The sequence below is a fragment of the Lepisosteus oculatus genome, unplaced genomic scaffold (genome assembly GCF_040954835.1).
Source record: "Lepisosteus oculatus isolate fLepOcu1 unplaced genomic scaffold, fLepOcu1.hap2 HAP2_SCAFFOLD_45, whole genome shotgun sequence".
NCBI lineage: Eukaryota > Metazoa > Chordata > Actinopteri > Semionotiformes > Lepisosteidae > Lepisosteus > Lepisosteus oculatus.
In genome coordinates this window covers 7,794-76,776 of record NW_027167988.1, presented here as the reverse complement: position 1 = coordinate 76,776, position 68,983 = coordinate 7,794, and the positions used below count along the sequence as shown (strand labels likewise).

Genomic DNA, 68,983 nt, shown 5'->3' with positions numbered 1-68,983 from the left:
GCTGCAAGAGAAGAGAATTAATTTACAGGTGCCATTCCCCGGCATTGTGGCCATTGTCGGTGCTCACACGCGATAAGATAAGGCGGAGGAGAGTGGGGCATGCCCAGCGGCAGACATTCAAGGAGGGGGCAGTGCGAGGTGAGGTGAGGTGAGGTGAGGTGCGACACCCCGGAGCCCCGACGCAGCTAATGCGGAGCACTTGTTGGACTGGCATCGAAAGGACGTGTGCGCACGGACGTGGTGATTCCACACATCCTGAATAAATCATGATATTGTTAGTTGCTGTAGCTAGACGTTCAAATGAGTTTCATGGCCAGATGGACTGTTTCCTCCAGCGGTATAGTATTGCAGTGAGACAGCACGATGCCTGCAAGACTGTCACGCTAAACGCCACAGATTGTGTTTGTGTTGGACAGTTGGACCCTACAGTTGGACCCTCGTCGACAACCTGAATAGCTTATTCAGAAGCAGTGCTGGACCGGGAACGAACCAGCTTCTTCCCAGGCACAAGAGTGACTTGTGAGGACTCGCGGTCACACTCTGTGCATAGAGACTTTCTACCAGCCAGCCGGACTGCTGGTAGATCCCCTCGGAGCAACGACTGCCCTGCGCGCCGCAGTCAGATTCCTCCGCCCGTCCTACTCCGAGCTGCACCTTGACTGGTTGGCCGGTAGCCAGAGGACGCCGGGACAACGCCCATTGGACAACCGCTGGAACAGAGGCTGCAACAGAGCCTGTCAGCTGGTTTGGTGTTCGTGCCGGGAAATTCCAAATCCATACACAGTGGATAAGTAAACCCCATGTTCTACATTGCGTCTCGAGAATTTAATTGTACCTCAACACAAGTTGTTATCAATTTAATTCATGAGTAATGTATTTACTTCCGAGTTTGGAGTAACAGTGGGTAATAACACTGATTAGCGATTTGGTAACCGAACGATATATATTGACATATATTCTCTGTTGTGTATCTCTTTGTGTTTGCATCTCTTCGGGATTATATACCTTGTATATTGATAACCCTCACAGTAAGGTCTGCCACTCGTATCCAGGCAGACTAGTATATGTTTGGTGCACAATTTATATTAATAAATGTATCTAGTGTATTGAACCCCTGTGTGTGCGTTGTTAGTTGTTCTGACGATTGATTTTCTAAAAGCCCCAACGAACAACCTTGTGATTACTGCTACAATTAATAATTGTCTCAGTAAACCCATCAAACCATTACATTTAATGGCGTCCCTGGGTGGGTGAGTTTAGAATGAAATGAGAATCAGTCGCACAGAATAACTGAAGTTCAGCACAGCACCGCGGCTTCTATACGCGAATACCGGGTGTGCTGATAACTGCGTAAAGAAATCCCCCTGTTTTCTAGCGTTTAGTGTAACGTGTGCTGATTGGAAATCCATCTGCTCGGGTGTCTAGATTCCATACTGTATTTTGGAAAAAGAAAAAAAAAAGTAATACTCTTAAAGTTTTTCTGACGTAATGACAATGGCTGCTAAAATGTCTGAAGTGGAGTCGCTTATAAGTACTATTTCTAGCGACGACAATCCTGGTTACTGGAGTGGTATCGAAAAGTTGAACTTTGATGATATTGAGAAGCTGCAAGTAGATTTAGTAGCTAAGGTAGCGAACCAGCTTAACACAGGAGTGTCTGTGAACGCAGTTCTGGTCCTATCGAGTTTCACCTTAAATCTAGCTAAACAGCTGGAACTGTCTTTGTCCGAGCTGACAAAGTTTCAAAAGCTTCAGGGAACGCTAGAAAGATATAAGGTGGAGCGAGTCGAGTTGTTGGATATAATCAGAGAAAAGAGAGTGAAAAATGAGGAAAGTGAAGACTGACTCAGGGAAGTTTTAGGTAAATTAGATGACTTGTCTGCTAGAGAAACTGCGGCTGAGGTAGCTAGGAGAGACCTGGAAGGGAGCTCGAAAGAAAAAGAAAAAGAAATTGAGAGTTTAAATGAGCTCAGCCAGGAAAGGCAAAAGGAGTCAGATGCTGCCGTACTGGAAGCAAAATAGACTAGATCCCACTTGCATGCCAGCCCACCTAGCAGCCCGGAGCGCTCACCCAGCGCGCCGGGAGGAGGTTTCTCCCGGCCAGGGTCTGTGGTCGGATCGGCATGGGGGAGATCGCCGAGTCCTGCGCGAAACGCAAGGGCGAGTCAGTTCAGGCATAGACCCCCTGCTCCTGATCACGGCCGTCTCCCTGCCCGCGGAGAAACCGTAAAAATTAACCTCCACTCCCTGAGGCAGTTAGCCAAAGATGTAGAAAGGTTTGACCCGTCAGTGTCAGGGAATAATGTGGAGACCTACATCGATGAGCTGAGATATACTTTGCAGTTTATGCCCGAAGCGTCCGAACAGGAAAAGGCTATGTAAGTAAGGAAAACTACCAGCCGAGCGATCCACGAGTGGATGTCTAGACAAGGACCGGAAGTCTGTAATAGCTTTGAGGAGCTGTGTCAGGCAATGATCGGAGAATTTTCGGCTTTTATCGATCCCATAGCTGCCGTGGCTGCTGTGCACCATATTAAGCACGAAAAAGCTGAAGCCCCTCGCGACTATTATCAGAGGCTTAGGCGCACTTATTTTGCAGGGCGGAATGAAGAGGGTTGCGAAGAGAACGTGAATTTCAAAGGTTTATTCATTGCTAATCTGCATCCCTCAGTCAGGAAAATGATTGTGATGCACACACAGCGATGAAAATGGCTGACATTAGAAGGTTGGCTCAAAAAGCCTGGGGAGCTGAAGTCTCTGCTTCCTCAGAGCGAAAACCTGCTAAAACGGCCGTGTTCGCCACTAAAGCCAGCAGGGTTGACGACTCGCCTCAGCTCGAGGCAGCTGAGGTTCCTGAGCTCGCTAAGCCCCGGCACAAAATAGGCAGGCAGGACCGCACTAAGCGTCAGAGCCGCCGTGAGCGCTACGGGGAAGGCAAGGGCTCAGGCAGAGTCTATCATAAGACTGGACGAAGGGAGTCGACTGCAGCCCGCCTGGCCAGGCTTGAACAAGCCCTGCCTGAGAGATCAGGACAGGGTAAACCTTCCGCACCGAATGCTAGAAGTGTGAATGAGCTTAGGGGGACCACGCCCCTTCTCACTGGAGGAGGCGGGGATCCGTCCCAAGCCCCTCCCTCAGTCTATCTGATTGGGTGGGAGGGTTCCTGCCTGGAAGAAGGCTGTGACTCTGAGTTGGGCGCTGACCCCGCCCCTGAAGTCAAAGAAAAGGCAGGCTTCCAACAATTCTTAGGGAATCTCAGCCAGAAAGGCAAAGCAAGGCGTATTTATATCAAGGTTTTTCTTGAAAACGTCTTAGATAGAGAAGCACTGATTGACACTGGGGCTGAAATTAGTTTGATGTCAGCCGATCTACTCAGCGAGCTCAAACGAGTAGCGAAAGGAAAAGGCATCAGACTTAAGGTAGAACCGTGTAAGATAGATATTTCCAGCTATACCCAGGATCATGCCAGGATCACACACCGAGTGTGGGTGGCACTTAGGTTCGGGCCAATGAACATGGTGCATCCTGTTTACATCTCTAGGTTAAAAAGAGAGCCACTACTCATTGGCCAAGACCTGCTTGACAGGCTGGAGCCTCTGGTGGACTGCCAGCGTGGAAAATTGTGGGCTCAGGTCAAAAACCCTAAGCCTGTTGCACAGCAAAAAGGGGGATTCAGTGGTTATGCTGTGATCACACAGTGCCCACTGAACACTATAGCTGAGTTGGAGGTTCCTCCTGGTTCCTCTGGACGAGAATAAATGTCTCTTCTTGCTTTCCAAAACTACAGGGAAGTCCTGCCCAGGCCAGCACTCCCACGGTCTCCCAACTACAGGAGCAGTGCTCCGAGCAGCTGCTTGACCCGCCAGGTAAAGCACACCCCCTTTTCATCCCTGAAGAAGAGTGGATCTCCCTGTCCGGTAATGAATAGGAGTCCTTTCTGTGCACCCTGGTACCTCAGGGGGTCCAGGACTACCACCCCATGGTGGTGGGAGGGGGTCCAGGTGGCAGAAGTGCAGGTTGATGATGTAATTCTTAGCCTCAGCTCTGAGAAGTCCATAATCAGTGAAGGTCTGTTCGAGGACCTGTCGCGAAGCTGTCAGGTGACCCTGGTGACGCAGTCACAGGTTCTGTGGTGGGCACCCCCACCTCATAGGTCCATTTGGAGCAAAGGAAGCTGTGTAGCTTCCATCTCCATCGGAAAAAGGAAGTTTGCTCACTACTTCCAGGTAGCACCTCAGCTGACCCATTCGGTCTGCATTGGTGCAGACCTATTGGTTCGACTGGGCGCCCAGCTGGACACAGTAAACAGTGTGCTGTGGAAACGGGTGGACCCAGATGCCCACTCTCTAAGCGGTGACCCCGAGAACATTCGGTCAGGTCAGACGATTCCTCAGGCCTGCCAGGTAGTAAACGAATCGGACCTGATCGTTCCTGCGTCAACAGCAGGGTTTCCGGTACGCCTTGTCCTAAAGAAGGGACAGAGAATGGACGCTGAGATGGTTTTCTTCCAACCATCAGCTCAGTTTATCAGACTGAACCTAGCAGTCTGTTGTACCCCCACACTGGAACGGAATGGCCGAGCCACCTGCCTGTTGGTGCAGAACATAGCAAAACAAGATGTCAAAATCCCTGCTCGCACTGACATGGGACTGGAATTGACAATAGTTTCTATGATTTCGAACTGGCCATCCCAGTACTGGGGCAGCTCCCTGGTCCCTTGGCTTCATAAAAGCGCCACTGTAATAAAGAAATTAAATCCAAAATCAAGAGGGCAGTTGCCTACTGAAATACAAGAAGTCATCAATTTTAACCTAGCAACACATTAAAGGCTGCATCTATACAAGTACGATTCTAGAAATGCTCACCAGATTACGTTTTAAGAAGGAACTGCGCCTCAGGTTCTGCCGAGATCTTAACTCGGATGGCAGGTTTCAGAGTCCGGAGTGCGGACTGATTGCGCACGGAGGGTCCATATACTGTGGATCCCTCAGTGATCTTCCGCGTATTCAAACCGCCAGCGTGTGACTCCCCTGTCCCCGTGACCTCATTGCTCTGCTCTCTCCTCTGTGCAGCCGAGCCCGATTCACGGTAAAGTGAAAAAAAATATGCCCTCAACGTGAGATTTACTCTGGAGCGAGGATAGATGTTACCTTTTTATCATTGAACAGGATGTATGTGATGTGGCGACTAGGTTCAATTTTGTATCCTCTTTAAAAGATTAAGGACTGGGGTGAGCGTGATTTACCACCCTTTCAGCTAAGAACCCGACGTGCGCACCGTTTAAGCTGCATAGACTCGGTCGTTTAACTCTTCTCCATTAGCAGGGTTAAGGTTAAAGAAAAAAAACATTGCTGACTTCTTTTTTTTTGCCAGCTGCTAGCGCTGATTAGCAAGGTTTGTATTTCATGTTTTGCAAGTTGCATCCATTTTAAGAAAAACAAGTCGTGTTAAAGACAGGAAATGAATACTTGCATTTAATTAAGTCTAGCCGTAGGCGGTTATCCACTGGGATTCAGACCCAGGGCCTCCTGTTTACTAGACAGGCGCTTTAACCAACTAAGCCACAGCGCCCCGGGAGTGCTGTCCTTTTGCAGCCACTTGGACACACCACTCAGACACATCTGCATTCGGTGTGTGCTCCGCCTGCTCGCTGAGCAAGTTGCCACCTTTACATACAATAGCAACATCGACACCAAGAGAAAGGATGACAAATGGCTTTTATCTGGAACTTTTCATGTCCAAGGAGCTCAATGTGCTTTCTGTGTACAACAGGGCCACTGAACTCCACGCTGGCCACTGAACCACAGCAGTGGCTTGCTGGCTTGACATCTCCCAAGGAAAATGTTGAAATCGCATGTGGAACAGGAAAATGACCCTCGAGTACGAGGGAAAAAAAAGAAAAAGATCATCTGGAGCGCGCCAACCCAGTTGGGACAGCCCAGTTTTGTTAACGAGGTGGCCGAGTGGTTAAGGCGATGGATTGCTAATCCATTGTGCTTTGCACGCATGGGTTCAAATCCCATCCTCGTTGGTTTCCATGTCTGTTTCCATTCTGTTTTTGATCCCTATTGCTCAATGCACAGTGAAAGCATTGCATACATGTGTCTGACAATGAGAAATGGGCCCCTGAGACAGTCATTTGCCTGTTTCACAAATGATCGTATTTTACTAGAGATTCTGTTTGGGATTCAGATGTGCATTCGGACAGCAATCCCTTTCAAGAAATGATACGTTCTGGATGAGGTCAAAGGTGCTGGAACACTGTATTTAGGATGTGTTTGCAGTTATTCTGTGTTTCTAGCTTCAACCCAGTGATATATATATATATATGCTCACTGCTTTTTTGGTACATGCCCAGGGCAATAATCATTATGAGGATTTATTTCCATATGTGCTAGAGGTAGTGTTGTGAAATTCTTCAACACACTGGATCGCAGGTTTAAACCTGCACTCTTACTCCTTAAATACCAACAAATGCAGATATGTAGCAATCATATTGTAGCTGACACTCATTTGCCTGTTTCACAAATGATCATATTTTACTAGAGATTCTGTTTGGGATACGGATGTGCATTCTGACAACAATCTCTTTCAAAAAATGATTTTACCTTATCGCAGCTTTGCCCCTCTTGCCTCTTTGGAAAATATCTCCATCTTGTGGTCGTTGTTGGTAATGTCTAGACAATATCTCCATCTTGTGGTCGTTGTTGGTAATGTCTAGACAATATCTCCATCATGTGGTCGTTGTTGGTAATGTCTTCTTATGCCCTTTTTTTATTTCAATTCTTTATTAGTTGATTCTAGAATCTCTACAATAGAGCTGAAAATATCAGTTTTGTAGCAGACAATATGACATTAGTTATAGTCCAATTAAGACTTTATTACCCTGTTTGTAACATAACAAATTAAAATTGATTAAAACTAAGTTTGGAACACCAGGGAACATAAAAAATGATTTTTAGGAAAACCATGAGGTTCTCTGTGTCCGATGCCTGCAAGGGGAGAAAGCTAGAATCCTTTGCTTTTTCAAAATTTGAAAATAAACATCATATAACAACAGCTTTCATTCCTAGGAGTGAAAAATAACCATTTTTGAAGACATATTAGTTTCTAAAACACTACAATAAAGTTAAAAACATCCGTTTTATATTACTTTTAGTATTTTTAGTGAAATTAGTCATTTATTGCACTATTTTTAATATAATCTCTAATTAAAAGTGAATAGAATTAAGTTTGGAGCAACAAGGAACACAAAAAAAAAGATTTTAAGGAAAAAAATGATGTCTTCTGTGCCAGGTGCCTGCAAGGGGAGAAAGCTAGAATCCTACCCAGGCTCCTGGAGCTCTGTCCTGGCTAAAGGAGGGTGAATCCATCCCCTTCAAAGCTCCATGAAAAAATGATCATTTAAAATTTGAAAAAAAAAACATCATATAACAACAGTTTTCATTCATAGGAGTGAAAAACAACCATTTTTGAAGACATATTAGTTTCTAAAACACTACAATAAAGTTGAAAACATCCGTTTTATATTACATTAATTTTTGTGAAATTAGTCATTTATTGCACTATTTTTAATAAAATCTCTAATTAAAAGTGATTAAAATTAAGTTTGGAACAACAAGGAACACAAAAAAAAAGATTTTAAGGAAAAAAATATTGTCTTCTGTGCCAGGTGCCTGCAAGGGGAGAAAGCTAGAATCCTACGCAGGCTCCTGGAGCTCTGTCCTGGCTAAAGGAGGGAGAATCCATCCCCTTCAAAGCTCCATGAAAAAATGATATTTTTAAATTTGAAAAAAAAACATTATAGAACAACATCTCTTGGTCAACAGAGTGCAAAAATCCAACTTTGAAGAAAATCCATTGACTGATCCCCGAATCCTGAAGTTTCTTTGCATGATATCGGGCTTGCAACCACTTTCTAGAAAATTATGAAAAATGCCAAAAATGAAAAAAAAGTTATCAATTCTAGAGCCTAAGAGGAAAACAAGACAAATGTATATCTCCAAATAATTTTATGTGCTTCAGAAGAGCCCAGGAAAGTTTTTTGCATACATGAAACCACGCCCGTTTGCACGTAAGCAGACATGGTTGCACACACGCGTGCATGCGAAGTCATCCTGTTGAGCATTTGAAAAGCCGCACCACGCCGCACTTGAAATAGCTCTTACCTTAGTGGTAGACGCAGGAATCGCCTTTTTATTTACGCTCTTACCAACGCGATGGAAAGCAAAACAAAGCAAAGCAGAGCAAAACAAAACGAACAAATGAAAACCCTCACGTCCGCACTTGCATATAACGCCGTTACGTGCCCAAGCGGTATTGTACGTCATCCTAGCACTGCACCCCGGGGCGTACGGTATATGGGAACGAGCACACGCCATGAATCGTCTCGAATCAGTCTCTACAGCTGTAAGGTGCCTTGAAGCGTGCACCCCCAACATTCTTCTTTGCGCATCTGTGAAAGGTAAACTCTTGAGCAAACTCTGAACCAGCTCTAAGGAAACTAATCCGATTAGACGTTACTTTGACTCATCTTTTTACTCTCAGTGCTGGTTTGCTCAAACTCCAGCTAGGGTTAGTGTTAGCATTCCCACCCTACTTAGACACTTTGTTTACGCTCAGTGCTGGATTTTGGGAACTTCAGGACGAGTGGGAATTTTCTCCTATCTGTCAATTCTGTTTTGTTTTGGAAACTCTTGGCTGCCTATATTGTACAGTGCAGCGTGAAGGAAACATTTTCCAAAACTGTGTCAGCTCAAAAGTTGTAAGAAAACCTCTCCAGCTGCTTTAACTCTCTTCATTTTTGTCATTTAATGTGACACTCGATGTATAACTGGAGCCTCACATATGCAAATGGTGAGGCTCCAGTTCGACACCACTTTACAGTATATGACAAAAGCATGGCAGACTGTGCCGGACCGGCAGATAACTTCCGCTTATTTTTACCATATTAAACATTGGAAATCCAACCACTTTCATTTGTGACACTTGATTTTGGCTCCACCTAAGACACTCTTAAATCTTCAAACACTTTTCTCTTCTCCCGCAACACTCTTGTCTGTCGGCACTATGTGGCAGTGTTGCATGACAACCCATCTCACCACGGAAAGGAACCTAACAGCTTTGGTAAGAAAGGAGAAAAGGACCTGGCCCGTACGATTAGGCGTTATTAGCACCACGCTCTAACCAACTGAGCTAACCGGCCTCACGACAGTGCTCCTCTCTGTGCTGCAAAAAATCAAACTCAGGGAATTTCTTTTGCCCTCCTTTGAATAGAAAGCCGTGTAATTCAGTGTACGGGCTTTCTCGTGCAGTTTCATGGTTCTTGTAACCCAAATCCTACACTGGCCTGAAGTGCCCCCCCATTTCACAGCATTTTTCAGCTGATTTAAAATGTACCTAAAGGAGAAGCATTATTGAAGACCATCAATTACCAAGAGCTTTTGTCAAAGGTTTTGGTGGTCATTTTTAATGACCACAGAGCGCTGTGACCTCGGTTTTACATCTCATCCAAAAGACAGCGCCCTTTTACAACACAGCATATCCGTCACTATACTGGGGCATTAGGACCCGCACAGACCTCAGGGTGAGCGCCCCCCCGCCGGCACCATTAACACCGCTTCCAGCTGGAAGTTTTGTTTTTCCCTGTAGCTCACCCTCATCCGGGTACTGACCTGGCTCACACCTGCTTAGCTTCAGTGGGTTTTCAGTTGCGAGTTGCAAGGGGATGCAAGTGATGGAGCCGCTCGCTGCAAAAGCCACTGCATTGGCTGGGAATCGAACCCGAGCCTCCAGCGGGGCAGGCAAGAATTCGACCACTGAACCACCAATGCTCAGTGCCTGGGCCTTCAAAAAAGACGCTTTTTTGGTGCTCTGTGCAAAAAGCGTCGACATCTGCTTCCAGCTGCAAAATGCCATTCGCAGACGCTGAAGAATTTATTTCCAAGGCAGCGGGTACAAGCGATTTGGCGTTTTAAAACCACCAGGAACAGCAAAGAGGCACGTTTCTTTGCTTGCGCCGGAACACAACGACAGGAGGTGGACAACGTAGTCGGCAGGATTCAAACCTGCGCGGGGAGACCCCAATTGATTTCTAGTCCATCGCCTTAACCACTCGGCCACGACTACAGCAAGCCCCGCCGCGGCTGCGTTTTTGATACAATCTTACCTGGATCGCGAGGCGCCGGCGGAAGCCTATTTCAAAGTCGTTCTCCGTTTCAGAAAAACATTTCCAAAATACAAGCCTTGCAGACAGACACGCCTCAGAGGACTTAAGGGTGGCTTCATGTCGGAATGATAAAGTCTCCCCGTCCGGACATGAAAATGCCACTTTGTTACACACAAAAAAAGAATCAACAACAGAGAAATGCCCACAAGCATTTGAAAAGCCGCACCACGTCGCACTTGAAATAGCTCTTACATTAGTGGTAGACGCAGGAATCGCCTTTTTATTTACGCTCTTACCAACGCGATGGAAAGCAAAACAAAGCAAAGCAGAGCAAAACAAAACGAACAAACGAAAACCTTGCGTATAACGCCGTTACGTGCCCAAGCGGTATTGTACATCATCCTAGCACTGCACCCCGGGGCGTACGGTATATGGGAACGAGCACACGCCACGAATCGTCTCGAATCACTCCCTACAGCTGTAAGGCGCCTTGAAGCGTGCACCCCCAACATTCTTCTTTGCGCATGTGTGAAAGGTAAACTCTTGAGCAGACTCTGAACCAGCTCTAAGGAAACTAATCCGATTAGACGTTACTTTGACTCATCTTTTTACGCTCAGTGCTGGATTGCTCAAACTCCAGCTAGGGTTAGGGTTAGCATTCCCACGCTACTTAGGCACTTTGTTTACGCTCAGTGCTGGATTTTGGGAACTTCAGGATGAGTGGGAATTTTCTCCTATCTGTCAATTCTGTTTTGTTTTGGAGACTCTTGGCTGCCTATGTTGTACAGTGCAGCGTGAAGGAAACATTTTCCAAAACTGTGTCAGCTCAAAAGTTGTAAGAAAACCTCTCCAGCTGCTTTAACTCTCTTCATTTTTGTCATTTAATGTGACACTCGATGTATAACTGGAGCCTCACATATGCAAATGGTGAGGCTCCAGTTCGACACCACTTTACAGTATATGACAAAAGCATGGCAGACTGTGCCGGACCGGCAGATAACTTCCGCTTATTTTTACCATATTAAACATTGGAAATCCTCCCACTTGTATTTGTGACACTTGATTTTGGCTCCACCTAAGACACTCTTAAATCTTCAAACACTTTTCTCTTCTCCCGCAACACTCTTGTCTGTCGGCACTATGTGGCAGCGTTGCATGACAACCCCTCTCACCACGGAAAGGAACCTAACAGCTTTGGTAAGAGAGGAGAAAAGGACCTGGCCAGTATGGGGCTCGAACCCGGGACCTTGGCATTATTAGCACCACGCTCGAACCAACTGAGCTAACCGGCCTCACAACAGTGCTCCTCTCTGTGCTGCAAAAAATCGAACTCAGGGAATTTCTTTTGTACTCCTTTGAATAGAAAGCCGTGTAATTCAGTGTACGGGCTTTCTCGTGCAGTTTTTATGGTTCTTGTAACCCAAATCCTACACTGGCCTGAAGTGCCCCCCCATTTCACAGCATTTTTCAGCTGATTTAAAATGTACCTAAAGGAGAAGCATTATTGAAGACCATCAATTACCAAGAGCTTTAGTCAAAGGTTTTGGTGGTCATTTTGAATGACCACAGAGCGCTGTGACCTCGGTTTTACATCTCATCCAAAAGACAGCGCCCTTTTACAACACAGCATCTCCGTCACTATACTGGGGCATTGGGACCCGCACAGACCTCAGGGTGAGCGCCCCACCGCCGGCACCATTAACATCGCTTCCAGCTGGAAGCTTTGTTTTCCCCTGTAGCTCACCCTCATCCGGGTACTGACCTGGCTCACACCTGCTTAGCTTCAGTGGGTTTTTTGAGTTGCGAGTTGCAAGGGGATGCAAGTGATGGAGCCGCTCGCAGCAAAAGCCACTGCATTGGCCGGGAATCGAACCCAAACTTCCCGCGTGGCAGGCGAGAATTCTACCACTGAACCACCAATGCTCAGTGCCTGGGCCTTCAAAAAAGACGCTTTTTGGGTGGTCTGTGCAAAACGCGTCGACATATGCTTCCAGCTGCAAAATGCCATTCGCGGACGCTAAAGAACTTATTTCCAAGGCAGCGGGTACAAGCGATTGGGCGTTTTAAAACCACCAGGAACAGCAAAGAGGCACGCTTCTTTGCTTGCGCCGAAACACACCGACTGGAGGCGGATAACGTAGTCGGCAGGATTCGAACCTGCGCGGGGAGACCCCAATTGATTTCTAGTCCATCGCCTTAACCACTCGGCCACGACTACAGCAAGCCCCACTGCCGCTGCATTCTTGCTACAATCTTACCTGGATCGCGAGGTGCCGGCGGAAGCCTATTTCAAAGTCGTTCTCCGTTTCATAAAAACATTTCCAAAATACAAGCCTTGCAGACAGACACGCCTCAGAGGACTTAAGGGTGGCTTCATGTCGGAATGATAAAGTCTCCCCGTCCGGACATGAAAATGCCACTTTGTTACACACAAAAAAAGAATCAACAACAGAGAAATGCCCACAAGCATTTGAAAAGCCGCACCACGTCGCACTTGAAATAGCTCTTACATTAGTGGTAGACGCAGGAATCGCCTTTTTATTTACGCTCTTACCAACGCGATGGAAAGCAAAACAAAGCAAAGCAGAGCAAAACAAAACGAACAAACGAAAACCTTGCGTATAACGCCGTTACGTGCCCAAGCGGTATTGTACATCATCCTAGCACTGCACCCCGGGGCGTACGGTATATGGGAACGAGCACACGCCACGAATCGTCTCGAATCACTCCCTACAGCTGTAAGGCGCCTTGAAGCGTGCACCCCCAACATTCTTCTTTGCGCATGTGTGAAAGGTAAACTCTTGAGCAGACTCTGAACCAGCTCTAAGGAAACTAATCCGATTAGACGTTACTTTGACTCATCTTTTTACGCTCAGTGCTGGATTACTCAAACTCCAGCTAGGGTTAGGGTTAGCATTCCCACGCTACTTAGGCACTTTGTTTACGCTCAGTGCTGGATTTTGGGAACTTCAGGATGAGTGGGAATTTTCTCCTATCTGTCAATTCTGTTTTGTTTTGGAGACTCTTGGCTGCCTATGTTGTACAGTGCAGCGTGAAGGAAACATTTTCCAAAACTGTGTCACCTCAAAAGTTGTAAGAAAACCTCTCCAGCTGCTTTAACTCTCTTCATTTTTGTCATTTAATGTGACACTCGATGTATAACTGGAGCCTCACATATGCAAATGGTGAGGCTCCAGTTCGACACCCAGTTCGACACCACTTTACAGTATATGACAAAAGCATGGCAGACTGTGCTGGACCGGCAGATAACTTCCGCTTATTTTTACCATATTAAACATTGGAAATCCTCCCACTTGTATTTGTGACACTTGATTTTGGCTCCACCTAAGACACTCTTAAATCTTCAAACACTTTTCTCTTCTCCTGCAACACTCTTGTCTGTCGGCACTATGTGGCAGCGTTGCATGACAACCCCTCTCACCACGGAAAGGAACCTAACAGCTTTGGTAAGAGAGGAGAAAAGGACCTGGCCAGTACGGGGCTCGAGCCTGTGACCTTGGCGTTATTAGCACCACGCTCGAACCAACTGAGCTAACCGGCCTCACAACAGTGCTCCTCTCTGTGCTGCAAAAAATCGAACTCAGGGAATTTCTTTTGTCCTCCTTTGAATAGAAAGCCGTGTAATTCAGTGTACGGGCTTTCTCGTGCAGTTTCATGGTTCTTGTAACCCAAATCCTACACTGGCCTGAAGTGCCCCCCCATTTCACAGCATTTTTCAGCTGATTTAAAATGTACCTAAAGGAGAAGCATTATTGAAGACCATCAATTACCAAGAGCTTTTGTCAAAGGTTTTGGTGGTCATTTTGAATGACCACAGAGCGCTGTGACCTCGGTTTTACATCTCATCCAAAAGACAGCGCCCTTTTACAACACAGCATATCCGTCACTATACTGGGGCATTGGGACCCGCACAGACCTCAGGGTGAGCGCCCCCCCGCCGGCACCATTAACACCGGTTCCAGCTGGAAGCTTTGTTTTTCCCTGTAGCTCACCCTCATCCGGGTACTGACCTGGCTCACACCTGCTTAGCTTCAGTGGGTTTTCAGTTGCGAGTTGCAAGGGGATGCAAGTGATGGAGCCGCTCGCTGCAAAAGCCACTGCATTGGCCGGGAATCGAACCCGAGCCTCCAGCGGGGCAGGCAAGAATTCGACCACTGAACCACCAATGCTCAGTGCCTGGGCCTTCAAAAAAGACGCTTTTTTGGTGCTCTGTGCAAAAAGCGTCGACATCTGCTTCCAGCTGCAAAATGCCATTCGCAGACGCTGAAGAATTTATTTCCAAGGCAGCGGGTACAAGCGATTTGGCGTTTTAAAACTACCAGGAACAGCAAAGAGGCACGTTTCTTTGCTTGCGCCGGAACACAACGACAGGAGGTGGACAACGTAGTCGGCAGGATTCGAACCTGCGCGGGGAGACCCCAATTGATTTCTAGTCCATCGCCTTAACCACTCGGCCACGACTACAGCAAGCCCCGCCGCGGCTGCGTTTTTGATACAATCTTACCTGGATCGCGAGGCGCCGGCGGAAGCCTATTTCAAAGTCGTTCTCCGTTTCAAAAAAACATTTCCAAAATACAAGCCTTGCAGACAGACACGCCTCAGAGGACTTAAGGGTGGCTTCATGTCGGAATGATAAAGTCTCCCCGTCCGGACATGAAAATGCCACTTTGTTACACACAAAAAAAGAATCAACAACAGAGAAATGCCCACAAGCATTTGAAAAGCCGCACCACGTCGCACTTGAAATAGCTCTTACATTAGTGGTAGACGCAGGAATCGCCTTTTTATTTACGCTCTTACCAACGCGATGGAAAGCAAAACAAAGCAAAGCAGAGCAAAACAAAACGAACAAACGAAAACCCTCACGTCCCGCACTTGCATATAACGCCGTTACGTGCCCAAGCGGTATTGTACGTCATCTTAGCACTGCACCCCGGGGCGTACGGTATATGGGAACGAGCACACGCCACGAATCATCTCGAATCGCTCCCTATAGCTGTAAGGCGCCTTGAAGCGTGCACCCCCAACATTCTTCTTTGCGCATCTGTGAAAGGTACACTCTTGAGCAAACTCTGAACCAGCTCTAAGGAAACTAATCCGATTAAACGTTACTTTGACTCATCCTTTAAGGGACCCTTGTTAATTGGAGAAATCAATGATTTCTAATGAATTCTGTATGCGTTAAAAGTCAGCTATACACAGTATAGCTGCTCATGATGTTTCCCGAGCCGAAACACAGTGCGTTTTTCCAAGCCATCTGACAAAGCCCGCCCACTGAAAACTGCAGCAGATCGTGTAAAGACGTTCAACTTTGTAACTACTGCACGCACAGGAAGCAGAATAAATTCCTCTTTTCAAACTGTCAAAGGTTTGCTTTGCGAACCCTGCAGGACATCGCACAATCTCTTTTGAACGGGGACAAACGATTTCTTATGGGGCGCAGTAAGTACAGACGTTTAAAAAGCTCCACTCATGCCGACGATGCAGCATGAAGGAGCGCAACCTAACGTTTGACAGACAAAAGCCGGGCGCCGCTACGAGCAATATGAAATCAAACTGACAGCACAGGGCGTTTCCCGCTGACTCAAAAGTGATCTCGACAGACGCTGTTCTCTGCATAAAGCCGAAAGAGCTAAAGAGCGTTTCTGTTGAGACGTAACAAGTTCGTTTCTTTCTACCATGATGTCACCACGACAAAATCTGTCTTTAAACACCTTGCTCTCGCTTTCGCTTTCGCCGATTGTATTGCAAGCCCGCGGAAGCTGGTGTAGTGTGCTCTCACGAGGCACCAGTTCTGTAGAGTTTGGGCATTTACGGGGACAATTATTAATTGTAGCCAAAAATTATTTTTGTGTAAGTCACAAAAATAATTATTTTAATGGCTTTAGAATCCAACTATGCGATATAACTCAAACAACGCACACACACAGGTACTAATACACGAGGATACATTTATTAATACATAGAATATGCATGTAAACCTAACAGATCTTATCGAGAGGGTTATCAGAATACAAAAGGTATATATTCATTCAGTTACAAAGAGTTACATATATCAAGAGGACATACGTTCAGTATATCATTCATCTAGACCGTTTCATAATTGAACTTGATTACAACTTCTACATTAGATACTCAAAACAAGTACATAACTCTTAGGAATTAAACTGATATCAACTGGTTGGGATAACAATGGAATTCTCGAGCTGTAATGCAGTGAAGTTGAATACTCATCCAATCTCTCGGGATTCAGATCTCCTGTGGGCACAAAGGAACAGTTGCAGGCTGTTGCTATCCAATCCGCACTCTCTGGCTAGGTGCCAGGCTGTGCTGTGCTGCTTGCGACGGTGCGCTGCTGATGCTCACTGACCGGCTAGTTAGTGTTGGCTTTAACTAGCAAAGTTTGTGCACAGGAGAAAAGATGACTGTGGGTCCCAGCAGGTCAGGAAGAGGACCGATTCGTTCCTGATGAAGCGCTTGTTCTGAATAGTGATTCAGCTGTCCACAGTTCTGACCTGTTCATGAGGTTTGCTGCTGATGCTAACCTCGGGTGGATCCTCTGGTTACTCGTGGCAACCTCCGCTCTCGACTTTTAGAACAGAGGAAAGTACTGGCACTCAGACGCACTGGCCGTTCCGTGGTTGTCCGGGCTGAGTCTCAGGATGGTCAAGAGGCGCGCTGTGAGAATGTCCTGCCCTTGGGAGCCTTCTGCTCCTGGGCCGTCCTGCCATGGATTTGTCTTGCACCCCTGGAATTCTCCTTAGAATTCTCCTACTGGAATAGTCCTACTAGTTCTCCTTCTCCAGGCTCTCTGTTGCCTGTTTTTACCTGGAGGAACTTCAGCTTGTCATTGGCTGAAAGTTTAATGGGCATCAGAGTCCCACATGGGTTACATGGCCCTACCAATCCCTGACTGGTTGATCAAGGTGAGATATGAGTCACTTACTCCTGACACCTAGGAATGCAATCCAGATGTCCATCTGGCACTCCCTAGACAGATAGGCGCCAATGGATGACCATTGATCATGATAGCCAGGCTCAGCTAAGTGCATCCCCATTTGGGAGCTGTCCCTTATCAAAAGAAAACATCTTTAAATCAGCCTGCATGAATAGTTTCTCTGTGGTGCAGCCACAGAGATGAAGAGAGAGATGGGGCCTCATTTGGGAAAGCACAGCAACACTTAATTCTGTCTTATTAACAAGCATTGCCTCTACATATCCCCCCTTTTTGAAGGTCACGAGGTCCTGAGGCGTTGTTGCCTTCAAAACAAAACAGAGTTAAGTGATGTCCCTTGTCATTAGAACATTAACCTTAAATGTCCACATTACTCCTCGAGAATTCATACCGGAACCAGCATTGGGAACAAACAGGATGAATAACATCTGGAGTATGTATAAACAAGGTAGGAGACATCATCTCAGTCTAGGCATTACAAATCAGGAAGTTCACTGTCAGTATCTGATACCTCTGTAGGCAGATATTTGGGGAAGAGGTAACTTCCTTTCTTTTGAAATGCTACCTTTGACTCATTCGTGCTACCCGGAGTACATCTTGATGTAAGAGTACAGCATTCAGAGTACATTGTCAGTCATGATCCAGCTTCCCAGCACCAGTGTTACAATAACACCGGTTCCTGTTCCCAGCCCCCCTGATGAACCATGACACCTGTGTTGGGCACCTGCCAGGGTGGTTTGGAGGTTTGTTCCATTAAAGCAAACTAACTACCTGTACATCTTCAGGGCTTACTGTTTCTTGGATTTCTATCCAATTCAATAGTGTGGCACCTGAAGGCATCCACGACCTCAAGTTTGGTCTTATGTTGTCTGGTTGCAGACCGTACAGTGTTAAGTTACCATGCTGTACTATGGCCTCCTTGGGAACTTGCAGGAAACTGTTGGTTAGGTAGCTGCATTGTGGTAGCTGTATCATGCCTGTCACAAGTTATAGTGACAGTTAAATGTGGTGTGCTGACCAGCCATTTACTTCCCATCTGCTCTTCATGGGGTTCATTAACCTCCCTCTGCTCGTTAGTAGCTTTACACCCTTCATTGGTGGATCAGTTAGACACAGCCAATGGATAGCTTTGGTAGCCATACCCATCTCAAGATTTGGAACCGAATTCAATCTTGGATTGCCTTCTGGGTGAGCTATGAGCAATGGGTTTAATGTCACATACTCCTCTACTGAGAAGAGTGAAATCAAGTGGGTTAGGATTTGTGCTATGGCTAGACTGGCTACAGTGGCACTAAGCTCCCTTAACAGGTCTTGTGTCAACATTCTGGCCTGTTGCACACAAGCATAAACCCACTGTATAACACCAACAATCATGTCCACTAGGTGGGGGATAAGATTCAACCCTGTTGCATAGGAAGTTGCCTGTAGGGTTTTCCCTAAGCTTTCCAACTTTTGCTGCTGTTGATACAGTCTGTCACTACCCTCTGGCACCTCTGACACCTGCCTTCTTGGGGCAGTCAGGGTGAGAGTGCCAGTAGCACACAAACCTACCAGAAATAGCAAACACACAACAGTGGCGGCAGCAATCAGTCCTCCCAAAAGTCTTTTCGGGTGGCTGATCCCAGTCATCTCCTTCTGAGTGACTGTCCCCTTTCTAAGCTGGCGCAGCATGTACATGGTCTCTTTCTCAGTATGCCATGTGGCATCTTGGGCACCAACATCCTGGAAATCTGAGGAGATCTGACGCAGCTGCTGATGCTGCTCCTCCATTTCCAGGACATCTGCTTTTTCGATTTGTTCATGCCTGTGCTCTAGGAACCCTGCAGGGGGTGGTGCAGCGGTGGAGCATGCCTGACCCTTGGCTTAGTGGTTATCTGGAGCACCTGAGGGATCTGGGATTGTTACTCCATTCTCACTGTTCAGGTCCACCCTGCACACTTCCTGATTGAGGAATCCCTCTATCGGCATGTTTACAATCGTTCGCTGGACGTGGGTGTAGGACACCTGCTCGCTCCCCCCTTCCCTCTCTAGGGGTTCAGGGAGCTGCCCCAGCACTGGGATAGCTAGTTCACTGTCTTCGAACTCACCATCACCCACCAGGCCCATGTCAGTGCAGGCGGGGATTCTGACACCCCCCTTTTCCATGTTCTGCACTAACAGTCGGGTGGCTTGCCCATCCAGCTCCAGTCTGGCTGAACCACTGTTGGTCAGACTCAGACTGACAAACTGAGCTGGTGGCTGTAAGAAAACCGGCTTGGCTTTCATTCCCTGTCCCTTCTGGGGGACTGGGTGTATTGGCAACCCTGCCGTTGAGGCAGGAACAATCAGGTCAATCTCACTCAATACCTGGTAGTTGTGAGAAATAATGTTACCTGACTGCAGGTTCCCTGGGTCACAGCAGAGGGAATCTCTGTGAATCTCTCTCAAATTCCTCAAATTATCATATTCCCGCCCCTTATGCAAAACCAAATCCTCCTCCCATCCCAGTTTATCCTCGTTATTATAAACAAAATCCACCTAAATTTTCAACATAAAGCATTACACAAAATCAATACCTCAACACGCCATACTCAACAACGATAATTCACCAACAGCCAGAACATGTAACTCCACATTCTCAAATAGACCTCATTTCTATAGCCCCACCCCTTATGCAAAACCAACATCCCTCCCCTGTTCTCTCTATCCGCTGGCGTTTGTAATCGTTTTTATTTTCAAATAAATTTTAGCAAAGTCATGTATTTTAAAAATATTAAGATTTCTATATTTATGTCTTTATTTTGTGGTTTCATTAGTAACAAAGGCTAAACTTTCTTGGAAAAATGTATTTTATGTAAACCATGTTTGCTATTAATTCATTTATGGCTAGAATATGTTCATAGTCTTCCAATGAAAGGAGGGTTCCTTTCGCCATAGTCAGGTTGACATTAGAAGCTGGCCACGCCCGGACTGTTACACCAAAGCATTAGCATGTTAAAGCGATTTCATTGAGGAGTCTAGCTTTCTTAACTAGTAAGTACTGTACTTCCTTGGTTTTTGAGGGGGGGAGGTGTCTTTTGCTGGAAATCTCGCCCCCTTCTACTTTGAAAATACTTGTGAAACCGGTTTAATTCGCCACAGCCAGAACTCCCGCAGAGAGGGGGGTTGTATGCAGCGTATCGGTATACAGTAGATGGGAAAGCCAGAGCCGACCGCTACGCCGCCCACGTGTTATGCTCTTCGTTTATGTCTAAACCGGAACACATCATTATATCTCATTTTGTAGTTCTTAAAAAAAAATCGTTTGCCCAGTCAAACAGTATTGTTGTTATTGTTTTTAACCTGTAAAGTGCTTTGAGGAGCCACCTTTAAAGGCGCCATATACAATAAAGTTCATTATTATTACTATTGTTAATTTGCTGGACAGAGAGGTGAACATTATTACACAGAAGACAAAGATAGCGATTTACGTTGCATTGTGCATTGTGCTGCTGTAATACAGTTTTAAATAATTAAAAGTCTAAACAGTATCAGCTTTATTTATGGGTTTTAAATAACGGCGATTTAAACGCGATTTAAATCAATATAAATGTTTATATTGTAACGCATAGGTGACTATTCATTGTTATTAAAATGACTTAAATTCGATCATGTTGTGATTAGAAATATACATTTGTTTGGTGCGAGTGAAGTTTTATTTAATCTCTGAGCCATATTGATTCTTATGGAAGCCAATTTCCGCCAGGGAGTAAAAAAAAAAAACACACTATGGTATTCTCTCCGATGCAGTGCAGTTAAAAACATATCTCTGATGCTGTTCCTAAATGAATATCGTTTATGACCATCAGACGCTTTATGCTCCTTTTCTTTTTAACAGTAGATTGAACAGGGAGAGGCATTTCATGATGTACTTTTAACTGATGAAACAACAGTGTCTCTGGAACAGTTTTCAACCACGTTGTTTTATAAAAAGGGGAGATATGTGAACAAGCAAAACCCAAAACAAACATGTACACCATACGTACGCGTTACTGAAGCTAAAAGCTTAGCCTTTTCACTAATGTAACCACTAAATAAAGACATATAGAAATCCCTACATTACAGACTGTATATGGCTAGTATTGGTAGTTTAAAGAAAAAATACAGACCAGTATTCCACTTTCTCCCTAAACATTCTGACCATGTTACTCTTTACTGTTACTGACCATATTAAGTTTAAGTGCCTGTGGGCACTTTTCCTGTCCGTGGGAGGTGGACCGTCTTTCATTAGAAGGTTAGTCTGTTCTACTCTGAGAATGTAGCGGGGGTGGAAAGTGCCCGCGGTCATTTAATTAGTATTAAAATTCGCACTGATTCCCTTGCGAAGATACGGACATAGGAATATTTGTGTGTGGTCAAAAAAATGGCATAAAAACAACAAAGTGAAGGCTGTGAAAACATTCACAATGTACTTTATACACAAAGCAAGTGTTCTCATAACTTTAGGAGGTTTCGTGAAAATGCTACAGGCGTGCCAAAATCGTTTTTTTTAAATTCAAGGTGACTTTACCGCTGTTTTCATTTTCAGATTGTGAATCAAAAAAGGCATTTAATTAAACGCACGATTGCGATTTTAATCAATTACTGTATTGATTGAAAGATACATTCTGTACAGATACAGTACAGTCACATTCTCCTGTCGTCCAGTGGTGTAAAACGAATTAGCAGGTGCTTGAGATAACATCCCACTGAGTGGAATGTTCTCATTTGTTCTCAAGTGTAAAAAGAGGTGATAATTCTTAATAATTCCGTGTCGCATTAACTAACCTCTTCAGTTTATTCCGCCAGACAGTACATTATTATAATTATATCATTATTAAGTTGTTTAGATACGCAATTCCATATTATATTCCCTGTTAATCAAATTCTAAAAGTATGCATTTGTTAGATAACAAGCGAATTCACAGAAAAGGTTAAATACTATCACTTTTCACAAAGTATATAATCCTAATATGGTCAGAAGGAGCACGTAAAAATGTTTCCCAAATAACAACATGTAAGACTTTGATGCTTAAAATGTTTAGGGAGAAATGGAATACTGGTGTGTATTTTTTCTTTAAACTACCAAGACCAGCAATATACAGTACAGTTTACATACATTAATATGTTTATATTCCTAAATTAAAATCGTTTATGAGCATGTGAAAGGCATGGTGAATCGGAGATTCTCAAGAATTACATTGTATGATTAGAAATGAATGCGTGATCGGATCAACTAAATGCTGTGGTGTTACTTTTTGTCAATGAAAAAATAAACTATTTTCGTTTACAAAGACGGTTACAAAGAATGTGGACCAGGGTAATACTTTGAGCTTACAGCTTGTCCAAGGTCATTCATTATTAATACTCTTAGTAATATCTTCAGTAAAGACTTTGATGCATAAAATATTCCTGCATAATTAAAATATTTATGATAAAGGTGGTAGGTTGTGTACTTTTGTCCAACAGAACAATCTTGCTTTTATAAAATATACCGCCTTTTTAATGTTTAATGATTAACATGCTGTAATACACTGTTTAAATTTAAAGTCTAAAGAGTATACACCTTAAATTCTTAATTGAATAAAGATTGTCCCTCAGCAGTGATCAGGATTCAAAACCGACGTTTTCTGCTGACAGCTCAAATGCTGTACAGGAGAGGTTAACCTTTATTAGCTCCACCTGGCGATTTTACAAGGTGATTCCGGATACTATTAACATAATCTAATTTGCGTCCGGTATGATGCGGTATACTGCGACACGCCCACCGTGTTATACCGCAGCGTACCCCGCTTGTTTTGAATGGCTGCATATGTATATAGACTCTATATATACATTTGGTGCATGCCACAATTTTGGATGGTGGTGGAGGAATAGGGATTTTCTCAACACAGCAGGGACTCCAGTTAAGAATGCTGGGTTTATCTCTGAACTGTTAGAAGCTTTGCAGCTACTGACTGAAGTAGCTGTGGTAATGTGTAAATCACATAATAAAGAAATGTTTCCAGTAACTCGAGGGAACAACTTTGCAGATGCAACTGTCAGGTGAGCAATACTTGTAGAACAGTAGTCTGAGACCTCTGTGAAGCAGAGAAATGGACATGGTTAGAAAAGATTGTGGGGCTGCATGATGATGGGGTGTGGAGCTGACAGCACACCAGACGCCCTGCATGCCCTCACAGCCTAATGCCCTTTATAGCCCGACAAATGCACTCTGTTGGACACCCAGGTGGGAGTCAAATGGTGTGCCGGTTACCCAAAACTGGGTGAGAACCGGGTTTGAAGCCGTAACCACTTATGTGGTATCTGGATGTAATGTTTATCAAAGGAACTCAACTACAGTTCAGGTGCGGGTGCAACAGCTCAAAAGGCCTGCTACTGAGGAACCTTTCAAACCTGGGAAATTGAAAATTGTAAAGGGAAACCTGGGCTCTTATAATCTGTTTTCCTGGTGGGTTGCTGCCACTGCCTCTGTGTCTATCACTTGATAACAGAGATAAGCCCTCGGTGGGCACTGCCCTGCCCCTTGTATTATGATCAAGGAACACACTTCACAGGGAAGGTGTGTCAGGCTGTGGCTGCATTGTTCGGAGTGAGATGGACTGAGATCACCCTCAGTCTGCTGGAACAGTGGAATGAAGGAACAGATCTCTGAAAGATCGACTAGACATCAGACTGAAGGAACGCCATGGGATGCGGGCTGGATCAAACAGAACTGTGTAACAGCCTGTTTGATATCATCACGGGCCAATCAATGAAACTTCCGGGAGGGATGAATTTAGCTGGAGGAATGGATTGTTGAATTTGCTAATTCTCTATTGTAGTATTGTAGGTTGCTAGGACTTAGCAAAGCACATCTATGATGAAGAAAAATATATATCATAATTATAATCCAGATGATTGGGGCATTGGTACATGGCTACAGTCTGTGCTAGGAACATGGAGAGGGTCTCTGGTTCAATACATATTTGTGGGTCTGGTATTATTCGTTATGATCATATCGTTAATATCCTGTTTGAAAAACATGTGGACTAAAGCTGCTGCTTCTGTGCTAATTGTACACCCTGAAGGGATCATGAAGGTCAAAAAATGATTTCATGGGAAAGGTTCTCTTATCTAGTGGCAGAACCTGATGGGTAGAACAATATAGCTTTAAGGGGGGTTACCCTTGGGAGTGATTCCCCTAGATGCAAATGATTATTGTGGTTTGTTTGCTCATAATAAGATGTTTTGCAGGAACGGAACAAAGAGAAATTTTACAACTTCAGCTAGAATTGTTCTGCAAAACGTCACAGCTGAGGCAGGGGAACAATGTGTAGATTTTTCTAAGAGTTATTACCCAGTTGTTGACCAATCTGTTGACCAATGTTGACCAAAAAAGCCTAAGATTATACTGGGCTCCAGCCCACAGGGATTTACCTGTGCTGTAAGAACTAATGAGTGAATAAGGAGACTGGATTCTGGTGAAAGACTTCAGGAAAAAGAAATGGTGTTCACTCAGGTGGAGGGGGCTGTACCAGGTGCTGCTGACCACTGCCACTGCTGTGAAGGTCACAGAAATGGTGCCCTGGATTCATGCTTCCCACTGTAAAAAGGTCACAAACGAACTGAGCAAAGCGCAGGAGTGATGTCTCCACAAGGACAGATGGGGATAACCTGCGTGGGACTGATGTGCACAGCCTTTTTCCTTTTTATGTAGAAGCCTGTCACCACCCCAAAAGAGGAAGAATCTAAACACGAAGCCTCTTTGTATACAAACTGGCTGAATGAAACTGATAATGAGGGGGATATGAGTAATTTGTGGTATAAATTTATAAATCATACTGTAAAGTTAAAGAAATTTAATGCATCTTGTTATATATGTGCTTTAATGCCTCATTCTACAGCCTCACCCATGCGACTTTTTATGAAATGTACTCTTTTATTAATATCACGTTAGAAGGCTTAGACGCTATCAAACAAGAATTAAGGGGAGTTAGATTAATGGTACTTCAGAACAGGTTCGTGCTGGACCTTCAAAATGCAGCATCTGGAGGAGTCTATGCTTTAGTAGGAGACTCCTGTTGTACATATATTCCAGCTAATGACGATGATTACGGAAATATTACGCTCGCTATTCAGCATTTGAAAGAACTAAAAGACAAGGTGAATAAAGAGAGAGGCATAAAAGATACACTGGCTTTTCTCTCCTGGTTAGAATCACTGTTTGGGCCAGGGGGAATGTTTTTCTTTTAAGTTACTAACACCGATTATAGGGGCTGTGATACTTGTCTTCCTGTTTTTATGTTGCTGTATGACATGTATTATTCCAATGCTTCGAAATATGGAAATATGGTACCTAGGGGGATAAACTGTTCATCCTTCCAGTCTGGAGAATTGGCAGCTGTCTGACGTCAGTAAGTGATCCTTAAAAAATTAATAGTTCCATGACAGTGTGCATCACCAGAAAATCAATTTCAATGCATTAAAACTCTTGTTATCCTTCTGATCATTGAAGTGTCATTGCCCCAGCACTGTATACTCTTACTTTTGACGCCTGTCTGAAGTTGGATCCATTTCTAAGAATGGTGACTCACATATCCTCATGCTCAACTTTGGCTCAACCACACAAACTATGAAGTTAATCATCTGCTTTTGCTCCAAGATTTGTGTTACTAGGCTCTCTCCTGGGGATCCTCGTGTTCAAACATTGCCCTTATTGTGGATGATCCATGACAGAATTCAGGGAATTCAGAATTCTGATACCTCAGCTCAGATTCTGACTGGGCAGACTGTCATTGCCTGGTGTGAATGTGTGCATATCTGTTTTTGTGCATGTTCTGTGGCCTGTTGTACAGTACATCACAAATGAAAGGGAAATGGAAAACTAAAATAAGACTCAAGTGTTTTATCTTTCATTAACAGTGTTTCATTAGTATCTATGCTAGATCCTGTCATCCACTGCTTACCACGACAGGCTCTAGCACGGGATAGCAGCTAATACATTTAACAATCTCACTGCACAATGTTGTATATTCAAGGGCTGATCTTCTGTACTTTTTCTTTCACTTTTCATTTCCTGGAAACTCAGTCCTGCCAGGAATAATCTGAGAACATAATCAATCTGAGTGAAATTCTAAGCAGAGGAAGATTGTTTTACAGAGTCAACAAGGTCTAATTCAAGGTCATCAGCACTAACAAGATTCTCTCTGGAGACAGGCGATAAGAAAATTGAAAGTGTGTATTGTTACACAACAGCAGAGACTATGAGTTATGCTATCATGAGAGTGGTGATGGATTTTTTTCATTGCTTAGTTTTGCAGGTTCTGTACATTTGAACATTCAAAGTGACTAAAGTAAAGGAGTTTTCCCTTTTTACCACATAATTCCCAAAGATCAACACTAATAGAAAGCCTAATTCCAGCCAAGATTCAATTACTGTCTCTCAGGCATCCCAGCAGTGGATTTCATGACTTCAGACAGCCATCTTTATCAGTGGAGAACTCAATGCTCTGAGGTTTACTGGCAGAGTCTCACACTGGGTAATATGTTGGTAAATAATGTCCTATGGAATTCTACTATTGATAAATTCTACTATGGAACTGCGATGTGTCCTGAAAAAATCTTCTATGATAGTGGTACAGTCCATCACACCCCACCTACAGCCTTTAAAAGAGAAAAAAAAAACTGACAACAACAAAGTAAGTCTGGTGTAATCAACTAGGTCTTGCAAACATACTTAACCTCTTCCAGCTACCAACATTACAAATGCTGTTTACACATTAGATGGTTATTTTTTGGCTTCTGATATTATGGTGGAAAAAGAGCCCTGGAATCTTTGTAGAAGGACAAAAGACGGAAAGAACAGGCAGTGTAACCATGGCGAAGAGAAGGGAAATATTGGAGAGAGCTTTTTTCATACACTTTTTATCATTGTTTTTCCAGCCCAACAATGATCAACAAATATGGGCAGGCGTCCTGTGCCAAATCCAATCTACCTTTCTTCCAAGCATACAGGAATGTCAGTGAATTAAATATTGACATATGAAAATACCCAAAAATATGCAATCACACATATGCAGTTTGAGCAAACATAAGACAATACCCAAGTACCACAAACTACCAGGCATCATAAGCAGTTCAGGTGGGGAGCTGTGTCAGCATGCGTAGGCTGCAAAGGAACAAGTAATAGGTCTATTCCATGCTTAAAAGAGAAGAAAGAAAACACAACATTTCAGCCGTGGAGCCCTCACACCTAAAGAAGGCTCCACGGCCGAAACGTTGTGTTTTCTTTCTTCTCTTTTCATCTAGTGTCATTAGCCAGTTCCTGTCAAAATAAAATAGAAAAGGATAACATTCTAGAGAGAGTTTGAAATACCAAGGTACAATTTAAACCATATTTCTTCCACTACAACCACAATATTTTGGAGAGATCGCTGAGCCTAACTGTTCTGGCATGTCCGTTAGCCTCCGTCCTGCTTCAGCAATGAATGCAACGGGGCACATTCTGAGGGAGATGCGGTCAATCAGGTTGCAGGAAAACCATGCTATGCTTTTTTTTGAGATCTGAAAAGGACAGAGGGGCCATGTATATGTGTGCAGCTGGATATGTTATTGCAGGTGGCGTAGCAAATTCTGCTGAAGCCCCACTGCCTGGTGTGGACGGTAGCTGTGCATGTTGCAGCAGAATTGTGCATGTGAGATCAAGGGGGCATGTCATGTGTTTGAGCACTTCACTCCCTTCCGGAAGCACGTGATTCCCTGAGTCCAAAAAATTTGTAAGTTCTTTGGATGACCTGTGGACCGATCTTTCACGATGAAGAATTCCTTAAGAAGAATAGATCTCGGCCCACCATCCCAATGCCTCCATCTGAAAACAGCAACCTCCCACTGCCCTTAGTCTGCAAGGCAGTCCTTTCAAGTGCGATGATGACGCCGGGACCTTCGTTGCCTATTGTACGAGCTGAACTTTTGTGCTCATCAATTCAAGGCTCTTTCCATCAACTCATCTTGTCTTTTGACGCTTCATGTTTTGTACTCCTTTGACTATCGGCATATCGGGTGACTGCAAACACTGAAGTTCTTGCTTACGGAGTGTGGAACAGTGTTTTCAAGTGATCGCTGTTCTGTCATGTTGACGCCGAGTGAATCTTTCTTTGGCAACATGGGCAGGCTGACAGCAGCGCGAGCTAAAGTAATGGCAAATTTCTTGACTTATTTCTGAATGTGAATGTTCTTTAGAAAAGGGATGCGGCGTTGCTTCTCCCCCGTGTAAAGGTCACGCATTCCAGACGTGGTTATGAGCGAACAGTTGCCGCAAGTGTTTGAAAAGAGCAAGAGAGGAAGCAGCCCTGCCCCGTGTGAGGATCAAACTCAGGACCTTCAGACAATGAGACTGACGCGCTACCAACTACGCCAACGAGGCCAGCTGCAGTACACAGCTGGAAAGTTTGCCTCATATGGATTTCAGTCGCCCGTTCCCTAATCTTTAGACGCCCTCTGCTGGATGTTGCATTTGCCTTTTGATCTCACCGATACTTTTTTGGTCTGTTTCTGTTGCGAGTCCGTTTTTCAGATCTCACCTAGCACAAGTCTCTCTGGCTGAAGTGGCCTCTCTGCTTCAGCATCGTGCCCTCACTCAGCCATTAAAAACGTCACTCGGACTTCTGACATGCTGACATGAAATGTCAAGAGAGAGTGGCGGAGACGCTTAAGGCAGAGAGAAGATGAAGAGGGGGCGTGGCTGCAAAATGATTGACAGCTGCATGACGCTCTCCATGCAAGGCGTGACCACAGGCTAAAGGACACCTTTCGGCACATCAAGCTCTAAGCACACACCTGGAGGACGTGGGAAATGATCCCGTTATCTCTCGCATGCAAAGCGAGCGCTGTACCATGCAAGCTAACCCCCCTCGCTGGGGTTATGCCTCGGTGTCACCTAGTGCCGCTTGTTCCCCTCTTACCGGGTGCAGTTCACTGCCCTTCGTCTGCAAGGCAGTCGTGTAATTGCAGCTTTCTTGACTTATTGATGAAGGTCTGACTGGACGAGCGAATGACGCCTCTCCCCCGTCCTCAAGCTCGCTGACAGAATAAAATGGAAAGTGCTGCCGTGGCTCATTGGTTTAGGGGTATGAGTCTCGCTTAGGGTGTGGGAGGTCCTGGGTTCAACTCCTGGATGAGCCCTTGTGTGTTCTTTTTGTCCTCGTCCACAAGACTGGGAACTGCATGGGCGAATGTGAAGAAGATCCTTCTCGAACGTGCAAAACGTGCGAGAAGAGGGGGCGCTTGTTTCCAGCCAAAACTTCTCGCGTGTGAGACGAGCTGACCATCGCTGCAGGAGGTGGGAGGGTCACTCTGGTAGACAGAGCTGACCTTCGGCAATAGGATTTATACTCTCCAAGATGATATTTGCACTTTCTGGAGAGGCGATTTTCTCCACTTCAGTAGCCAGATTTCGTCGATTGCGTGGAGAGGGCTGTAGAATGTGGCAGCGCCTTTCCTGCTCCGTCCATGACAGGCGTGCTGGTCTCTGGAGAGAGAGCACGGTCCATCAGCGCACTCCAATAAAGGCACTGGAAGCAGCTGAATCGCAATGGCGAAGCTCAACGCTGGGCCGCTGGGCATATCTTACCACCGTTTCCGTAGTGTAGTGGTTATCACGTTTGCCTCACACGCGAAAGGTCCCCGGTTCGAAACCGGGCGGAAACAGACTTATTTTGTCGCCACGCACAAAAGGGGATTGGGGATTCGCCTAGCGCTGTTATCGAATAGACCCACTCACCCCTTAGTGTGGCGGGATCTGCACAGTGCATGTCGCAGCGCATCCTGCTTTCACTTCAATGCGCGTCCTGATGTACCCCGGTCTCCCGCGTGACAGGTGGGGACAGGTGACAGGTCCTATACTAACGAGGAAGACATCGCTCTCTCCGACCCCCGGCATTGTGTCCCGACCCACCGTGCTGGAAGCCGACGGGTGCTGTGATTCCTTTAAGGAGCAGAAATGACAACCGAGGAGCCGAGAGATCATTTCAGCATTTCGCGTCTGAACGGAAAACACAAACGACCAACTCGGAATGACTTGCCTTTGACGCTTTTCAAAGCGTTCTTTGTGCACGACGACTGCGCCGCCTAGCAGATACAAATGGGTTGTACAACTTTGAACTAGCAAATGGAAGAGGGCTAAGCCCCCTCTCTTTTAGCCCAGGTTCAATCTGTCTCCCAGAATCACCAGGGCGCACACACACACACCCGTGCCGTTGAAGTGCTCTGCTTCATTTCTAAGGGCAACTCAACATTCACTCCTACCCCGAGTGCAGAAAAGACAGTGTCTGCAGCATCAGCAGCTCAGGTCTCTGCACAGGAGCTAAGCTGCCCCCATCTCCTCTGCTCTGCGGCTCCTGCGGAGTGGAATCCTGCCTGGAGCTGTGTTTGCAGGCGGCGGCTCCCCGCGCCCTGTCTGTGCGTCGTGAAATTAATTAATAACGTTAATAAATTTATAAAGTTAATTTATAAATTTATAAAGTTAATAAAGTTATAAATTAGAAATTAATAACGATATAATTATATTCATGTACCGCAACACAAGAATAGTACACGCTGTACATTGTCTGTCGATAATGTTTCTGTAGTGCTTTTTCAGCACTCAGCTGGTGGTGCTGTGGGTTAGGTTCCTGACTTCCATATCACACGGTCTATGATTGAATCCCATTGAACTATGACTTTATTTTTTAACAAACATTTCTTTGAAAAAATGAAACGTTTCCCTTGGTCAGAGATTAAATAAAACCTCACTTTTTTTGAGCAGAAGGTTTACTGTGACCTGAGAAGGGCCGGCATCCAATCACGGTGGTACACACACACGCTCTCACCTATATGAGCTACACGGCTACCAAGATGATCTCAGGTGCGCCGAGCTGGTACGGAACATATTGAACTGATCGACGGCGAATTGTCTCTCAGACAGGCTTTTCACCTCTGAGCTCCCTGACTGACAGTGATCAGCTAGGTAGTGAAACAGTCAGCTGCTTCTAAGCCTTAAACAGCTGCATCTCGGCGCTTCCACGGAGAGATGATTTGAAAGCCGAACATCACCCGTTGGGAACACCTTACTATCACTAGTTTAAGAGACTCTTAAGGTCTTGCAGAGGTGCCTGTCTAATAGCATGCACTTTGCAAGCTATAGGTGTTTAGACTGAGGCAGAATGCCTGTTAACAAAATGTTTTTCTAAAGGTGTGTCCAAGTGGCTGCAAAAGGACAACACTCCTGGGGCGCCGTGGCTTAGTTGGTTAAAGCGCCTGTCTAGTAAACAGGAGATCCTGGGTCCGAATCCCAGCGGTGCCTTCTTTGTTCTGTCTTCTCGAACAGTACTGGTCATTATGGACAACCGCCTACGGCTAGACTTAATTAAATGCAAGTATTCATTTCCTGTCTTTAACGCGACTTGTTTTTCTTAAAATGGATGCAACTTGCAAAACATGAAATACAAACCTTGCTAATCAGCGCTAGCGGCTGGCAAAAAAAAAAGAAGTCAGCAATGTTTTTTTTCTTTAACCTTAACCCTGCTAATGGAGAAGAGTTAATCGACCGAGTCTATGCAGCTTAAACGGTGCGCATGTCGGGTCCTTAGCTGAAAGGGTGGTAAATCACGCTCACCCCAGTCCTTAATCTTTTAAAGAGGATACAAAATTGAACCTAGTCGCCACATCACATACATCCTATTCAACGATAAAAAGGTAACATCTATCCTCGTCCAGAGTAAATCTCACGTTGAGGGCATATTTTTTTCCACTTTACCATGAGTCGGGCTCGGCTGCACAGAGGAGAGAGCAGAGCAATGAGGTCACGGGGACAGGGGAGTCACATGCTGGCGGTTTGAATACGCGGAAGATCACTGAGGGATCCACAGTATGTGGACCCTCCGTGCGCCATCAGTCCGCACTCCGGACTCTGAATCCTGCCATCCGAGTTAAGATCTCGGCGGAACCTGAGGCGCAGTTCCTTCTTAAAACGTAATCTGGTGAGCATTTCTAGAATCGTACTTGTATAGATGCAGCCTTTAATGTGTTGCTAGGTTAAAATTGATGACTTCTTGAACTTCAGTAGGCAACTGCCCTCTTGATTTCGGATTTAATTTCTTTATTACAGGGGCGCTTTTATGAAGACAGAGTCATGTTCAGGTACTTTGCTTGATGGAGGAAGCTCATTTCGGACTCTGTGATCTGCTCACCTGGAAAGGTCTACTGTACTACTACAAGAGAGAAGTAGAGTCTGGAAGAAGGGACAATTTTATGATGCTTTGGAAGGTAATGCTTTTTTTTCTTTGAAATCGAAATGAATCAGAATATCAGTGCAAAAGACAAACTCTTGGTTTGGTTTAAAGAGATATGGTTTTAAAACAGACAAAATGTAGAAAACAGGTGTTTCTCACTTTTGGAAAAGAATGGACCGGGGGTAATATTTTACTAGTTGCAGGGCTGAGATCACTGGGTTACAGTCCTGTAGTGTCACACCAGGGACAGTGGCGCAATGCATAATGCATCTGACTACGGATTAGGAGATTGTAGGTTCGACTCCTACCTGGCTCGGGTCGTTTTAAAACACATCGGGCTATTCCCCAAGTAGCCTGTGCTACTTACTGCATTGTAATCGTACCCAGTAAGAGATTTCCTTCATATAAATGAACTGCACCTGACAGCTTTAGAATAACACCTGGGCTCAGTACGGTGCTGAGAGCTCAGCGTTGCTGTTCTAATTAGCACGCACGATTGTTGCTAGTTGAAAACTTTTCCCAATACCCCGCTTCCGCTGGTTTGCAATACAATCGGCGAAAGCAATTTTTGACAGTCTCGTCAGAGACTGAGCAAGGTGTTTAAAGACAGATTTTGTCATGGTGACATCATGGTAGAAAGAAACGAGCTTGTTACGTCTCAACAGAAACGCTCTTTATCTCTTTCAGCGTTATGCAGAGAACAGCGTCTGTCGAGATCACTTTTGAGTCAGCGCGAAACGCCGTGTGCTGTCAGTTTGATTTCATATTGCTCGTAGCGGCGCCCGGCTTTTGTCTGTCAAACGTTAGGTTGCGCTTCTTCATGCTGCATCGTCGGCATGAGTGGAGCTTTTTAAACGTCTGTACTTACTGCGCCCCATAAGAAATCGTTTGTCCCCGTTCAAAAGAGATTGTGCGATGTCCTGCAGCGTTTGCAAAGCAAACCTTTGACAGTTTGAAAAGAGGAATTTATTGTGCTTCCTGTGCGTGCAGTAGTTACAAAGTTGAAGGTCTTTACACGATCTGCTGCAGTTTTCAGTGGGCGAGCTTTGTCAGATGGCTTGGAAAAACGCACTGTGTTTCGGCTCGGGAAACATCATGGGCAGTGTCCTGCATGTTTTCTGTGTATAGCTGTCTTTTAACACATACAGAATTCATTAGAAATCATTGATTTCTCAAATTAACAAGGGTCCCTTTTGAACCTGCGAGAAGCATTCCTTCAATGTAACAGATTTACTCCGGGGAAAGGCAGCTTGACATTGAGAGTAGCTCAAGCTTTCAGCACCCGTATCGGACTGCGTGTATGCAGACACCGCTCAGAATCCCCTGTAAGATTCTCCTTCAATTCCGTTTTGCAGTGCTTTAGCTCTTTCAAAAGGCTTCGCTTTGCTAGTCATAATCCAAGGCTCATGACAGCATTTGAAACCAATTGCCACTGCGTTGGCCAGGAATCGAACCCAGGTCAACTGCTTGGAAGGCAGCTATGCTCAACACTATACCACCAATGCACGCCCACAGGTGCCCTGCAGGACACCACCAGAGAATGCTCACGATTTCGGAAGCTGTCTCCGGGACGTGCTGATTCCACACATCCTGAATAAATCATGATATTGTTAGTTGCTGTAGCTAGACGTTCAAATGAGTTTCATGGCCAGATGGACTGTTTCCTCCAGCGATTTCGATTTTTAAGAACTTTTATTTCCTTTTCACAATAAAATACAGGGCATCACAAATGCTTTACATTAATATACATACTTAAAACAGTATATATGATCACATCTTATTACATTTTGACACGGTACGAGTTACATAGCAACAATTTCTTTTTTCTGAAGCAAATCACATTCTTTACTTAAACATGATAGTGTTTTTCACAGTTTCTTGAGATATTGACCTATGCCCTCTATTTCCCACAGATTTTCTGCTTCCTCCCTCCCTTCTCTCCACAGATCTCTGAGGTAATAGTTCTCTCGGGTGATGAACAGGGCCAGGCTACCTGCAGCCTTGACTGGGATCTTGATGCCTTTGAACAGCCCCATGTTCCTCACTCTCCACAGGGCGTCTTTCCCACTGTTCACCACGGCCCAGATCCTGTCAAACTTCCTCCTGACGTGTTTGACAGGATCTGGGCCGTGTCAAAGAGATGCCGTATATGACGAAAGCAGCGGTCAGGGTAAATTGGGGCGAGAGAGCCTGCAACCAATCTTCAAACTGTGCCCAGAAGGCCTTAGCAAAAAAGCAAGACCACAGGAGATGGGTCACAGTCTCCTCCTCGCTGCAGCCCACCCTAACGCAGCGAGGGCTGGGTGTGAGGACCATACGGTACAAGGAAGTTCGTACCGGTAAGCACTGGTGGACGACACTCCAGGCTAAATCTCTGTGAATGTTGCACAGAAACTTAGAGGATGTGTGTTTCCACACCTTCCTTGTTTGGGCTGATGTTAAAATGCCCACAGGGGTCTGCCTATTGTTCTGGGGTGCAAAGAAATCTTCCAGTTTTTGGACGCTGACATCTCGGAGGGGAATATGGCCAATTGTGTGAGATCTTAGAAAACTTTTAACTGTCCCATAAATTGCAGGGCATGTGTCAGAGAGTGGGACATCCAGCTTGGGTCTGACACCCCACACTCTGAACACCTCCCTACCTACCCAGAGCCTGGAAAAATAAGTCCAGGTACGCGCTGCAGGTGCTGTTGCAAAGCCTCTCAGCACAGAGGCCAGGAAAATGCACAGCAGCTTCGTAGCAATATCTGGGACAGACTTCCCCCCTGAGGGTAGCGGCCTGTACATTATTTCCCTTCTGAGTCTTTCCTGCTTCCCACCCCATAGAAATTGAAACATCAATCTCCTCAGCACCGCCGCAACACGGTGTGGGATTGGGAAGGTAGAAGCCAGAAAATTCAAGACAGGCAAGAGCTTGGCTTTGATGACCAGCACCTTCCCTGTCATGGTGAGGTCTCGGTTCTTCCATTGCATCAGTTTTTTGTTTAAGATTGGCAATTTGTTCTGCCAATTTACTGTTCCCATCTCTTCTCCAAAATACACCCCCAGGACCTTAATTCTCTTCTCTTGCAGCCTGAGATCATGTCCTTCTTTTGGCTCCCTCCAGTTCTGATAAAAAATCTCGCTCTTTGATTTGTTAATTTTTGCAGAGGAAGCCAAAGAGAACCGATCACAGCACTGCAGAGCTCTACTAATTGAGGCATTGTCAGAGAGGAGCAGGGTGACGTCATCCATGTATAGAGATGTCTTTACCTCTCCTCCCCCACTTCCAGGTACTGGTATCCCATTAATGGCCTGATCCTGGCGCAAGGCACAGGCTAAGGGCTCCATAGCCAAAACGAATAACAAGGGGGATAATGGCCAGCCCTGCCTCACAACAGACTTCAAAGGGGCGTGATCTATTGCCATTAACCATTACTCTGCTGTTGCTACCTGTGTACAGCAGGTTAATCCACTTTCTCATGATGGGGCCAAACTTCATGTGCTCAAGTACCGAAGTTAAGTACTGCCGGTTTAGGCGGTCAAAGGCCTTTTCTAGGTCTACACCTGAAATGCACAGAGGGAGGGAGCGATCCTCTGAGTACAGACAGACATCCCTCAACAAGGCCAGGTTGTCGCTCATCAGGCATCCTGCTATCCCACAAGTCTGTTCTTTCCCTACCAGTGAGGCCACTACATTTTGTAGGCGCAGGAAAAGGGCTTTGGACAGGATCTTAGTGTCCACGCCTAACAGGCTGAGGGGTCTCCAGTTCTTTATGTCATTCTTTGCTCCTTTCTTAAACAAGAGAGAGATAGTGCCTTCTCTTAAGGAGTCAGGCAGCAATTCTGTCTTATAGCTTTCCTCGAATAGGAGCAGCAGCGGATCCTGAAGCAGATCCCAAAAGGTGCAATAAAATTCTTTAGGGAGCCCGTCAGCACCCGGAGTTTTCCCCTTCTGTAAGCTCTCCATAGCCTGTCTCAGCTCTTCTACTGTCAAATCCCTCTCAAGTACTTCCCTATCTTCTTCACTCAAAACGTTTTCTAGCTTTGAGGTAAAAAAATGAATTTCTTCATCCTTTACCTCTGTAGAGCTGTACAGTCTTGAGTAGAAGGCCTCGGTGCAGGAGAGGATAGCACTCGGCTCTGTTCTCTCTCGTCCCTCCTCATCAACTACACTTTCCATGACAGACTTGGAGCCTTCCACTTTCCTGAAAAAGAGGCGAGAACACTTCTCATTTTCTTCCAAGAACTGCACTCGACTACTTTCTTCGGCTATGCTCCGGATGTCCTTTTTTAAAAGGGTGATATCCTCGAGCACATCGAAGCCACTGTGCATCATCGTGTAGAGACGCTGCAGCTGCCTCTGTTTCCTGGCTAGCACTCCTCTCCGTCTGGCAGCAGCCTTCCTTCCCTCAGCCATGAAAAAGGCCTTTGTCCTCACCTTCACCTCCTCCCACCACTCTCCTACTGACCCGTACAGACACTGCAAGGACAGCCACTGTGATAGTTTCTCCTTGTAGCAGGATACTACCCCCTCGTTCTCTAGCAGCTTTGTGTTGAGTTTCCAGATGCCTGGGCCAAAGCCCTGGAGTTCCACTCTACGACCTAAAGCCTGATGATCTGAGAAGAAGACAGGCTGAAGAGTGACCCCAACAACTTTCACTCTCTCTGAGACAAAGCAATAGTCAATTCTGGAGCTGCTATTCCTCCCTGACCATGTATATCCTGCTGTTGTGGGATATATACATCTATATGTGTCTGAGAGTTTAAAGTCTTGAACTAAGTTTTGCAGGGCCAGTGACCTGGAATCCAATTTTATCAGAGAGCTAGACTGCCTGTCTGTGTGCTCTAAGATACAATTAAAATCCCCTCCCACTATCACGTCTGTGCTACATAACAATAGGTGAGAGAGTGCCTTGAGTAGCTCCACCCTTCCTCCCACGTCAGTAGGGCAATACACATTGAATATCCGCAGGTTAATGGTCCCCCATTCCACATCCACACACAGCAACCTGCCATCTATGACCCTCTGAATACTTTTCAATTTGAATGCCCATCCTTTGAAAAGAATGGCCACGCCAGAGGCTCTGTTGTTATTGTCCCCTGACCAAACAGAAAGCCCTTTATCCCACCTTTCTTCAAAGCTTTTATACCTCTCTTGATAGGCTAAAGCACACTCCTGCAACATCAACACATCTCCCTCTCTCTGCTGGAGGTAATCAAAGACAGACTGGCATTTAACTCTGTCATTGATACCTCTGGTGTTAAGAGATATTATGTTTAGAGCCATATTACATAAGAAAGTGGAACCAGTCTTTACAAAACACATTTCTCTTCTGTCTCACCTGGTCCCTTCTTCTTTTTCTTTTTCTTCTTACCAATTTCCTGCCAGCCATCCTCTGAATGAGCCTTCATCAGGGTGGCAGCAGTAAAAGCATTCACGGAGTCCATTTCAAGGAAGGGGGTAGAGGGAGGGGTGGAGGGGTTCCAGCTGTTCCCATCGCCATGCTCTCCTTCCTCCTCGCTCGGGGAGAAAACAGAGTCATTTTTCCTTTTCCTCAAGTCCAGCTCCTGGGAGCACTGAGGGGAAAGGGGTGCAGCCGATGCACCAGTCTCCTCTTCCCCCTCACCAACCATTTGCTGCAGATCCTCTGTGATGGACTGGATGGAGGAGAGGAGGGCATCTGTAGCACTTGCAGAGTCTGAGAAAAGCAGCTCCGCTGAATCCTGGGTATCCTCGCTGGACCCGCTCCACCGGGGGGCCCCACACTGGCCCTCGTTCTGAGGAGCAGGAGTGGGGGAGGGGTCCTCGCTGTTCTCGGGGGTTTTCAAACCCTCGTGCTTGTCTGGTGCAGTCTGTTGTGGGGGCGTAGTGGATTTCTCTTCCACCGGCCCCGGAACCACAGCAGGGCAGATCCTGGCTGGAGGCTGAGACTTTATCAAACAAGGGTTCTTTGTTTGACTTGTTGTTTGCTTTGGCTTTTCGGGCTGGTTTGGCTGAAACAAGCACTGCCTCATCCTTTCTCATTTTGAGTTTATTGGCGTAGGCATGAGGGCAGTTTATAAAAACGTGTCCTTCCAAGCCAAGTAAATTGCACTTTGGCAGCATTGAACAGTCAGAGGCTAAATGTCCCTGTTTGCCACAGGTCTTGCAGCATTTCACAGTGCAGGGCGATGCCAGGTGTCCCACAGCGCCGACACACCTTTGGTTGTCCCACATAAAAAACATAGCCATTGCAGGCGCCCAGCCAGATTGTAGAGGGCAGGTGCCTTAAGCCTCCATTTACATTGTCCGGTAGCAAGCGAACCTCGAATTTCCTTGCTCCTGCTTTTATACCGTCAACATATCTAACCTCAGTTCCATGGTGGACGGTGCAGTACTGGTTAAGCCAGGTGTGAATGTCCTCCGTCTTTTTTGAAGGTACAGGCATTGAGCATTGGTGGTTCAGTGTTAGAATTCTCGCCTGCCACGCGGGAGGCTTGGTTTTGATTCCCAGCCAATGCAGTGGCTTTTGCAACTCGCAACTGAAAACCCACTGAAGCTAAGCGGGTGTGAGCTAGGTCAGTACCCGGATGAGGGTGAGCTACAGGGAAAAACAAAGCTTCCAGCTGGAAGCGGTGTTAATGGTGCCGGCGGGGGGGCGCTCACCCTGAGGTCTGTGCGGGTCCCAATGCCCCAGTATAGTGACGGAGATGCTGTGTTGTAAGAGGGCGCTGTCTTTTGGATGAGATGTAAAACCGAGGTCACAGCGCTCTGTGGTCATTAAAAATGACCACCAAAACCTTTGACAAAAGCTCTTGGTAATTGATGGTCTTCAAAAATGCTTCTCCTTTAGGTACATTTTAAATCAGCTGAAAAATGCTGTGAAATGGGGGGCATTTCAGGCCAGTGTAGGATTTTGGTTACAAGAACCATGAAAGTGCACAAGAAAGCCCGTACACTGAATTACACGGCTTTCTATTCAAAAGAGGACAAAAGAAATTCCCTGAGTTCGATTTTTTGCAGCACTGAGAGGGGCACTGTTGCGAGGCCAGTTAGCTCAGTTGGTTAGAGCGTGGTGCTAATAACGCCAAGGTTGTTGGGTCCGGCCGTCTGATTGACGTTCTTTTCTTTGGGGGGCGGGAAGTGTCCGGCCGCAGGGGATCTTGGGACCTTGCCTGCATAGCGGCTTCCCAGAGTGCGTCGTTTCCGGCACAGTGTGGCCGGGTGTTTTCCGAGTTATCGCACGGATTGGTCACGCTCGCAAGCCGTGAGCCGCAGGCGATGAGCCCGGAGCTGAACGGGCCCCACTGGCTAGTTTGTAAGGCCAGGTGCATTGCCAACCACGACCGGCAGCGCAGAGGCTTTGAAGGCGGCCTGGGCTCCTGTAGCTGTGCAGCCACGCACTCTGGTTTCTTTTCATGTTGTACAAATCTTTCGCCTTTTACTAAAGATTTCCGTGGAGAGGAGCATGAAGGAGTTCCATGCAATTTTTGTGCTTCCCTGCCTTCGGGTGGGGCGCAGCCTGGCTGGTCAAAGAGAGAAAACAAAAACGCCCGCAATCGGTCTTGTTATGGCGATTGTGGCAGTCTGCTCCGCGAGTCCACGGTCTCCGGCCGTCTGATTGGCGCTCTTTTCTTTGGGGGGCGGGAAGTGTCCGGCCGCAGGGGATCTTGGGACCTCGCTTTGCATAGCGGCTTCCCAGAGTGCGTCGTTTCCGGCACAGTGTGGCCGGGTGTTTTCCGAGTTATCGCACGGATTGGTCACGCTCGCAAGCCGTGAGCCGCAGGCGATGAGCCCGGAGCTGAACGGGCCCCACTGGCTAGTTTGTAAGGCCAGGTGCATTGCTAACCACGACCGGCAGCGCAGAGGCTTTGAAGGCGGCCTGGGCTCCTGCAGCTGTGCAGCCACGCACTCTGGTTTCTCTTCATCTCGTACAAATCTTTCGCCTTTTACTAAAGATTTCCGTGGAGAGGAGCATGAATGAGTTCCATGCAATTTTTGTGCTTCCCTGCCTTCGGGTGGGGCGCAGCCTGGCTGGTCAAAGAGAGAAAACAAAAACGCTCGCAATCGGTCTTGTTATGGCGATTGTGGCAGTCTGCTCCGCGAGTCCACGGTCTCCGGCCGTCTGATTGGCGCTCTTTTCTTTGGGGGGCGGGAAGTGTCCGGCCGCAGGGGATCTTGGGACCTCACTTTGCATAGCGGCTTCCCAGAGTGCGTCATTTCCGGCACAGTGTGGCCGGGTGTTTTCCGAGTTATCGCACGGATTGGTCACGCTCGCAAGCCGTGAGCCGCAGGCGATGAGCCTGGAGCTGAACGGGCCCCACTGGCTAGTTTGTAAGGCCAGGTGCATTGCCAACCACGACCGGCAGCGCAGAGGCTTTGAAGGCGGCCTGGGCTCCTGTAGCTGTGCAGCCACGCACTCTGGTTTCTCTTCATCTCGTACAAATCTTTCGCCTTTTACTAAAGATTTCCGTGGAGAGGAGCATGAATGAGTTCCATGCAATTTTTGTGCTTCCCTGCCTTCGGGTGGGGCGCAGCCTGGCTGGTCAAAAAGAGAAAACAAAAACGCTCGCAATCGGTCTTGTTATGGCGATTGTGGCAGTCTGCTCCGCGAGTCCTCGGTCTCCGGCCGTCTGATTGGCGCTCTTTTCTTTGGGGGTTGGGAAGTGTCCGGCCGCAGGGGATCTTGGGACCTCGCTTTGCATAGCGGCTTCCCAGAGTGCGTCGTTTCCGGCACAGTGTGGCCGGGTGTTTTCCGAGTTATCGCACGGATTGGTCACGCTCGCAAGCCGTGAGCCGCAGGCGATGAGCCCGGAGCTGAACGGGCCCCACTGGCTAGTTTGTAAGGCCAGGTGCATTGCCAACCACGACCGGCAGCGCAGAGGCTTTGAAGGCGGCCTGGGCTCCTGCAGCTGTGCAGCCGCGCACTCTGGTTTCTCTTCATCTCGTACAAATCTTTCGCCTTTTACTAAAGATTTCCGTGGAGAGGAGCATGAACGAGTTCCATGCAATTTTTGTGCTTCCCTGCCTTTGGGTGGGGCGCAGCCTGGCTGGTCAAAGAGAGAAAACAAAAAAGCTCGCAATCGGTCTTGTTATGGCGATTGTGGCAGTCTGCTCCGCGAGTCCTCGGTCTCCGGCCGTCTGATTGGCGCTCTTTTCTTTGGGGGTTGGGAAGTGTCCGGCCGCAGGGGATCTTGGGACCTCGCTTTGCATAGCGGCTTCCCAGAGTGCGTCGTTTCCGGCACAGTGTGGCCGGGTGTTTTCCGAGTTATTGGAATGGTCACGCTCGCAAGCCGTGAGCCGCAGGCGATGAGCCCGGAGCTGAACGGGCCCCACTGGCTAGTTTGTAAGGCCAGGTGCATTGCCAACCACGACCGGCAGCGCAGAGGCTTTGAAGGCGGCCTGGGCTCCTGCAGCTGTGCAGCCACACACTCTGGTTTCTCTTCATCTCGTACAAATCTTTCGCCTTTTACTAAAGATTTCCGTGGAGAAGAGCATGAATGCGTTCCATGCAATTTTTGTGCTTCCCTGCCTTCGGGTGGGGCGCAGCCTGGCTGGTCAAAGAGAGAAAACAAAAACGCCCGCAATCGGTCTTGTTATGGCGATTGTGGCAGTCTGCTCCGCGAGTCCACGGTCTCCGGCCGTCTGATTGGCGCTCTTTTCTTTGGGGGGCGGGAAGTGTCCGGCCGCAGGGGATCTTGGGACCTCGCTTTGCATAGCGGCTTCCCAGAGTGCGTCATTTCCGGCACAGTGTGGCCGGGTGTTTTCCGAGTTATCGCACGGATTCGGCACGATCGCAAGCCGTGAGCCGCAGGCGATGAGCCCGGAGCTGAACGGGCCCCACTGGCTCGTTTGTAAGGCCAGGTGTATTGCCAACCACGACCGGCAGGGCAGAGGCTTTGAAGGTGGCCTGGGCTCCTGAAGCTGTGCAGCCACGCACTCTGGTTTCTCTTCATCTTGTACAAATCTTTCGCCTTTTACTAAAGATTTCCGTGGAGAGGAGCATGAACGAGTTCCATGCAATTTTTGTGCTTCCCTGCCTTCGGGTGGGGCGCAGCCTGGCTGGTCAAAGAGAGAAAACAAAAACGCTCGCAATCGGTCTTGTTATGGCGATTGTGGCAGTCTGCTCCGCGAGTCCTCGGTCTCCGGCCGTCTGATTGGCGCTCTTTTCTTTGGGGGTTGGGAAGTGTCCGGCTGCAGGGGATCTTGGGACCTCGCTTTGCATAGCGGCTTCCCAGAGTGCGTCGTTTCCGGCACAGTGTGGCCGGGTGTTTTCCGAGTTATCGCACGGATTGGTCACGCTCGCAAGCCGTGAGCCGCAGGCGATGAGCCCGGAGCTGAACGGGCCCCACTGGCTAGTTTGTAAGGCCAGGTGCATTGCCAACCACGACCGGCAGCGCAGAGGCCTTGAAGGCGGCCTGGGCTCCTGCAGCTGTGCAGCCACGCACTCTGGTTTCTCTTCATCTCGTACAAATCTTTCGCCTTTTACTAAAGATTTCCGTGGAGAGGAGCATGAATGAGTTCCATGCAATTTTTGTGCTTCCCTGCCTTCGGGTGGGGCGCAGCCTGGCTGGTCAAAGAGAGAAAACAAAAACGCTCACAATCGGTCTTGTTATGGCGATTGTGGCAGTCTGCTCCGCGAGTCCTCGGTCTCCGGCCGTCTGATTGGCGCTCTTTTCTTTGGGGGGCGGGAAGTGTCCGGCCGCAGGGGATCTTGGGACCTCGCTTTGCATAGCGGCTTCCCAGAGTGCGTCATTTCCGGCACAGTGTGGCCGGGTGTTTTCCGAGTTATCGCACGGATTCGGCACGCTCGCAAGCCGTGAGCCGCAGGCGATGAGCCCGGAGCTGAACGGGCCCCACTGGCTCGTTTGTAAGGCCAGGTGTATTGCCAACCACGACCGGCAGGGCAGAGGCTTTGAAGGTGGCCTGGGCTCCTGAAGCTGTGCAGCCACGCACTCTGGTTTCTCTTCATCTTGTACAAATCTTTCGCCTTTTACTAAAGATTTCCGTGGAGAGGAGCATGAACGAGTTCCATGCAATTTTTGTGTTTCCCTGCCTTCGGGTGGGGCGCAGCCTGGCTGGTCAAAGAGAGAAAACAAAAACGCTCGCAATCGGTCTTGTTATGGCGATTGTGGCAGTCTGCTCCGCGAGTCCTCGGTCTCCGGCCGTCTGATTGGCGCTCTTTTCTTTGGGGGTTGGGAAGTGTCCGGCCGCAGGGGATCTTGGGACCTCGCTTTGCATAGCGGCTTCCCAGAGTGCGTCGTTTCCGGCACAGTGCGGCCGGGTGTTTTCCGAGTTATCGCACGGATTGGTCACGCTCGCAAGCCGTGAGCCGCAGGCGATGAGCCCGGAGCTGAACGGGCCCCACTGGCTAGTTTGTAAGGCCAGGTGCATTGCCAACCACGACCGGCAGCGCAGAGGCTTTGAAGGCGGCCTGGGCTCCTGCAGCTGTGCAGCCACGCACTCTGGTTTCTCTTCATCTCGTACAAATCTTTTGCCTTTTACTAAAGATTTCCGTGGAGAGGAGCATGAATGCGTTCCATGCAATTTTTGTGCTTCCCTGCCTTTGGGTGGGGCGCAGCCTGGCTGGTCAAAGAGAGAAAACAAAAATGCCCGCAATCGGTCTTGTTATGGCGATTGTGGCAGTCTGCTCCGCGAGTCCACGGTCTCCGGCCGTCTGATTGGCTCTCTTTTCTTTGGGGGGCGGGAAGTGTCCGGCCGCAGGGGATCTTGGGACCTCGCTTTGCATAGCGGCTTCCCAGAGTGCGTCGTTTCCGGCACAGTGTGGCCGGGTGTTTTCCGAGTTATCGCACGGATTTGGCACGCTCGCAAGCCGTGAGCCGCAGGCGATGAGCCCGGAGCTGAACGGGCCCCACTGGCTCGTTTGTAAGGCCAGGTGTATTGCCAACCACGACCGGCAGGGCAGAGGCCTTGAAGGCGGCCTGGGCTCCTGCAGCTGTGCAGCCACGCACTCTGGTTTCTCTTCATCTCGTACAAATCTTTCGCCTTTTACTAAAGATTTCCGTGGAGAGGAGCATGAATGAGTTCCATGCAATTTTTGTGCTTCCCTGCCTTTGGGTGGGGCGCAGCCTGGCTGGTCAAAGAGAGAAAACAAAAACGCTCTTAATCGGTCTTGTTATGGCGATTGTGGCAGTCTGCTCCGCGAGTCCTCGGTCTCCGGCCGTCTGATTGGCGCTCTTTTTTTTGGGGGTTGGGAAGTGTCCGGCTGCAGGGGATCTTGGGACCTCGCTTTGCATAGCGGCTTCCCAGAGTGCGTCGTTTCCGGCACAGTGTGGCCGGGTGTTTTCCGAGTTATCGCACGGATTGGTCACGCTCGCAAGCCGTGAGCCGCAGGCGATGAGCCCGGAGCTGAACGGGCCCCACTGGCTAGTTTGTAAGGCCAGGTGCATTGCCAACCACGACCGGCAGCGCAGAGGCTTTGAAGGCGGCCTGGGCTCCTGCAGCTGTGCAGCCACGCACTCTGGTTTCTCTTCATCTTGTACAAATCTTTCGCCTTTTACTAAAGATTTCCGTGGAGAGGAGCATGAATGCGTTCCATGCAATTTTTGTGCTTCCCTGCCTTTGGGTGGGGCGCAGCCTGGCTGGTCAAAGAGAGAAAACAAAAACGCCCGCAATCGGTCTTGTTATGGCGATTGTGGCAGTCTGCTCCGCGAGTCCACGGTCTCCGGCCGTCTGATTGGCGCTCTTTTCTTTGGAGGGCGGGAAGTGTCCGGCCGCAGGGGATCTTGGGACCTCGCTTTGCATAGCGGCTTCCCAGAGTGCGTCGTTTCCGGCACAGTGTGACCGGGTGTTTTCCGAGTTATCGCACGGATTCGGCACGCTCGCAAGCCGTGAGCCGCAGGCGATGAGCCCGGAGCTGAACGGGCCCCACTGGCTCGTTTGTAAGGCCAGGTGTATTGCCAACCACGACCGGCAGGGCAGAGGCTTTGAAGGTGGCCTGGGCTCCTGCAGCTGTGCAGCCACGCACTCTGGTTTCTCTTCATCTCGTACAAATCTTTCGCCTTTTACTAAAGATTTCCGTGGAGAGAAGCATGAACGAGTTCCATGCAATTTTTGTGCTTCCCTGCCTTCGGGTGGGGCGCAGCCTGGCTGGTCAAAGAGAGAAAACAAAAACGCTCGCAATCGGTCTTGTTATGGCGATTGTGGCAGTCTGCTCCGTGAGTCCTCGGTCTCCGGCCGTCTGATTGGCGCTCTTTTCTTTGGGGGGCGGGAAGTGTCCGGCCGCAGGGGATCTTGGGACCTCGCTTTGCATAGCGGCTTCCCAGAGTGCGTCGTTTCCGGCACAGTGTGGCCGGGTGTTTTCCGAGTTATCGCACGGATTGGGCACGCTCGCAAGCCGTGAGCCGCAGGCGATGAGCCCGGAGCTGAACGGGCCCCACTGGCTCGTTTGTAAGGCCAGGTGTATTGCCAACCACGACCGGCAGGGCAGAGGCCTTGAAGGCGGCCTGGGCTCCTGCACAGCACCCACCCACTGTGTCCCACAGCACCACAGCGCCGACACACCTTTGGTTGTCCCACATAAAAAACATAGCCATTGCAGGCGCCCAGCTGGATTGTAGAGGGCAGGTGCCTTAAGCCTCCATTTACATTGTCCGGTAGCAAGCGAACCTCGAATTTCCTTGCTCCTGTTTTTATACCGTCAACATCTCTAACCTCAGTTCCATGGTGGACGGTGCAGTACTGCTTAAGCCAGGTGTGAATGTCCTCCGTCTTTGCCATTTCCGAGAACATAACAACATGCACCGTTTTCCTCTCTCTCTGTGTCAGAGGCTGCAAGTTGATCTTCTCAAGGGCAGGAACTTTCCCTCTTTTTGCCTCAAACACATCCACACATTGTTCAAACAGAGAATAGGTAGCAAAAACAACCTCAAATTCTTTCTGACCTGGGAGAGCGAAGATGAAATCCAAGTGCCGAGGTTCAAAGCCAAGTTCCTTCTGTAACACTTTTCTGCTGAACTGCATACGATCCATGAAGAGGTCATCCAAAAGCTCAAAACGTACAGCATTCTTGCGGGATCCAAAGGTTGCCATCTCAAACTGCAAAACAAACACTGCTTCCACAAAACAAGAAAACAATCCAACTACAGGCTGATCAAGGTATCTCCCCTGCCAGGTAAGCTGAGAGCCACTGGCTCGTTTGTAAGGCCAGGTGCATTGACAACCACGACTGGCAGGGCAGAGGACTTGAAGGCGGCCTGGGCTCCTGCAGCTGTCCAGCCACGCACTCTGGTTTCTCTTCATCTCGTACAAATCTTTTGCCTTTTACTAAAGATTTCCATGGAGAGGAGCATGAATGAGTTCCATACAATTTTTGTGCTTCCCTGCCTTCGGGTGGGGCGCAGCTGGGCTGGTCAAAGAGAGAAAACAAAACCGCTCACAATCGCTCTTACAATGCAGTAAGTAGCACAGGCTACTTAGGGAGTAGGCTCTTCTTCTTCTTCTTCTTCTTTTTCACAGCCTTAGTCCCAGACTGTCCTGGGGTCAGCTGCTTTGGTTGCTCTTCTCCATTTGTCTCTGTCGAGCACATCTTCCTCACTCACTTCACATACCTCCATATCTTTTCTCACACAATCTATCCATCTCTTTCTAGGCCTGCCTCTTCCATTGTTACCTTCCACCTCAAATTCCATTACCCTCTTTGTTACTTCCTCAAAGTCCCTCCTCATGATATGTCCATACCACCGTAACCTCGCCTCTCGCATCTTCTCAACCACATCCACCACCCTACATTGTCTACGGATTTCTTCATTTCTGATCTTATCCTTCATTGAAATCTGCAGAATCCATCTCAACATCCTCATTTCAGTTCTTCTCATCAAGTTCTCTTCCCTCTTTCCAACTGCCAAGCATTCAGCTCCATATAGTAGTACAGGTCTAATCACAGTCTTGTACATTTTGCACTTTAACTTTCTGGGAATTTTCCTGTCACAGATTATTCCAGTTATCTCTCTCCACTTGTTCCATCCAGCTTTCACTCTTTGTTTTACTGCCTCCAGTGTTTCTCCTCCCTTTACCAGTTTTGATCCAAGGTATTTAAAGTCATCAACTTGTTTCAGTTTTCCTCCATTTGTCTCCTCAACATTGGTCATAGTATCTCCTCTTCTCTCCATTACCATTATTTCAGATTTTTGTGCATTCATTTTCAGTCCACCCTTTTCCAGACTCCTCTGCCATTTGAACACTTTCTCCCGTAGTTCTACTTCTGAGTCTGCCATCAGTGCCACATCATCAGCAAAGATGAGTTCCCAAGGCACTTCTGTTCTTACCTCCTCTGTCAGTGTGTCAATAATGTTTATGAAAAGGAAAGAACTTAGTGCTGATCCTTGGTGTACTCCAACTGTGATTTCAAACTCTTTTGTCTCTCCCTGTTGTGTTATCATCTTCGTAGTTGCATCTCTATAGGTTGCTTGAACTAACTTCACCATGCTTTCTGGTACTCCTTTCTTCCTCAAGCACCAATACACCACCTCTCTGGGCACACGGTCATATGCCTTCTCCAAGTCCAGAAAGGCCACATACAGCTTTTTCCCTTTCTCTAGTGTCTTCTCCTGTAACTGTCTCATCACAAAAATGGCATCTGTTGTGCTTTTCCCCACTGAGAATCCAAATTGTGAGTTGTGGATCCTGATTATCTTCCTGAGTCTCTTGTCCAGAATTTTTTCCAGGATTTTCAATCCATGTTCCAGAAGTTTTATTCCTCTATAGTTTTAACACTCCATTGGGTCTCCTTTCTCCTTGTAGATGGTAACCATACTGCTTTTTGTCCATTCTTCTGGAATTCTCTCTTCCTTTGCAATATTGTTTAGCAATCTCGTCAGCCACTGAATCCCCTCTTCATCGAGGTTCTTAAAGTGTTCTGCTGCTATTCCTGATGGTCCAGTTGCTTTGCCCACTTTCATCTCTTTGATAGCTTCTGTCACTTCCTTTACTGAAATTTCTTGGATTGGTCCACACACTACGTCTGCCTCCACTAGGTTCTCCCTCTCATTTTCTACATTTAACAGATTTTTGAAGTACTCCAGCCATCTTTGCTTGATCTGTTCTTCTTTAATCAAGACTCTGCCTTCTCCATCCTTGAGTCCCGCCACCCGGATAATATCTTTTTTCTGTCTCGCTCTATGTTTAGCAATCTTGTAGATTTGGTCCTCTCCTTCCTTTGTTTCAAGTTTCTCATTCCATTCTTTCCAGGCTCTTTCCTTTGCTCTTGCTACACTTCTTTTTGCTACCTTCTTTAGTCTCTTATATTCTTGTAATTCTCCAGTGCCATCTTTCAGTGCCTTGTATGCTTTTTTCTTTTCCTTCAGTGTTTCCTGAACTTCCATATCCCACCACCACTCTTCATTTTCCCTCGGTCTGCCTCCTCTTGTCTTTCCACAAACCCTGGTAGCAGCCTCTTCTAGGATGTGGCTCATCTCAGTCCACTCTTCTTCAACTGAAGGCTCCTCTGTTTCCTCTGTGTTGTTTTTCATTTCTTTCACCAGCCTGTTGAAATCTACTTTGTTTTCTCTCAGTTTCCACACTTTTGTTCGTGCTGGGTGTTTCCTCTGCCTTATTCTTCGCTCCTTCAATATTGTGATGTCCATCACCAGTAGCCTGTGTTGTCTGGTAACAGCCTCATAGGGCAGGACTTTAGCATCTTGGACTTTCGCTCTATCAATTCTTCTCACTAATATGTAATCTATTTGGGTATCATGGCCTCCACTCCTGTATGTCACCTTTTGCTCATAATTCTTCGTGAACCCTGTGTTCACTGCAAACAATTCAAGAGCTTGGAGTGTCTCTAGTAGCCTTCCTCCTTCTTCATTTCTCTCTCCTAGCCCTCTCTGACCATGTTCATCTGGATAATCTGGGCATTTCTCTCCTAAATGTGCATTGAAGTCTCCTCCAATTACCACCATTTCATTTCCTGGGATTCTGCTAATCACTTCTTCGAGATCTTCCAAAAAGCTCTCCTTTTCCTCCTGTGGTCTTCCTACCTGTGGTGCATATACAGAGATGATATTCCATAACCCACTCTCAAAAGCCACCTGTACATTGATAATCCTGTCTGAGTGTCTAACCACCCTCACTATCTTGTCTGCTAGGTCTTTGCACACTATCACACCCACTCCATTCATTTTGGTACTCTTTCCAGCATATAGAATCATGTATCCCTCTCCTAGGTGTCTTGAGCTGTTTCCTTTCCACTTGGTTACTTGCACACACAAGATCTCCACTTTTCTCCTTGCCATAGTTTCAACCAATTCTCTCCCTCTCCCTGTCATGGTGCCAACATTCCAACTCCCCACTCTCATTGACTTAACATTCCTTCCAGGCCCCTTCACCTTGTTTCTTTTCTGTAGCCCCCACTCTACAGTTTTCCCCACAGTAGCATAATTTCCATTAGTACCCTGTTGGGACACAGCACTAATGGCGGACGTTGTTAACCCGGGCCCCGGCCGATCCGGTATGTGGTTTGTGTTCTTTGCAACCATGGTTTTGGCAAGATGGTTTTACGTCAGATGCCCTTCCTGACACAACCCTTTTAGTCGCCTCTTACGACAGGCACTTAGGGAGTAGGCTGATGTGTTTAAAAACAACCAGCGCCAGGCAGGAGTCGAACCTCCAAACTCCTAATCCATAGTCAGACACATTATCCATTGCACCACTGGCCCTGGTGTGACACTACAGGACTGTAACCCAGTGAGCTTAGCACTGCAACTAGTAAAATATTACCCCTGGTCCATTCTTTTCCAAAAGTGAGAAACACCTGTTTTCTACATTTTGTCTGTTTTAAAACCATATCTCTTTAAACCAAACCAAAAGTTTGTCTTTTGCACTGATATTCTGATTCATTTCGATTTCAAAGAAAAAAAAACATTACCTTCCAAAGCATCATAAAATTGTCCCTTCCTCCACACTCTACTTCTCTCTTGTAGTAGTACAGCAGACCTTTCCAGGTGAGCAGATCACAGAGTCCGAAATGAGCTTCCTCCATCAAGCAAAGTACCTGAACATGACTCTGTCATCATAAAAGCGCCCCTGTAATAAAGAAATTAAATCCGAAATCAAGAGGGCAGTTGCCTACTGAAGTTCAAGAAGTCATAAATTTTAACCTAGCAACACATTAAAGGCTGCATCTATACAAGTACGATTCTAGAAATGCTCACCAGATTACGTTTTAAGAAAGAACTGCGCCTCAGTTCCGCCGAGATCTTAACTCGGATGGCAGGATTCAGAGTCTGGAGTGTGGAATGATGGCGCACGGAGGGTCCACATACTGTGGATCTCTCAGTGATCTTCCGCGTGTTCAAACCGCCAGCGTGTGACTCCCCTGTCCCCGTGACCTCATTGCTCTGCTCTCGCCTCTGTGCAGCTGAGCCCGACTCATGGTAAAGTGGAAAAAAATATGCCCTAAACGTGAGATTTACTCTGGAGTGAGGATAGTTGTTACCTTCTTATCGTTGAAACGGATGTATGTGATATGGCGACTAGGTTCTTCTCCATTAGCAGGCTTAAGGTTAAAGAAAAAAACATTGCTGACTTCTTTTTTTTTTGCCAGCCTCGAGCGCTGATTAGCGAGGTTTGTATTTCATGTTTTGCAAGTTGCATCCATTTTAAGAAAAACAAGTCGCGTTAAAGACAGGAAATGAATACTTGCATTTAATTAAGTCTAGCGGTAGGCGGTTGTCTGTAAGGACCAGTTCAGTTCGAGAAGACAGAACGAAGAAGGCACCACTGGGATTCGGACCCAGCATCTCCTGTTTAAGGAGACAAGCACTTTAACCAACTAAGCCACGGCGCCCTGGGAGTGTTGTCCTTTTGCAGCCACTTGGACACACCACTCAGACACATCTGCATTCGGTGTGTGCTCCGCCTGCTCGCTGAGCAAGTTGCCACCTTTACATACAATAGCAACATCGACACCAAGAGAAAGGATGACAAATGGCTTTTATCTGGAACTTTTCATGTCCAAGGAGCTCAATGTGCTTTCTGTGTACAACAGGGCCACTGAACTCCACACTGGCCACTGAACCACAGCAGTGGCTTGCTGGCTTGACATCTCCCAAGGAAAATGTTGAAATCGCATGTGGAACAGGAAAAGGACCCTCGAGTACGAGGGAAAAAAAAGAAAAAGATCATCTTTAGCGCGCCAACCCATGTCTGGACAGCCCAGTTTCGTCGACGAGGTGGCCGAGTGGTTAAGGCGATGGACTGCTAATCCGTTGTGCTCTGCACGCATGGGTTCGAATCCCATTCTCGTCGCTCTCTATGTCTGACACGTGTGCCCGTTCGACGTTGGCCCTCCTTTTGTTTGCTCCAGTACTAGAGCCGTGCATTTTCTAGCGGTGGCTGAACATGGTATAGTAGGCTAACGTCGGTATCGAGCAGTGGCAGTAACAGTATTTACGTGCCGCTGCTGCCAAGTGGCTCTGGTTTGAGACTGCGTTTTCACTTACTTGCAGCACAAACGGAGAAAGCGATTTTTGACAGTCTCTCGAGAGACTGCGCTAGGTGTTTAGGGATAGATCAAAGGGATAGACTTTGTCAGTTCCCCCTGGGATGATGGCCTCTCAAATAGTTTGTGATTCCTCTAGACGTTTATACAGTAGAAGCCTGCTTCGTGGCTTAAATCCAAGCTAAGGAAACGAGTTAGAGGTCTGATGCAGAACTGCGAATTCAATGAAGGGGAACACTACAGTACATTGCACTGTATGTGTGAGGAAAGCTGCCCCCTTCTGTTCCTTGTCGACCGAACAGAGGACTGTAAAGGATACCGCCAAGAAACTTTAGGATGCTGGTTGGAATCCAGCTCCAAAGAGGCCCCTTTGGGTGTTATGTCATCAAAAAGTAAGAACAGAGAATCTCCCTTTGATCAAAAGCGCAACAGAACTGTTTTCCGTGGAGCAGGTTTCAGACCCGTAGACCTGTTTTATTTGTAGGGCAGGGCGCATTCCCAAACGCGAATCTCCTGTTTTAGAAATGGTTTGGGGCGGCGTGAAGTGAAAATAAGAAGTGGGCTCCAGATGCACATGGAAGCAATCAAGTGTTTCATCCGAGCTGTTTCAAAGACTGCTCAACAGCTTTCCTTTCACAGAGGCCCAACGATTAATGATGGGGGTGCACCCTTCAATGTGCCTTACGACTCTAGGGAGTGATTGAGACGATTCGTAGCGTGTTTTCATTTCCCTCTATTCCCCGTGTTGCAGTGGTAGGATGACGTAAATTCCTGCTTCAACACGTAACGGCATTATAATCACGTGCAGGAGCTGAGGGCTTTTGTTTTGTTTCGTTTTCCATGGCGTTCGTAAACGCGCAAAACAAAGACAATTCCTCCGTCTAACACGAATGTAAATGCTTTTGAAAGTGCAGTGTGGTGCAGCTTGTAAAATCCTTGTCCACATTTTTGGTTTGTTGATGTTTTTTCTGTCTGCCAAAGTTGCATTTTGACATCAGGACGGGGAGACTTTATCATTTGAACGTGAAGCCAGCCTTAAACCCTCTGAGGCGTGTCTGTCTGCCGGCATGTATCTTGTGAAAGGTTTTTTTTTTTTAACGGAGAGCGACTTAAAAAAAGTTTCTGCAGCCACCTCGCACTCCGTGTTAGATTATAGGAGGAATGCGGCGGCGGCGAGCTCGCTGTAGTTGTGGCCGAGTAGTTAAGGCGATAGACTTGAAATCCATTGGGGACTCCCCGCTCAGGTTCGAATCCTGCCGACTATGGCGTCTGCCGCACGTTGCCTTGTGCCTGTGCGGCAAAGGCGAAGTGCAGTTTCTCCTTTCCTGGTACTATAAAAATGCTACATCGCTTGGTCCTGCTTCCATGGAAAGCAGTTCTTCAGGTAATTCTACTCTCTTACCAAAGCTGTTAGGTTCCTTTCCGTGGTGAGAGGGGTTGTCATGCAACGCTGCCACATAGTGCCGACAGACAAGTGTGTTGCGGGAGAAGAGAAAAGTGTTTGAAGATTTAAGAGTGTCTTAGGTGGAGCCAAAATCAAGTGTCACAAATGCAAGTGGGAGGATTTCCAATGTTTAATATGGTAAAAATAAGCGGAAGTTATCTGCCGGTCCGGCACAGTCTGCCATGCTTTTGTCATATACTGTAAAGTGGTGTCGAACTGGGTGTCGAACTGGAGCCTCACCATTTGCATATGTGAGGCTCCAGTTATATATCGAGTGTCACATTAAATGACAAAAATGAAGAGAGTTAAAGCAGCTGGAGAGGTTTTCTTACAACTTTTGAGCTGACACAGTTTTGGAAAATGTTTCCTTCACGCTGCACTGTACAACATAGGCAGCCAAGAGTCCCCAAAACAAAACAGAATTGACAGATAGGAGAAAATTCCCATTCGTCCTGAAGTTCCCAAAATCCAGCACTGAGCGTAAACAAAGTGTCTAAGTAGCGTGGGAATGCTAACCCTAACCCTAGCTGGAGTTTGAGCAATCCAGCACTGAGCGTAAAAAGATGAGTCAAAGTAACGTCTAATCGGATTAGTTTCCTTAGAGCTGGTTCAGAGTTTGCTCAAGAGTTTACCTTTCACAGATGCGCAAAGAAGAATGTTGGGGGTGCAAGCTTCAAGGCGCCTTACAGCTGTAGGGTGTGATTCGAGACGATTCGTGGCGTGTGCTGGTTCCCATATACCGTATGCACCGGGGTGCAGTACTAGGATGACGTACAATACCGCTTGGGCACGTAACGGCGTTATATGCAGGGTTTTCGTTTGTTCGTTTTGTTTTGCTCTGCTTTGCTTTGTTTTGCTTTCCATCGCGTTGGTAAGAGCGTAAATAAAAAGGCGATTCCTGCGTCTACCACTAATGTAAGAGCTATTTCAAGTGCGACGTGGTGCGGCTTTTCAAATGCTTGTGGGCATTTCTCTGTTGTTGATTCTTTTTTTGTGTAACAAAGTGGTATTTTCATGTCCGGACGGGGAGACTTTATCATTCCGACATGAAGCCACCCTTAAGTCCTCTGAGGCGTGTCTGTCTGCAAGGCTTGTATTTTGGAAATGTTTTTTTGAAACGGAGAACGACTTTGAAATAGGCTTTCGCCGGCGCCTCGCGATCCAGGTAAGATTGTAGCAAGAACGCAGCGGCGGTGGGGCTTGCTGTAGTCGTGGCCGAGTAGTTAAGGCGATGGACTAGAAATCCATTGGGGTCTCCCCGCGCAGGTTCGAATCCTGCCGACTACGTTGTCTGCCTCCAGTCGGTGTGTTTCGGCGCAAGCAAAGAAGCGCGCCTCTTTGCTGTTCCTGGTGGTTTTAAAACGCCCAATCGCTTGTACCCACTGCCTTGGAAATAAGTTCTTCAGCGTCCGCGAATGGCATTTTGCAGCTGGAAGCAGATGTCGACGCGTTTTCCACAGAGCACCAAAAAAGCGTCTTTTTTGAAGGTCCAGGCACTGAGCATTGGTGGTTCAGTGGTAGAATTCTCGCCTGCCATGTGGGAGGCTTGGGTTCGATTCCCGGCCAATGCAGTGGCTTTTGCAGGGAGCGGCTCCATCACTTGCATTCCCTTGCAACTCGCAACTGAAAACCCACTGAAGCTAAGCAGGTGTGAGCCAGGTCAGTACCCGGATGAGGGTGAGCTACAGGGAAAAACAAAGCTTCCAGCTGCAAGCGGTGTTAATGGTGCCGGCGGGGGGGCGCTCACCCTGAGGTCTGTGCCGGTCCCAATGCCCCAGTATAGTGACGGAGATGCTGTGTTGTAAAAGGGCGCTGTCTTTTGGTTGAGATGTAAAACCGAGGTCACAGCGCTCTGTGGTCATTCAAAATGACCACCAAAACCTTTGACAAAAGCTCTTGGTAATTGATGGTCTTCAATAATGCTTCTCCTTTAGGTACATTTTAAATCAGCTGAAAAATGCTGTGAAATGGGGGGGCACTTCAGGCCAGTGTAGGATTTGGGTTACAAGAACCATGAAACTGCACGAGAAAGCCCGTACACTGAATTACACGGCTTTCTATTCAAAGGAGGAAAAAAGAAATTCCCTGAGTTCGATTTTTTGCAGCACAGAGAGGAGCACTGTCGTGAGGCCAGTTAGCTCAGTTGGTTAGAGCGTGATGCTAATAACACCAAGGTCACGGGTTTGAGCCCCGTACGGGCCAGGTCCTTTTCTCCTCTCTTACCAAAGCTGTTAGGTTCCTTTCCGTGGTGAGAGGGGTTGTCATGCAACGCTGCCACATAGTGCCGACAGACAAGAGTGTTGCGGGAGAAGAGAAAAGTGTTTGAAGATTTAAGAGTGTCTTACTGTAGGTGGAGCCAAAATCAAGTGTCACAAATGCAGGTGGTTGGATTTCCAATGTTTAATATGGTAAAAATAAGCGGAAGTTATCTGCCGGTCTGGCACAGTCTGCCATCCTTTTGTCAGATACTGTAAAGTGGTGTCGAACTGGGTGTCGAACTGGAGTCTCACCATTTGCATATGTGTGTGCGTTGTTAGTTGATCTGACAATTGATTTTCTAAAAGCCCCAACGAACAACCTCGTGTTTATTGCTACAATTAATAATTGTCTCAGTAAACCCATCAAACCTCTACATTTAATGGCGTCCCTGGGCGGGCGAGTTTAGAATAAAATGAGAATCAATCGCACAGAATAACTGATGTTATACAGTTATACATCGAGTGTCACATTAAATGACAAAAATGAAGAGAGTTAAAGTAGCTGGAGAGGTTTTCTTACAACTTTTGAGCTGACACAGTTTTGGAAAATGTTTCCTTCACGCTGCACTGTACAACATAGGCAGCCAAGAGTCTCCAAAACAAAACAGAATTGACAGATAGGAGAAAATACCCACTCGTCCTGAAGTTCCCATAATCCAGCACTGAGCGTAAACAAAGTGTCTAAGTAGCGTGGGAATGCTAACCCTAACCCTAGCTGGAGTTTGAGCAATCCAGCACTGAGCGTAAAAAGATGAGTCAAAGTAACGTCTAAATTGGGTTAGTTTCCTTAGAGCTGGTTCAGAGTTTGCTCAAGAGTTTACCTTTCACAGATGGGCAAAGAAGAAAGTTGGGGGTGCACGCTTCAAGGCACCTTACAGCTGTAGGGAGTGATTCGAGACGATTCGTGGCGTGTGCTCGTTCCCATATACCGTACGCCCCGGGGTGCAGTGCTAGGATGACGTACAATACCGCTTGGGCACGTAACGGCGTTATATGCAAGTGCGGGATGTGAGGGTTTTCGTTTTTCCGTTTTGTTTTGCTCTGCTTTGCTTTGTTTCGTGGTCAAGAGGCGTAAGGTAAGTCGTAATCCAGGGAGAACACTGGTGGCAAACAGTCCGAGGTGAGAGGCGAGGTCCAAAGTCAAAAAGGCAGAAGGGGAGTCCAATATCCAGAATAAACGAGGTAATGGAAAAAACGCCAGGTAGAGCTCTCAAGGCATAGACTCAATACCGAGCAGCGGGAAGCAGGTAAAGATGGTAAAAATAGCACTGTGTACCGCACGGTGGAGTGTGTGCAGGTGGGTTAACTCGTGCGGCAGGGTTTGTTAATAATCACCCACTGCTGGTGCTGATTAGATCGCTTAAGAGTTGGTCTTAACTGCCTGGCGGTCATGACAAGCTCCTCTTTAAGCTGTGGTTTAGTTTTGCATTCATGTGTTTCTAGAGCAGTTATTTATGGGGGTGGGTGGGTCTTTCACAGAGGCTCAGGACAAATCCCCCGCATGAAAGTCTACTGTGTGCGTTCAAACAGTCACAGGTCAAGAGCCAGGCAGGAGGACAATGGACAGAAGAGCCAACGAGCTAAAAATAAAAGAACGAATATGAAAAAGCCACCATCTTTTTCTTTTTGACATTTTCCGACATTCATGCAAGCCAAGACAAAGTTGCTCGTAGCTACTTGTGGATTCCAATACTCTATCGAGTGCTTTGATGAGTTTTTGCAATTTGATTGTCGTCCTGTCAGCCTGTTTCTGTTTTTTTTTTCAATCTAGTGATGGAAAGTAAGAGGGAAATGATGGAGCAATCAATAACCGCTCCGGAAAAAAAATGGCAGAAAGAAATGGCCCGTCACTAAGGACATTTGTGAAGCAGAGGAGTGACATCACCACAAAGGCGACTTATTCTGCTGATCGTTTTGGTGAATAATGATTGAGGCGCGTTAAGAGAAAGGTAGCTGCATCAGCATGCTTAGGCTGCAAAGGATAAAGCAAAGGTTTACTCCATGCTGAAAAGAGAAAAAAAGAAGCACAACGTTTTGGCTGTGGAGCCTTCTGCGCCATCTTCTTTAGCGATGGTGATGATGTTTACATTGGAAAAACTGAGACACCCATACCAGAGGGGCTTGAACCACCAACCTTTCAGTTAACAGCCAAATGCACTAACCGATTGCTCCACAGAGACTGACGGCCGCTTGTGCTCCCTACATTTGCAGGTTTATGGTCAAAGAAAACAATCGTTTGCGCTTCTTGTAGCCAGCAATATTTTTTCACTGACAACCAAGAAATTGATTTCATCTTTCACAAAATGTATGGATTTCTTCAGAAACAAGTTATTCCAGAAAGGAAATGCATTCTTGCATTAAACTGAACAAAGCTGTACATGTTTGTCTGAAATGATACATTTGGCACAACAAGACACGGAGAGAGGCACAGCTGGTATTCAGACCCAGGATCGCCTGCTTACTAGGCAGGCACTTTAAGCCACTAGGGAGCACCGCACTTTTACAGACACTTGGACACATCTGCGCTCGGTGTGCACTTAACATAATCTCTGAGCCCGTTGTCTCTTTCCCATTTAATAGCAGAACTGACGCCAAGAGAAATGATGAGAAATGGCATTTATTTGACACTTCTCATGGAGCTCAATGCCCTTGACACCTCCCCAAGGCGACAGAGCTGCATTCTTTGGCGACAACATTTTTTCTTTTGTTTTATTTCTATACTTATTGATAGAAAAAAAAAACGATATGTCATGTACTGTAAGGGAAATGTCTCTTTTCATGGGGAAAGCTAGCACCAGCAAATGTTGTGTTTAGAAGAAGTGATTTAACATGACACGTGACCTAATTTACCGGAGCAAAAGCTCACCCAGCAAGCCCTGCTTTACTTCTACAGGAGAGAAGTACTGTAGAGTCTGCAAGATGTTCAGCTGGGTAGCTACGTCACCATGCCTCGGCTGCAAAGGAACAAGTAATAGGTTTATTGCATGCTGAAAAGAGAAGAAAGGAAACACAACGTTTCGGCCATGAGGTCTTCTCACACCTGAAGAAGCCTCACACCTGTAAAAGGTTCCATGGTTTTCTTTCTTCTCTTTTCAACATGGAATACACCTATTGTCTGCAAGATGTTAGAATTTCACGGTGTTTTGGAAGAAAACCTTTTTTCTTTGAATTCAAAATCAATCGGAATTTCAGCACGACACATCAACACTTTTTCTGTTTTAAGGAGATGATATTTTAAACCTGATAAAAATAGTAGGAAACACAAGTTTCTTGCTGTGAAAATTTAGATGGGGAAGTGTACTACTGGTAGCAGTGTAGAGCTCTCTGTGGTGGAGTGTAAGCGCATGTTCTATGGGCCAGTGGCGTAATGGATAACGCGTCTGACTTCGCATCAGAAGATTGTAGGTTCGAGTCCTTCCTGGCTCGTGAGGCTTTTAAACCTCTCAGGTTCCTCGGTAACAGGTTGCCGTCATGTATATGAACTATAGAAAAGCATTTGCCACAACCCGTAAATTAGCACGCAAGTGCGGGCTAGTTAACACAGAACTGTATGGAGATCATCTCCAGCTCCGAGCTCAATTGCAATGAAAAAACATGCAGAACAGAACTGGAGAGCAGCTGAATTTGTGCTCAGTAGGGTGGGGAGGACTCAGCATTGCTATTGTTCTAATTGGCATGAACTGCAGGGGATCTGAATCAGAACATGTCAGTTAGTTCGATCATTGCGTCAATATGTAGGCCACGTTAATATAGAATTATTACTTTGTCTGTCTCGTCTTTGTATATAGCTGAATGTCCCTGACAATTTCATGTTAGTTTTTAAGAACGACATTGGTTCTAATATATACATATATAGCATATAAGGAACACGTAAAAGTTTAGTCCATGCTGAAAAGATAAGAAAACCGCCACAACGTTTCATCTTGGAATAAATCTTTACTTGTTGTTTTGCAGCCTACCCATTCTGATCTAACTCCTCCCTTGAAATTCCCTAACAGATAAGGGTACGTACCGGCTCATGCGATGCTCAGTTGCAATTTGTCCCAAAACAAACAAGAACAGCAGCTGAGGTTTTGAGTTTGAACATGCACTGTATTAAAGCAGCTTTTATTTCCATTGATAAATGCTAGATATTCCTACAGAGATTCTCCAGGTGAGTAAGCGATTCCTGTTTCTGTTTGTATTTCTGTTTCATATATATATACAGTATATATATATGTTACATGTGTCTCTGCAATAGTATAAATGTGTTATACACTATCAGGGGCTGCTTTTTTGTGCACCTCATCTACAACAAGGGTTTTTTTTTCATTTATGTTTGTGGACCTTCACCATTTGAGGAAGTGAGTTAGATAAGAAAGTTACAGGTATGGTGAGCAATGACTGACAAAGGCACGTACTGCGTATTCCTTACAGAAGAGTAAGCAATTTGTTCTAAAAAACACTGGCTAAAGTCCAACATCGTTAGCAATCTTATTACTTAAATAGAATTAACATCAATAAACTGTAAGGTGCTGGTACATGCGAGTAGATTTGATCTTCTATTAAACAAAAATGCAATTACAGCTCTAAAAAGGTCAACCTAGACTTCTGTAACAGATCTGTTCAGGTCATCGCTGTTCCTCTGACCTTGTGAGTCTTTGGAATTTTAAAAGTGTATTTTGCTTGCCTTTCATGTGGTCTGTGTACAAGTCACTGTGGCGTATGCGGTCCTACACAGCCTTGCTATAGACGTGACGAGCCTCCGCTATGTTGCAATGGAGAACAGGTTCAGTATGGAGCTGCCGAGAAAATTCAGCTGGAAAGCTCGTTGCAGAAAAGCATCGTTATCTGCGTCCAGCTGCAAAGCGTCACTCGTGGGTGCTGAACAATCGATTTCCAAGGCAGTGGGTCTAGGCGATTTAGAGTGTTAAAGGTCCCAGCGAAAACAAAACAGCGCTGGTCCTTTTTCATGCACGCACGAGAGCAAATGCAAAGGACACCGTAGTCGGCAGGATTTGAACCTGCGCAGGGAGACCCAAACAGATTTCAAGTTTGTTGCCTTAACCACTCGGCCACGATTACAGTAAATACGCCAGCTGTTGGCTTCTTGCTACAATCGAACAGGGAGTGCGAGGCGGCGGCAACTTTTTTCAAGTTCGCTCTCCGTTTAAGAAACCTTTTACGCCATACGTGTAAGCAGACACACACCTCAGAGTACTTAAGGGTGGCTTCAAGTTGGAATGATAAAGTCTCCCCGTTCGGACATGAAAATAGAACTTTCTTAGACAGAAAAAAATCAACAACGGAGACATGTGGACGACGATTTCAGTCACTGCACTTTGAATAGCATTTTTACTCGAGTTACAGGAGATGCACGAATGGCCCTTGACCTACGCTCTTACGAATGCCTTGGAACATTGAAAGAGAACAGCCCTCAAGTCCTGCGGTTTATTATAATGCTGTTGCGTGTCGAGGCAGTATTTGACTCCGTCCTACCGTTGAGACACGGGGCGTACTGTAAATGAACTGCACCTGACAGCTTTAGAAAAACACCTGGGCTCAGTACGGTGCTGAGAGCTCAGCGTTGCTGTTCTAATTAGCACGCACTGCATCGGCTATGACCCGAACTTTTCAATTATCCCGAAGGACGGCGCCTGTTTGTGCAGCAGAGTGTTGCCATCAGGAGGCTGGGGCGTAAGAGAGCCACACAGCCCGCAGGGTGAGCGCTCCCTACTGGTCCCAGTCACACCTCTTGCAGGAGCAGCAGCAACCGGAGCTTTTCCGGGGTGGAATCTCCCATCCGGGTGCCGGCCAGGCTCACACCTGCTGGGCTGCCCCGGGGGTGAGCCCAGTCGAGAGTCGCAGGGCCAGATCTAGTCACCGGGGAGAAACGATACAAGTGAAGGATTGCTCGGCTCTCGGCACTTGAAAAGACCGACAAATGTCTCGATCCCGCCGGAGCTGAATGTACCCGCATGTGTGGTGTCGTCTTCTTCCCCCGCCCCGCTGTGTTTGCTGTATTGTCTCTGAAGGCGGCCCCCCCGAGACGAGACGGGCTGTTCCTGTGCCCCAATTAACACTTTACAGGTGCCATTCCCCGGCATTGTGGCCATTGTCGGTGCTCACACGCGATAAGATAAGGCGGAGGAGAGCGGGGCATGCCCAGCGGCAGACATTCAAGGAGGGGGCAGTGCGAGGTGAGGTGAGGTGCGACACGCCGGAGCCCCGACGCAGCTAATGCGGAGCACTTGTTGGACTGGCATCGAAAGGACGTGTGCGCACGGAGCGAGCCTTCCCTGCGGCGGAGCGCGGGAACTTTCTCCCCCCCTCCCGCTGCAGGAGTTGTGTGCACTGCAGCGGTGCCGAGAGAAAAGCACAGAAGGCAGCAGGCTCTGGAGAGCAGGTAAGAGACGGAGCCTTGTGGGCAGGCGAGCAGGCCCGTTTTTTGGAAATTGCTGAAAAGGTTTGTTCGGTGTGTGGCAGGCGCACGTCGCGAGCTTGCGTGGCGATCTGCCGGTCTGGAGTTATGCAAATGAGGCCGAATTGCATCCCGGGACATGCTGCGAATGCGCAACGGCGACTGCAGATGTGTAGGAAACGGCGCGCTCGTTTTCTCGTTTTGCCCACACTTTTGAGTGTTAGTGTGGCGTGTGAGTGTGTGAAAGAGTGGGCCCAGCAGGAGGCGGTGGCGTGCGGGGCGAGGAGGTGGCCTAGACTGCGCGATTTGTGCTGTGGGTGCGGGCCGCTTGCAGGGGCCTGTTTAACTCATACTTACCTGGCAGGGGAGATACCTTGATCAAGAAGGAGGTTCACCCAGGGCGAGGCTTGGCCATTGCACTCCGGCTGTGCTGACCCCTGCGAATTCCCCAAATGTGGGAATCTCGACTGCATAATTTCTGGTAGTGGGGGACTGCGTTCGCGCTCTCCCCTGATGTGCTTGGTCCAAAATCAGATACGGGAGGGTTAGGACACCACGAGCTGCGTGGCTGCGGAAGGATCCCGGTTCGACAGGAGTGGACGCCGCTGCTGGTTCTCGCTGGCTTTTAGTTAGGGGTCCGGAGAAGCATCTCAAGCTAGTTCCACTACTCTTTCTGGACGTTCATTCCCTTTTCAAAGTCAGTCGTTTTGCTGTAGTCTGCGTTCTTTAGGCTGATTATCGAGGTTAGCCTTTATTTGGTCATGGGGGGCCTCGGTACTGTATGCTGAGTCTAAAGACAGTTTCACCCGTTTTCTGATTGCTCGGTTCTGTACCAGTGCAGACATGTCAAACAGTGAATGGCTGTACCTCTATTGTATCCGTGCTCAATGAATGAAATCGGTAACAAATGAATATATGTCTAGTTATACGAAAAACGAGTGGTTTATCGACTCATCTTCATTTGCAGATTTAGAGGATAGCAGGGGGCACATAGCATACCTCATAGCAGGGGGCACATAGCCGCAATGTATTATCAATGTTAAATTTCAACCATAATATCGACAACATTAATAAACGCATACATTGAGAAAATATTCAACCCAGCATATTTTCCGGTTATATACCACAATGCATTGCTAGTATTCGTTGGTCACGTTTTTCAAACGTAGAAGTATATCCGCAAATATCTCAGCAATCCTCTTTTGACGAGCAAGTATGAACAATAATAATACTATCTGAATACATACAGATCTTTCTTAATATTATTTTGATTAAAATAGTACGTGAATAAGCAAAAAATGGCACATAAAAATAGTGTGAATGGGGAAGATGACACAAAATCGTTTTGCCGTTTCTCTTTTCTTATTCTATGTTGTACTTTCAAACTTTGGGTACTCTTTAATTAGGACAGACTTTATTGCTCAACTGCTATGATGCAAGCCAAATTTTATACATTTATTTCAGCTTTGAGCTCAGTAAACCATTCATTTTTTAGATTATACTAAAGAAGATATTAATCATCATTTATTTGGGAAGTAATATTATATAATTTTCTCCTAGCTGCGGTGCTGAAGTCCCACCCTACATCAACAGAAAAAGAAATAAAGGAGCACGCCATGTGTTACTTGAAGAATGCATATGCAAGGCAGGGGGCCAGGAGATCTGGACACTGAAAATAATAGGTTTTTGGTTCTAACTGTTAGGACAATTAGACAGGGTTTGCAAATAGTGGACAAAAATCGTCTTAACTTCCATTGTAATATTTTTTTTTCTTGGAAATATAGAAGTTGTACATTTTAAAATGTATATTTGAATCAAAATGTGGTTTTGAGTTAGTGTGTTAATGTAATTAGTTTGTGTTTGTCGTTACTATACTGTATATTGCCATGTTACCAGAATTTGAAGCTGAAGTTTAAGACTAGTTGTGTTTTTTATGATTATTGCCCATATGTTGATTGTTGATTGATTGTATACAATGTATAATTTGAAATACATATGTTTCAGGTGTGAATGTGTATTTTCAGAATAAATTTCTAAACCTAATCATTGGCTTGATTTACTAGTTTCTACACCTGTAAAACCTATCTTTGATGTATAATAGACCTCTACCCATATACGTATAATAGTCCTCTAAAGTTATCTGTAACACCTACCATATATGTATAATAGTCCTCTGAATTTATCCGTATAATAGAACTCCAACCATTTACGTATAATGAACATCTAATCATAGACGTATAATTGACGTATAACAGTAGACGTATATTAGAATTTCATTCTAGATGAATTGCAGACCACATTTAGATGTCTAAGGTATGCGTTTAATAGACGTATATTATACGGCTTTTGCCCACTGGGAAGCTCGTTTCTTTCTACCATTATGTCACTATGACAAAATCTGTCTTTAAACACCTTGCTCAGTCTCTGACGAGACTGTCAAAAATTGATTTCGCCGATTGTATTGCAAACCGGCGGAAGCGGGGTATTGGGAAAAGTTTTCAACTAGCAAAAATCGCGCCTCGGCTAAACCTCACAGGCTATGATACTGCCAATGCGCAAAGCTGACGGTTGCCAGGCAACCGCGGGGATCCTATGGAAATCGTTATCGATCGTCTCATGGCATGTCGTTGCTATAATGCTTCATATTTGTCGTCTTCTTCTTCTTCTAGCTTGAGGTTTTGAAGAATTTCATGACAGACAAGGGCTCCGTCAGGAACAAAGGGCGTTGTGAGAAAACCGTTGCTTATTTTCAGCAGCAGAAATACAACCCTTTAAATACAAGATGACAGAACAATGACGAAGGGCATGCCAGGAGGAACTCATGCACTGCAGAGGAAAGGGGGCGGGCACGTACAGTTCACATTCAAGCCACAAGTACTCTTCTCGGATGTTGCATAAACAAATCCTAACGTCCTGAAAGCATTGCAGCATGTTTGTGTCCCACTTCCCATGGCTGCAGGACTGACACGAACGGACAAACACTATCTGTGGCGTTTAGCGTGACATAGTCTTGCAGGCATCGTGCTGTCTTACTGCAATACTATACCGCTGGAGGAAACAGCACGGGTTCGATGAGCCTTGGAATGTGACTAGGAAAGAGATGCCTTTTGAACGAGGTAAAGCACTGCACAACGGAATTGAGGGATAATCTTACAGGGGATTCTGAGCGGTGTCTAAATAAATAAATTCTTCAGCTTCCGGGGATGGCATTTTGCAGCTGGAAGCAGATGTCGATGCTTTTTGAACAGAGCACCAAAAAAGCGTCTTTTTTGAAGGTACTGGCATTGGGCATTGGTGGTTCAGTGGTAGAATTCTCGCCCGCTATGCGGGAGGCTGGGGTTCGATTCCCGGCCAATGCAGTGGCTATTGCAGCGAGCGGCTCCATCACTTGCATCCCCTTGCAACTTGCAACTGAAAACCCACTGAAGCTAAGCAGGTGTTAGCCAGGTCAGTACCTGGATGAGGGTGAGCTACAGGGAAAAACAAAGCTTCCAGCTGGAAGCGGTGTTAATGGTGCCAGTGGGGGGGTGCTCACCCTGAGGTCTGTGCGGGTCCCAATGTCCCAATATAGTGACGGAGAAGCTGTGTTGTAAAAGGGTGCTGTCTTTTGGATGAGATGTAAAACCGAGGTCACAGCGCACTGTGGTCATTAAAAATGACCACCAAAACCTTTGACAAAAGCTCTTGGTAATTGATGGTCTTCAATAATGCTTCTCCTTTAGGTACATTTTAAATCAGCTGAAAAATGCTGTGAAATGGGGGGGCACTTCAGGCCAGTGTAGGATTTGGGTTACAAGAACCATGAAACTGCACGAGAAAGCCCGTACACTGAATTACACGGCTTTCTATTCAAAGGAGGACAAAAGAAATTCCCTGAGTTCGATTTTTTGCAGCACAGAGAGGGCCACTGTTGTGAGGCCGGTTAGCTCAGTTGGTTAGATCGTGGTGCTAATAACGCCACGGTCGTGGGTTTGAGCCTCGTACGGGCCAGGTCCTTTCCTCCTCTTTTACCAAAGCTGTTAGGTTCCTTTCCGTGGTGAGATGAGTTGTCGTGCAACGCTGCCACATAGTGCCGACAGACAAGAGTTATCTGCCGGTCCGGCACAGTCTGCCATGCTTTTGTCATTTACTGTAAAGTGGTGTTGAACTGGGTATCGAACTGGAGCCTCACCATTTGCATATGTGAGGCTCCAGTTATACATCGAGTGTCACATTAAATGACAAAAATGAAGAGAGTTAAAGCAGCTGGAGAGGTTTTCTTACAACTTTTGAGCCGACACAGTTTTGGAAAATGTTTCCTTCACGCTGCACTGTACAACATAGGCAGCCAAGACTCTCCAAAACAAAACAGAATGGACAGATAGGAGAAAATTCCCACTCGTCCTGAAGTTCCCAAAATCCAGCACTGAGCGTAAACAAAGTGTCTAAGTAGCGTGGGAATGCTAACCCTAACCCTAGCTGGAGTTTGAGTAATCCAGCACTGAGCGTAAAAAGATGAGTCAAAGTAACGTCTAATCGGATTAGTTTCCTTAGAGCTGGTTCAGAGTTTGCTCAAGAGTTTACCTTTCACAGATGCGCAAAGAAGAATGTTGGGGGTGCACGTAACGGCGTTATATGCAAGTGCTGGACGTGAGGGTTTTCGTTTGTTCGTTTTGTTTTGCTCTGCTTTGCTTTGTTTTGCTTTCCATCGCGTTGGTAAGAGCGTAAATAAAAAGGCGATTCCTGCGTCTACCACTAATGTAAGAGCTATTTCAAGTGCGGCGTGGTGCGGCTTCTCAAATGCTCAACAGGATGACTTCGCATGCACGCGTGCTTTCTTGCAGTCGTGTGTGCAACCATGTCTGCTTACGTGCAAACGGGCGTGGTTTCATGTATGCAAAAAACTTTCCTGGGCTCTTCTGAAGCACATAACATTTTTTGGAGATATACATTTGTCTTGTTTTCCTCTTAGGCTCTAGAATTGATAACTTTTTTTTCATTTTTGGCATTTTTATCATTTTCCAGAAAGTGGTTGCAAGCCCTATATCATGCGAAGAAACTTCAGAATTCGGGGATCAGTCAATGGATTTTCTTCAAAGTTGGATTTTTGCACTCTGTGGACCAAGAGATGTTGTTCTATAATGTTTTTTTTCAAATTTAAAAATATCATTTTTTCATGGAGCTTTGAAGGGGATGGATTCACCCTCCTTTAGCCAGGACAGAGCTCCAGGAGCCTGGGTAGGATTCTAGCTTTCTCCCCTTGCAGGCACCTGGCACAGAAGACATCATTTTTTTCCTTAAAATCTTTTTTTTTTTGTGTTCCTTGTTGTTCCAAACTTAATTTTAATCACTTTTAATTAGAGATTTTATTAAAAATAGTGCAAAAAATGACAAATTTCACACAAAATAATGTAACATAAAACGGATGTTTTTAACTTTATTGTAGTGTTTTAGAAACTAATATGTCTTCAAAAATGGTTGTTTTTCACTCCTAGGAATGAAAGCTGTTGTTAAATGATGTTTATTTTCAAATTTTGAAAAAATCAAAGGATTCTAGCTTTCTCCCCTTGCAGGCATCGGACACAGAGAACCTCATGGTTTTCCTAAAATCATTTGTTATGTTCCCTGGTGTTCCAAACTTAGTTTTAATCAATTTTAATGTGTTATTATGTTAAAAACAGGGTAATAAGTTTCTAATTGGACTATAAATAATGTCATATTGTCTGCTATAAAACTGATGTTTTCAACTCCATTGTAGAGATTCTAGAATCAACTAATAGAGAATTGAAATAAAAAAAGGGCATAAGAAGACATTACCAACAACGACCACAGGATGGAGATATTGTCTAGACATTACCAACAACGACCACAAGATGGAGATATTGTCCAAAGAGGCAAGAATGGCAATGCCGCGATAAGGTAAAATCATTTTTTGAAAGAGATTGCTGTCAGAATGCACACCCGTATCCCAAACATAATCTCTAGTAAAATATGATCATTTGTGAAACAGGCAAATGAGTGTCTGCGACAATATGATTGCTACATATCTGCATTTGTTGGTTTTTAAGGAGTAAGAGTGCAGGGGGTTTAAACCTGCGATCCAGTGTGTTGAAGTATTTCACAACACTAACCCTAGCACATTTGGAAATAAATCCTCATAATGATTATTGCCCTGGGCATGTACCAAAAAATCAGTGAGCATATATATATATATCACTGTGTTGAAGCTAGAGACACAGAATAAGAGCAAACACATCCTAAATACAGTGTTCCTGCACCTTTGACCTCATCCAGAATGTATCGTTTTTTGAAAGGGATTGCTGTCAGAATGCACAACTGAATCCCAAACAGAATCTCTAGTCAAATATGATCATTTGTGAAACAGGCAAATGAGTCTCTCAGGTGCCCATTGCTCATTTTCAGACACATTTATGCAATACTTTCACCATGCGTTGAGCAATAGGGATTAAAGATACCAGAGGTAAGGTTTAAAAGTGATTCTGAGGTGCAACACATCAGCGATACAGCTAGGCATCTGAAATGCGGGGTTTGAGAGCCCTTCAGGGAACACCGTACCCTAAAGGTACCAGAAGTCCACTAGTATAAGCATTAAGTCACTGTCACCCCTGTTACAATGTGATTGCTACATATCTTCATTTCCTTGGTTTTTAAGGAGTAAGAGTGCAGGGGGTCTAAATCTGCGATCCAGTGTGTTGAAGTATTTCACAACACTACCTGTAGCCCGTCTGGAAATCAATCCTCATTCTGATTGTTGCCCTGGGCATGTACCAATAAATCACTGAGCATATATATATATATAGCACTGTGTTGAAGCTAGAGACCTGTATGTAATAATATGATGCTAAAATGTTATTTTCAGATATATTAATGTAATAAATGATTGCTTATGCTTTATAAACAAATCTAATTAAAATAAAAGCTTAAGTTTTGTATTTATCTTGTATCATAGAACATGATTTTCTTTGTATTTCAAGCCCACAAAGTGTCCAAATGACGCACTACATGATATAAGGAAGATTATCACATGCATATCGGTATTATCTTTCTTATGAAAATGCATTCCTTTCATTA

At 46.3% G+C, this 68,983-nt stretch overlaps 24 non-coding genes across 24 annotated transcripts; 21 read left to right on the top strand and 3 right to left on the bottom strand.

The window, feature by feature from the left end:
- The first annotated feature begins 5,949 nt into the window (after positions 1–5,949).
- On the top strand, positions 5,950–6,031 carry trnas-gcu (transfer RNA serine (anticodon GCU)). Its single transcript has one exon. It is a non-coding gene; the product is annotated as a tRNA-Ser (tRNA).
- A 6,273-nt stretch (positions 6,032–12,304) lies between these two features.
- Positions 12,305–12,386, bottom strand: trnas-aga (transfer RNA serine (anticodon AGA)). The gene has a single exon. It is a non-coding gene; the product is annotated as a tRNA-Ser (tRNA).
- A 2,185-nt stretch (positions 12,387–14,571) lies between these two features.
- On the bottom strand, positions 14,572–14,653 carry trnas-aga (transfer RNA serine (anticodon AGA)). The gene has a single exon. It is a non-coding gene; the product is annotated as a tRNA-Ser (tRNA).
- Positions 14,654–29,755: 15,102 nt separating this feature from the next.
- trnav-cac (transfer RNA valine (anticodon CAC)) lies at positions 29,756–29,828 on the top strand. Its single transcript has one exon. It is a non-coding gene; the product is annotated as a tRNA-Val (tRNA).
- A 1,559-nt stretch (positions 29,829–31,387) lies between these two features.
- On the top strand, positions 31,388–31,461 carry trnat-agu (transfer RNA threonine (anticodon AGU)). Its single transcript has one exon. It is a non-coding gene; the product is annotated as a tRNA-Thr (tRNA).
- A 1,376-nt stretch (positions 31,462–32,837) lies between these two features.
- On the top strand, positions 32,838–32,976 carry LOC138229513 (U4 spliceosomal RNA). Its single transcript, XR_011185923.1, has one exon. It is a non-coding gene; the product is annotated as a U4 spliceosomal RNA (small nuclear RNA).
- Positions 32,977–39,751: 6,775 nt separating this feature from the next.
- LOC138229568 (U5 spliceosomal RNA) lies at positions 39,752–39,868 on the top strand. Its single transcript, XR_011185978.1, has one exon. It is a non-coding gene; the product is annotated as a U5 spliceosomal RNA (small nuclear RNA).
- Positions 39,869–40,259: 391 nt separating this feature from the next.
- Positions 40,260–40,376, top strand: LOC138229522 (U5 spliceosomal RNA). Its single transcript, XR_011185932.1, has one exon. It is a non-coding gene; the product is annotated as a U5 spliceosomal RNA (small nuclear RNA).
- A 391-nt stretch (positions 40,377–40,767) lies between these two features.
- On the top strand, positions 40,768–40,884 carry LOC138229521 (U5 spliceosomal RNA). Its single transcript, XR_011185931.1, has one exon. It is a non-coding gene; the product is annotated as a U5 spliceosomal RNA (small nuclear RNA).
- Positions 40,885–41,275: 391 nt separating this feature from the next.
- LOC138229530 (U5 spliceosomal RNA) lies at positions 41,276–41,392 on the top strand. Its single transcript, XR_011185940.1, has one exon. It is a non-coding gene; the product is annotated as a U5 spliceosomal RNA (small nuclear RNA).
- A 387-nt stretch (positions 41,393–41,779) lies between these two features.
- On the top strand, positions 41,780–41,896 carry LOC138229574 (U5 spliceosomal RNA). Its single transcript, XR_011185984.1, has one exon. It is a non-coding gene; the product is annotated as a U5 spliceosomal RNA (small nuclear RNA).
- A 391-nt stretch (positions 41,897–42,287) lies between these two features.
- LOC138229539 (U5 spliceosomal RNA) lies at positions 42,288–42,404 on the top strand. The gene has a single exon (XR_011185949.1). It is a non-coding gene; the product is annotated as a U5 spliceosomal RNA (small nuclear RNA).
- A 391-nt stretch (positions 42,405–42,795) lies between these two features.
- Positions 42,796–42,912, top strand: LOC138229519 (U5 spliceosomal RNA). The gene has a single exon (XR_011185929.1). It is a non-coding gene; the product is annotated as a U5 spliceosomal RNA (small nuclear RNA).
- Positions 42,913–43,303: 391 nt separating this feature from the next.
- On the top strand, positions 43,304–43,420 carry LOC138229538 (U5 spliceosomal RNA). The gene has a single exon (XR_011185948.1). It is a non-coding gene; the product is annotated as a U5 spliceosomal RNA (small nuclear RNA).
- Positions 43,421–43,811: 391 nt separating this feature from the next.
- On the top strand, positions 43,812–43,928 carry LOC138229536 (U5 spliceosomal RNA). The gene has a single exon (XR_011185946.1). It is a non-coding gene; the product is annotated as a U5 spliceosomal RNA (small nuclear RNA).
- A 391-nt stretch (positions 43,929–44,319) lies between these two features.
- On the top strand, positions 44,320–44,436 carry LOC138229518 (U5 spliceosomal RNA). The gene has a single exon (XR_011185928.1). It is a non-coding gene; the product is annotated as a U5 spliceosomal RNA (small nuclear RNA).
- A 391-nt stretch (positions 44,437–44,827) lies between these two features.
- LOC138229567 (U5 spliceosomal RNA) lies at positions 44,828–44,944 on the top strand. The gene has a single exon (XR_011185977.1). It is a non-coding gene; the product is annotated as a U5 spliceosomal RNA (small nuclear RNA).
- Positions 44,945–45,335: 391 nt separating this feature from the next.
- Positions 45,336–45,452, top strand: LOC138229534 (U5 spliceosomal RNA). The gene has a single exon (XR_011185944.1). It is a non-coding gene; the product is annotated as a U5 spliceosomal RNA (small nuclear RNA).
- A 1,141-nt stretch (positions 45,453–46,593) lies between these two features.
- On the top strand, positions 46,594–46,710 carry LOC138229540 (U5 spliceosomal RNA). The gene has a single exon (XR_011185950.1). It is a non-coding gene; the product is annotated as a U5 spliceosomal RNA (small nuclear RNA).
- A 4,825-nt stretch (positions 46,711–51,535) lies between these two features.
- trnas-gcu (transfer RNA serine (anticodon GCU)) lies at positions 51,536–51,617 on the top strand. The gene has a single exon. It is a non-coding gene; the product is annotated as a tRNA-Ser (tRNA).
- Positions 51,618–54,459: 2,842 nt separating this feature from the next.
- Positions 54,460–54,541, top strand: trnas-aga (transfer RNA serine (anticodon AGA)). Its single transcript has one exon. It is a non-coding gene; the product is annotated as a tRNA-Ser (tRNA).
- A 4,324-nt stretch (positions 54,542–58,865) lies between these two features.
- Positions 58,866–58,938, top strand: trnar-ucg (transfer RNA arginine (anticodon UCG)). The gene has a single exon. It is a non-coding gene; the product is annotated as a tRNA-Arg (tRNA).
- Positions 58,939–62,261: 3,323 nt separating this feature from the next.
- LOC138229379 (U1 spliceosomal RNA) lies at positions 62,262–62,425 on the top strand. Its single transcript, XR_011185799.1, has one exon. It is a non-coding gene; the product is annotated as a U1 spliceosomal RNA (small nuclear RNA).
- A 1,908-nt stretch (positions 62,426–64,333) lies between these two features.
- Positions 64,334–64,475, bottom strand: LOC138229506 (U4 spliceosomal RNA). Its single transcript, XR_011185917.1, has one exon. It is a non-coding gene; the product is annotated as a U4 spliceosomal RNA (small nuclear RNA).
- Between the last annotated feature and the right edge of the window lie 4,508 nt (positions 64,476–68,983).